At 42.2% G+C, this 60,948-nt stretch overlaps 2 protein-coding genes across 5 annotated transcripts; one reads left to right on the top strand and one right to left on the bottom strand.

Moving 5' to 3' along the window:
• The first annotated feature begins 2,482 nt into the window (after positions 1-2,482).
• CCSAP (centriole, cilia and spindle associated protein) lies at positions 2,483-16,714 on the top strand. 4 transcript variants are annotated; one of them, XR_015258249.1, is made up of 5 exons: positions 2,483-2,833; positions 10,517-10,800; positions 11,084-11,280; positions 11,698-11,794; positions 12,637-12,658. XR_015258249.1 is itself a non-coding variant. In XM_086745487.1 (3 exons), exons 1-3 carry the CDS (start codon positions 2,527-2,529, stop codon positions 12,808-12,810), a joined length of 765 nt encoding a protein of 254 aa, XP_086601613.1. In that variant the 5' UTR covers positions 2,483-2,526; the 3' UTR covers positions 12,811-16,714. The 4 variants fall into 4 exon arrangements, 1 of the variants encoding a protein (XP_086601613.1); XR_015258248.1 differs by lacking the exons at positions 11,084-11,280; positions 11,698-11,794 and adding an exon at positions 14,171-16,714 and having other exon boundaries at positions 12,637-12,890; XR_015258250.1 differs by lacking the exon at positions 11,698-11,794 and having other exon boundaries at positions 12,637-12,732.
• An 800-nt stretch (positions 16,715-17,514) lies between these two features.
• RAB4A (RAB4A, member RAS oncogene family) lies at positions 17,515-37,481 on the bottom strand. The gene is made up of 8 exons (XM_086744000.1): positions 37,267-37,481; positions 29,658-29,738; positions 28,309-28,423; positions 26,692-26,754; positions 25,355-25,509; positions 24,321-24,416; positions 22,245-22,405; positions 17,515-20,932 (listed from the first exon to the last, which is right to left on the bottom strand). Exons 1-7 carry the CDS (start codon positions 37,295-37,297, stop codon positions 22,290-22,292), a joined length of 657 nt encoding a protein of 218 aa, XP_086600126.1. The 5' UTR covers positions 37,298-37,481; the 3' UTR covers positions 17,515-20,932; positions 22,245-22,289.
• Positions 37,482-60,948: the final 23,467 nt, after the last annotated feature.

Raw genomic sequence — 60,948 nt, 5'->3', positions numbered from 1 at the left:
TGAAAAGCGCAGAGTTTGGGGGGAAAATGAAGATGGAAAGCAAATGCTGCAAATCCCAGACCTTGCCGTTTTATATAAAACCCACTCATGTCATCTGCCTGCATTAGACTGAGCAGAATATTGGGGAAAGAAACCAGAGTCCTAGTTAATTGGGAAGAAATCTGATCTCCTCTCTAGTTGGTGCTGCTACAGCAGCCTTCTCTAATGCCATCTTGAGTTACAGGTATTTCTACACAAATTGTTCCCTGTTACTGCCCAAGAAGTGCCCTCTGTTAGAGCAGGCAGTGCTGAGGGCATGGCTGGAGCGCAGTGGGAACACAGAGGTACCACTAAGGGCAATGGGAGAAGGCAGCAGGGACAACCCACCCAGCTGCCACCGGAGCCCTTGGTGGAGATAATGAACAAATGAGGCGGGCAGCAGACGGGCTGGTTGTTGCTCCCAAATGTAACCCCCATATGAGAGGGAGGAAATTGCTATTTCTGCCTGGTTTTCTTCCAGCAAAGCATGTAGGCAAGGCTCTTGCGTGTCTGCCTGGGACAAGGCACCATGCATGGCACAGCACGGTGAGCAGGCACACTCAGAAGGAGCTCCTGACTAATTTTTGAAGCTGTTGTGTGATGGTAGGCATGTCAGGGGGGCTATTTCTGTGCCTGTCTTCCTGGTAGGTATGCTGCCCAGGCCCCGGTCCCTTGTAGCTTCATTGCTGCCTACCCCTGAGAGCAGCTGGCAAGGGCCGAAGGGACCTGGAGAAGCTCTAACTGGTTTTAAAATGGAGCTTAAGAGGTTTATGAATGCAGCTTGTACCAGGAGCTTGCCTGTGGCACCAGGCCCTGGACGCCAGTGCAATTGGCCTCTCCCGATTGCGTTTTCCTGAATTGCAGGGGGAGATCCTGGATTTCCCCAATATCCTGCTGTCACAGGGCAGGTACCATAACTGCGAAGGCCCACAGGGTATGAGGGCTGTGGGGGCTGTAAGGGCTGGAGGGGGATACCCCAGGGCTTCTGCAAAGGTCAGGGAACATCTGTACCCACCTCAGACAGCACCACTGGCTTGCAAAGCCTCAACTGGTCCATGTGAAAACTGAGAACTGTATTCTGGTCGATCTGAGCATTGATTAAACTAAACCAGTTCGGTTATGGTAGCTGTACTGGGGATTGCATCAATCTGCTGTGTGTGACGCCGTCCCCTCACAGTAAAGCCACCAGCGCTTTGGTTACACTGATCGGTCTCGGCCAGCGTTTTCCTCGCTGGGTATCTGTGTCAGCTTGAATTATTTCCTGGCTCTTTCTGCAAATCCGTCAGTGCCCCCGTGTGTTGGAGCGGTGGCCAGAGAGCTGCTGTGCAGAGCCCTGTGCATCCCGGGGGACAATGGGGTTTGCAGCAACGCAAAATGGGGTAATTGCAACCCGTGGGCCAGAGGGCTGGGGCTGGATGAGGGGGGGTCACGCCAGCTGCCCTCAGAGGGTTGTTGTGAGGTGTGTGCGGTGCGCTGGCGAGATGGTAGGCCAGCAGCTCTCCCCAGGATGGTCGTTCCTTAAATACCGAGCATGAGAAAGAGGGAGAGAAGGAAAGATCCAGAGACGGCTCACGGGCCGAAGGGTGCAGCCGTTTGGCGGAGAACTGGCGCGTGGCCACGGCAGACAGGGCTGCATCGGGGCGCGGGCGAAGGTCTGCTGCAGAGGCCGCCCAGTTTTCTGCATTTACTGTTGAAGTGCTTCATTGCCCAAGCAACCGCCGCTGCCCAACACAGGCCTGGATTAGGCGAATCCTATTCCGACATTCACCGGAGATGGGTTTTTAAAGCAGATTAATGCAAAATGGAGAGAGGCCCCTGCTGTTGCGGATGACTTTGCCTCCCTTCCCCAGGCCGCCTGCTGCTACCTGTCTTTTTGGTCTCGTGGAAATGGAGCTTAAATCAGCGATTATCCCTGCACAAAAATGGAACTGTTGTTGCAAATGTGTGAATTGTGACGCATCGCGCTCTCCGGTTTTAAATATTTCCCCCGGCAGCAGCCGGCCTGTGTCAGGCTCCCTCCCAGCTAGGATGGGCTTCCCGCCTCGGCTGGGCGCCTGGCGCTGGGTGCTGCTCCCGAAATGTGCGGGGGGGGGGGCAGTTGGCAGTGCTGTGGTGCTTCGGTTTGTTATTTTATTTTATTTTATTTTATTTTATTTTATTTTATTTTATTTTATTATTTTATTTTATTTTATTTTACTTCGTTTCGCTTTATTCTGTTTTGTTTTCATATCAGCTTATTTCATTTAATTTCATTCCATCTCAGTGCCACTTCCCCGCCCCTCCGCCTCCACCGCCCCCCTACAACGACATCCCCGCATGACGGGCCCCCGCGCGCTCCCGGTGACGCCAGCACGGCGGCGGCGGCGGCGCGCAGCCATTGGCGCGGGGCGGGCAGGGGCGGGGCCAGGCGCCGCTGTTTGTGTTTAAACGTTGCAGCGGGAGGGGGCGGGCTCGGCCCGCGGCGGCGGCTCGTTCTTGTGCTCCAGGCTCCGGTTTCCCGGCCCCGCCATGGTGGTGCCGGCGCGGCGGGTGAAGACCGAGTATATGAAGCGCTTCAAGGAGCCCAAGTGGGAGTCGTGCGGCGCCTGCTACCTGGAGCTGCTGCGCTACCGCCTCAGCCGCCGCCTCCTGGAGCAGGCGCACCGGCCCTGGCTGTGGGACGGCTGGGAGCAAGACAGCGGCGGCGGCAGCGGCAGCACCGCCGGGTCACCCTCGCCGCCGGGCGCCGGCAGCCCCGCGCCCGCGCAGGAAGAGGAGGAGGCGGCGGCGGCTACGGCGGTGGCAGCGCCGAGCGAGGCGGGACGGGCGAGCCCCGGTACGGAGCGGGGGTAATGGCGGGGGAGGGGGGGTGTGAGTCTCCGGGTCCTGCCTTGTCCTCTGCGGGGGGCTCGGCGAAGATGGCTCCGTCCGGGCGGCCCCGACGAGGTGTGGGCTGCCGCTCCTTCGGCCCCCCCCGGCCTTACCCGCCCCGGGGGCGGAGGTGTCGGCAGGGCCCGGCTGGTTCCTGGGGGAGGGCGGTGGCGTCGCGGGGCAGGCAGGCGGGGGCGGGGGGGGTGCGATGCTGCCCGGTTGGTGCCCACGAACGAGCTGTGTGTGGGGAGAAGCAGACCGGGGGGGCTCGGAGGTGAGACCCCTCCTCAACTGGGGCCCAGTCACCTTCCGAGGGGCTCGCTCTTCCCGACGGAGGGCGGCGCGGTGCCGTTACCGGGGCCGTTTCTAGGCCTGCGGGGAAGCGGTGGCTGCGGCGTCGGAGGCGTCTCGTTTAAAGAGCGGCGACTCTCCATCCTGAGTCACCGCCGCTTATGTAAACTGTTGCCATGGGAGCGGAGCATCTCTGCCTTTACATAAGTGGGTTCTCTGGCAAAAGCAAGGGCGGCAGCGAGCCGGACTCGGTGCCAGCCGCTGGCACGGAATGCGATTGCTTTCCCAGGTCTGCACGGATAATCTGTGTCGGCTGAACGCTTGGTTTTTAATGCTACGTGAGCTTTGGTTCTGGGTTTGTAGCTGGGTGCAGACAACTCCATAGGCTTAAGCAGGTCTAGAGCTAATAGTATTTTGCTCTCTTTTAGCATATCTTGCCTTTTGATGTGTCAAGAACTAACTATGCAGAGCGAGTAGACAGGTAACAACACTGTCAGGCTTCCAAAGTTGGTATTTTTTTCTCCAATAGGATATTATCTTGTACTCATAATCAAAGAAAACTTTATCTGGCAACCACTGATTGATGTTTTGCAATGTATTTTGAATTGTCTGTGTGTCTGTTGCACAGTAGCAGGGAAAATCCTTGAGAACTGTTCAGTTAAGCCTCATGCTGCCTGGGGGTTGTTCTGGGGTTAGATGTACTTGTCTGGAGTGGGGAGACTCATTAATCTGCTTCAATGTCCCTCGGGGCCTGAGCTTACCAGAATGATCTGTATTCTGATATTCAAGGCTAAACTGCATTCACTGTCCTTAAGAACACTGTGTTATACAAAAGGTTTAGCTATGCTGTCATCTGTTCAAGAGGCCTGGTGTTTCAGAGCGCGCTGGTGATGTGGGGTTTTGCAGTGAGCTGTACTGGCTCTGTGGTACCCAGCCCCTGTGTGGGTGTGCACAGCTGCTGGCTGCCAGAGTAGTGCACTACACCTGCCCAAAGCTGTGCAGTGATGGAAGCACCCTAGTTAACCGGTATGTAGCACAGTATCAGTAGGTCTAATCTTGCTTTCCTCAAGCGGGCCTTGAGGAAGTTAGACTGGGGAGCGTGTGTGGAAGAAGTATGTACGTAGCATCTTGGTGAGAAAAAGCACTAAGGAATTGCAAAAGAGGAGGGAATGGTTGCATGGGAAAAGGTGATGTGTTCTGATGGGCAGTTTAAAGGCTTGGCTTCTAGTGAGAGGAAGGTGGATGCTGTTGAAGCTGCACTTCAAACTGCATCAAAAAAGATGGGATGCATGCCAGTCTTGGGCAGTTGTGGTAGGGACCAGAATTTAATTCTTCTGCTCGTTCAGCCAGTGTGGTGGAGTAAGTAGTGTGCTACATTCTAGATGGGACTAGCAGTTGTCAAGGCTAGAGGCTGCTGGCAAAGGTGCTCTGCACAGTTCTTGGCCTGCTCCCTGCCTCCTTTCTGGGAAGAGATCTGTCTGGAATTGCTTGGTAGCCTGATTCTGGTAGGGTCAACTTTGGCAGTGGATAAAAGCCTGATAGCTGTGGATGTGCTCCTCATGTAGGCACTTTCTGTGGTCAGTGATGGTGTGTGTGACTATCCAGTGTATGCATAGTTGTGTCCTTACTTACTGTATCCCAGTGGCAAAGGGACTGTGGAGCAACAGTGGCCTGCCAGTCTATGGGGTTTTGGGCAATTACGCCTCTATAGCTGCTGCAACTCTGCTGTGGCTGCTGTAAGGCAATACCCAGCATTCTATTAGGTCCTTGCTATTTTACACTTAGAATGGGAGAAAAATCTCTACCTAACATGTATTTCTTTGCCAAGTGGCTTAGGATAAATGTTTTTCTAAGTTCTGCCAGTACTTAAGAGCTTTGCAAGTCCTTAGCGAAAGGACTGAAAACAACTCTACTTAGGCAGCTGGATTAAGTGGAAATTTTTTGTATATTAGTGTGTACACTAATATGTAAGCAAGCAGCTAATTCAGTATTGGACAATTCTAAGGATGTATTTTTCTTTTGCTTAGCGACTGGCTCGTTAAAATGTGCAGAGGAGATAACATAGAAACTACCATTCTGTGAATCTTTCATTATTCAGCTGCTTTTCTGGAAGAACTTAATTACACTGAGGTGCTGTGGGGGTAGCTGAGCATGCTAGTGTTGGTGACATCTTTTGTCTTCTGAATCTGCCATCCACCCACATGCTGCAGCATCCTGGCTGTTACCTGGCTACTGCTGCTTCCCTCTGTTCTGTGGGGGACCTGATTTCTGGCTGAGCAATATTGACAGAGCTTGTGGCCGGGTACGTTTGGCCAGTGCTAATGCTGCCTTGTATCTGAGGTAAAGCCAATTTGTAACCGTGTTTGTGGCCACTGTTGCTTCCTTGCTGCATTAAGATGAGCCTGTGTGCATTTGTAAAGCAATTTGTAAATGCTTCTGGTGTGTGTAGAGAAAGCTGATGTATGCAGCCTGGCTTTAAGGTTTAGTGGTGTTGGTCTAAAGTACTACCAACATGAAAATCTGAGATACAGTGACAAAACATGTTTGTCCTACATACTGCCTTATGCTTAAGCTATAGCTGAGTGATACTAAGGTGTGCTTGGTGGTAACTTTGGGTTAATTCCTTCTGGCCACAGCTGTTTGTGGGACTATTCTGTAGGATGTGCCCAGGCACAGATGTGCTTTAAACATAATCCAACAAAATCTTGACCTAAATCATCTGATCTAGTTGACACATCCTCAAAACTGTCAACAGAACCCAGTGGGCTGGTAAGTGAAAGACAGGAGCTCTTGGCAGCAGCACTGCTGTCAGACCTGTTGCTTGTGAAATGATACTGCCGCACACACATGCAGGATGAAGGCATCTTTCAATCCTTACTGCCATTTTGCCTTCAGCATTTTTGTGCAGAAGTCTTAAATGACAGCAGTGACAAGCTGGTATCAAAGCAGTTGCCACGTAGTAGTTGGAAAGTGACTGATCTGGATTAGTGCAGCTCAGCAGAAGATCCAATTTCAAACTTGTTCCCTGATCTTTTCTGCCATTATGTTGCAGGTGTATTTGCTGGCTCAAGAACATGGGGAAGAGTAGCTTGTGGTGGGGGAAGAAGGCAACAGTGTCTGTTTAGGGGTTTATAGTACTGTCATTCAAAGTTGTTTGTGGGTTTTTTTTTGGTTGGAAACAAGCTTTGCTGTCAAGCCAAGCCAGTTATTGCTTTAACTCTGTTGCAGATGAAGCTTGTATGAATCTCACTCTGAACTGCTGTGTTGCTTGTAGCTCTCATACTGCCTCATACAAGATCTGTCTTAAAGCAATGATGTTGCAATTGGTTTCATCTGTAGTAACTCCTTTATATCCAGCTGTAATCAGTTCATACCCACAACAGAGTATAGGCCCCCTTCAAGAGGCCTTGGAGACCTGTCCTGTTCAGAGAGGTGTTTGTACTAAAGCAGGAAACTGAGTTCTGCTCATGGCAGTTTTAAGCACAAAGTGCTTTTCCTGAACCTGAGGTAGTGCTGGAAGGAGCAAACATCTCTACGTAGAGGTAACACTGTTGGCCCTTGGGACCTGTGGGTCTGATCAGAAGGTCGTTGATACTTGTAGTAAGTCAGCAGAGCCTTTGAAATGGGGTTCTGTGTGCCCTGCAGAGCACGCAGTACTGTGGGAGGGAGGGGAGCTCCACGGGAGCTGTTCCTGCCTGAGCCCTGGCTGGGAGCTGTTCTGCAGGCTGGGCGGTGCGGTGGGGTTCAGTGAGCTCTTCTGGGCAGGAGCTTTCAACGGCCATACGGGGGGGGGGGCTGGCAGCCTTGTTCTGCCTGCTAAGCACTTAATCCCCTCCTGTCCAGTGTGCTCTGCTTAGCATCCATGATGCAGTTTTAAATGTTCCTAGCTTTTTTTCCCCCTCTCCTGTCTAATCCCTGTAATGCTGCAGCCAGTCAGTTCTGAGTTTCCTGTGTCTGCTGGAGCTGGCACACTGCATGGGAAGGAGATGGGTAGGTGTTGCTGGTGGTTGGGCTCCCTGAGCAGCTGGGTCTAACTCCTTACCTGCTATTGACTGCTGCTTTTCTGCCTCTCTGTGAAAAGGGGATCCTATCAAAATGGCTTAGAAACAAACTATAGTTTTAAGCAAAAGATTTAAATAACTGTTAAAGATATCTGCCTTGTGCCTTCAGAGTTCAGCATAAATGCATTGCAGGAGTGAAGTCATTTAAATACCTGGTCTAATAGTAGGTGCTTAGAAGGTGCTGTAGTATGCTCCAGCATACAGCATTTACTGGAAGACTGTGCACAGGACTCTGCATGACACTTACCCATATGCTTTTATTGCTGTTTTGGGGCAAGCTGGCTCAGTCATTTCTGTGCAAGCTGGGACTATATCCTCATGAGCAGCATCCCCAGGCATGGCTGTTGCCTTGAAGTAGTATCTTAAAGCTAGAGCAGCAGGCAATTGCGGAGTCCCTGTTTTCCTGTATTTTTAAGTATCCAAATGCCACCTCTGCTCCTGAACTCCATGTTGCCCCATTCTCCTTTTGTAGAGAACAAAGATGCCATTTTCCCTTGAACAGAGGATGGAACAGCTTCCCAGAATTGACAGCAATATGTCCCCTTTCAGTATTTTCTTTTCTCAAAATAGTGCTTCCTTCTGATATTTGCCTCTAACACAGAAGGGGACCTAGCCAGTCCCTTCTTAGGAGTGGGCTGTGTAGAGATGTGTGGATAATATTGTGCAAAGGGATAGCTCTGTGCAGCCTGTTGTGGCTGTGATGAATGAGCTGCCTTGTTAGAGGTGAAGCTGTGTGTCCCAGAGCCTGGGACACTGTGCAAAGCAGGTCTCTTCCACATTGAGGTCACTGCTTGCTTGCTTTTTATCCAGCCTTGGCTATAATAACTGAAGATTTGTGCACACAGTATTTGGAATATGTGGAATTTGACAATTTTTTTGTTTGTTTTCACTATGTCACTCCTCTGGCCTTGACTAGTCTTCTTGGTGGTTTTGTGGGGACACTCAACTGGATTGTTAATACAGCTCCAAATACTTTAACATTGCTGGCTACTCTGAACCAAATACTCAGCTATATTGCAGTATCATCTGTAGCTAAGTGTGGCACCTGCACATCTTGGAAGATGTGCGTGTATATGCTAGCCTGAACAGGGCTGAGCACCAGAGCCTCTGTGCTGGTTGGCAGCAAGTAGAAAATGTGCTGGCAAGACTAACAGCTAGCAAGAGAGCATGAGGCTTGCCTTACGGGAATGCTTGGGCGTGTGGCAAGTCTTCAGGTCTTTACCTTACAAGTGCAAGAGTAAATGGGTGCTTAACTGGATGCTTTACCAGTGTACCAGGCAGGTAACTTGCATTTCATCAGAGCTGGGTGGATGCAGAAACAAAATTAAAACAGTGTCAGATTTGAGCATGTACTTGCTTGACTAGCTAAATCATAGCAATCAGCAAGAATGATTGCTATTGTGTCACAGGATTGGCAAGCCCTTCTGCTTTTAATGAAGACACGTAGGTAAAATTTGTTGTGGTTGTTTGTGGTCAACCTCTCAATACGTAAGCAAGCCTTAAACAAGACGAACTCCTCCCATGCCAGTGGAGGAATCCCCACTGTTCATAGATGGTACTGTATGCTGGTGGTGGCTGAATGCATTGAGACTTGGAACAGAGGCAGCTTGCAGCTGTTCCCTAGCACAACCAGAAGTAGATGGTGTGGCAGAAAGCTTGCAAGTTCAGCATGTTTATGTCAGCAGAGTTTGAATCTGTCACTGTGTGTGTCTAGCAGAAGGCAGCATCTAATGCTCAAAGGTGGGCACTTGGAAGGAAATAATTTACTAGTGGACTGCTATGCCGTTAGGTTAACAAAAGGCTTTAGTTGCCTTTTTATATAAAAGGCATAGTTGGCATAAAAGTCAGACTTGCATCACAATATCTGCTTGTGCCCACAATGCTTAGGGGCCATGCTCAATGTCTAGCATACACCTCCAACTTGTCAGCATACTGCTGAAGATTTGCAGGATGGAGAACTAAAACAGGGTTCTGTGCATTTAGTTTTTTTCCCAAACGCTTATTTAATGAGCGTACTGTAAGCAGTGTAGTTGATTAGTGTTAACAGAGTAGTTCAAGACCTCTTGTCACCAGTTTGCAACACCTTGCAGATCTCCAAGGTGGAAAGAATCTTTGGCAACTCTTTTCCAGTCAGTAATGGCTATCCATGAGCACTCACTTGACTATACTAATGAAGTTATAAAACAGACTTGTTCAAACAACTTATAACCTTATTGTAAAACTAAAACTGTAAGGCATGAATTTTCTACCAGCCTTTCTCTTACATTTATGAAGTCCTGCGGTGTTATACGAGACACTGGCTTCCTTCACCTGAAGTCTAAGACCCAAACTTTTGTATATAAGCAGTGTTCAGGAAATGTCAAGAACTGCTAGCTGGGAGGCACCACAAACGAAGGAAAACTAGTTCCTCCATAGTGCTCTCATGCAAGAAGATATTAGGGAACAATTGTTTCCCTGTGTTTTTATTATTTACTGTCTTTTATATAATGCTGATTCAGCCTTCTTTGTTGATCTACATCTGCAAATTAACAATGATACAGACTTTAAATTCTGCATCGCAAACTCTGTTCTACATACCCAATGCCTGGAGGACAGATGCCGGACCCTTGTTATGGAAGGTTTAAAAAAGTGTGTAGGCGGGAAATGAGCCTCAGAGTATTGCCTGTAGAGTGTGGTACTTTAAATGTAAAACATACTTTAGAGAACAGATAGCAAGAGTGGTGTCTATCACTTTGTAAGTCTTTGCTTCATACTCCCCCCTCTCCTCCATAAACAGAAAATTACAATCAAGATGTATGGTTTTCAATCAGGCAGCTTGAAAAATGAATCTCCTTCTTTCAGTGGAAGCTCATAATACGAGGGATTTAATATTTCACATACTCTTATCAGACTTGATCTCTGGCTGGCTGACAGCATCTATGTGGCATTCAGCAGTCCATCTGTTTGCTGTCTGAAAGATGGAAGGATGAAAGAGCGAAGACAGTTCACTGGAAACAGTCTTACAACATGTAAAATACTGCCTGGAGCTATTGGTTATCTGTAGCCTCACTAATGAAAGGCATGTTTATGTGAATGCTGATGTACAGAGGGATGGGTTTGGAAATATTGTACTCACTAAAGAAAGAATGAAGACATTTAAGCAAGGTGTGCATCTGTTGCTAAGGATGTAATGACTTCTTCCATGTCTTAAAAAAAAAAAGCACAGCTTTGATGTATTAAGAGAGGCTGTGCAGAGTAGACATTAATATGTTGTCACTGGGAGCTTAAAGTGTAACTTGTTTTTTTTTTTTCTTTAGAGAAAGAGAGAGAAGATCAAGAAAAGGAGCAGAAGGAAGAGCCACAAAAAACTGCAGAACACACTTCTGTAAAGGAAGCAGGCAAAGCCAGCCGTTCAGAACGACGTCCAAGTCAAAGTGCCTTGTCCAGTCGTAATGATCGAAAATCAGCCAAAAGTCCTCAAAAGACAGATGCACCAAAGGAGAATAAACATCCATTTGCTCTGTATGGGTGGGGAGAAAGACAAACAGATACTGGAAGCCAGAAAACTCACAATGTCTGTGCTTCTGCTTCAGCAAATGAAGTAAGTAAAAGCTTCTGTTTTGTTAAAGGGCAGTGGCTACTTAGTGCCTGGATAAGACATATGTCTATCTAGGTAAAACTTCTCAGGGATGTGTTTATTTGAGTGCATAGAGATTCTAGCAATAAATTCTTAAGAAAAAAATTCTAGCAGTAAACCTGAAGAGGTTTGACATGTGCAAATCAAATAATTCTTAACTGTTAATTGGTTTTGAAACCTCCCATATTTGACTTAATATTTGCAAGTTCTGATTAAAACTTGGCTATTTTGTTTCTGGCTGTTACAGCACTACCAGCAAGCTTGGCTGTTGTAAATGTATTTCTGCATTCTGAACTTCATGAAAACAAGAGAAAAGCAGCAGGCAGTTAGCACCAGGCACCCCGCAGCAGGCAGGTGTATAAACACTGGGGTAGCACTTGTGCTGTCAAAGAGTGACTGACTGTTCCTGGGGCACTCCCTAGGAACAGGAGCTGCACTGAGAAGGTATGAACATTTTGCTGTGAAAATGTCTTTCTAGCAGGTTGCCAGCAGGGAACTTTTTACTGACAGCAAAGTGGTTTATTGGATTGCTGATGGATTGCAGGATTGATGTAAATATTAGCAAAATAGCACAAATAAAATTCATAGATGGCATCAGAATTCTGCTGTAGGGAGGTCTGTTTCCTGGCTTAGCAAGAAACACAACAGATGCATTTCTTTTCTGTAACTCCCCTAGATTGTTAAAACATAATCATTAATGTATCTTGTCTTTATCTTATTGCTAATGTAGCGTCTGAATCTATGACCTAACCTATCTGAGGATTAAGGTGGGTGATGTTCTTGATGTATAAGATAAAGCTGACTTTTGATGGACTGTTTTGGAAAGGGTTTTTGAAGCACAATCTTTTCCTTCCTGGACAGCTCAACCTTTTGAGGGAAATGAGGAGCTTGGGCCTTGCAGCTCTTGAGAGCAGCTGCCCTTCCTGATGATGGACACTTGCTGGATTGATAAACTTTGGTCAGTGATGGAAATAGTTGACTGGTGCTTTATGTTGAAGCCTAACAGAGGCTGATGTCTGACTTGAGCAGATATATTAATACTTTAAGACTTCTGGTGTTTCTTATGCTAGAAACAGTTACAGAACCCTTAAGGTCAGGTCTTGAGTTTGGAGTGCATGGCAGGACACTTCTGAAACACTTAAAATTTGGTAGTGCTTTGTCACTAAAGATGTTTCTTGGAGTGGGAACTGACTACTTACTGCCTGGCTAGGTCACCTTTCTTGAATGTTTGAAAGGTGTTACTTTCTCCTAATTGAGATGGGAGATGGGGTTTTAGTTCTGGAGACAGAAGGAAGCAAACATAGAAGCTGTCTCTTAGGATTAAATGTGGGGAAAATAACACTTTTATACTAAAATATGTAGGTGTGCCTGCAGCATGCTGTCAAAACTGAGTTATCTGGTCTCTAGTAAGGAGTCTCTAGGGATTGGTTTTACTACTATGGCTTAGATTTTCAGGGATGTTTGGGCATATTGAGGGATGTTTAAAAATTTAAGATGGTAGAAATAGAATTGAGGTTTTTAGAATATATCAAAGTAAGATTGAGAAACATTCAAGACTTTTGGAATCATTTAATAATGTGAAGTTGCAAAGATAATGCAGAACAGAATTTGAGGCATTTTTCTTAAATATTTCTGTGCTTCTTTTCTGTTATGGGTATGAATTACAGAAGAAAACATAATTTTGCTAGCAAACCCTGTTTCTTCAGGATGGGGACTGGGACAAATATCAAGTGATCCTCAGCTTTCCTGGGGGTGCTCCTAGGCTGTTTTCCTGCTGTAATACTAACTCTGGTCTTCTAGATCCATGAATCTGCTTTACGAGCAAAGAACAGGAGACAAGTGGAGAAGAGGAAGCTGTCTCAAAGGCGAGTACGATCAGCAGAAGCAGAGAAAGCCTTGCGAATAAAGCCCTCCCCACCAGATAACCCTTGGATGACAGAGTATATGAGATGCTACTCGGCAAGAGCTCGGTGAATTTGGATTCCCTTAGGCATCTTCAAAAGAAGTTACGCATATCAGGACACTGGTGCAAGGAACCAAACTACTTATGCAAGGTTTTTATAGGGAGTTTCCAGCTGTTAAAATGTTTGTTACAATATTTTTATCTTGGCTACCTACCTCACACTGGGGTGTATTACTGGAGCCATAACATTTAAAGAGGTTTTTAGATATACCTACCCAAACTTTTAAACAATTCCCCTTTTGGGAATCTTTCTAATGTTTCAGTTGATTTGTTTTGGGGGTAGGAGGGGGGAACCTTAGCATACAGGGAGTCAAAGTAAGCACTTTTTTGATCTTGGTTACAAATAATCTGCTGTCCCTTGTTTTAAAAGCCCAAGTCATGGGAAGGTGGGGTTGCAGAAAGCCTGTAAAGGTGTCATGGAGATGCCTTTACATTTATAGTACTATTTAATTTAATACTTCTACCAAAATAAATATATTAAGCGAGGTAACAGGAAAGCCAGTGGGTCTGGTAAACAGCACTAATAAATGTAGATGTTTTAGGCAGACCAATACCAAGTGTTGTCTGCATATAGAAACTTTCAAAAAACCTTGTTTGATTAGTGAATCTGCTGATGCTAACTTTTATTGCTGTTTCTAAGGTCATTAGAATAACCTACTAATTTTCAGGGCAAGAAACAGCTACAGGATTGTTTTGCTGTTGCTGTATGTGTTGAACCAAATAACTGATGTAGACAATCATCTGATAGCTGCTGGTTAATAAGCAGTTCCTTGTTCTACCAGTATCAAGCTGTACCACTGTATAAAGCTTGTGGTTACACTTACTCTAGGCTTAATCATGTAGATGCCATTTTATTGAAGGAGAGGACTGGCTCCTGTCTAGCAAAGTATTTTTAACACTTAAGAATATTTGTTATGCTCAGTGGGAGTCAGAGTGCAATATGCATTCCATTTGGTGGTGTTGTAGAAGTGTACTCTTAAAGGTTTTAAACTTGAAGATCATGTTGATAAAAGTTGTAAATGAAGTCCTGAGAGGCTTTCTGCCTCTCAGAATTGATGCAGGACTCCTCAGTGCTAGGGGAAGGAGGAGAAAGATACTCTTCAATAAACAAGAATATATAATGGAATTTGAACACTCTCACTTTGTAGGTCCTACTACTACATGGTAAGACAGCCATTATTTGTGAGGTCCTCTGGTGATTTGTTTCCCCCCCCCTCAAGCTGCTGTAAATGTAATTTTTTCAGTTTAACTAAGCTTTAGGCTGATTATTGTTGTAGTTGTGAGCTTCAGAGTTTTGTTCAGATGTGTTATATGTTGGTTACATATGTTGGGTATCTCAGTTTAATTGTTTTTGAAGCTTGTGTCTTACAGACTGGACACCTTCTCACAGGAAGCACACTTGCACTTCTGCAGTAGAAACCTGCACTAGTCCTAGCTTCATTCCACAGTCTCAGTGAGTAAGGAGGACTCTAGAATTACTACTGCAACACAGTTACATGCTCAGTGAAAAGTTTGATTTTAAGTGTTATTAAAAGAAAGTAATCATGCAAAGAGACCAAGCACTGCTGCCTCCTAGTGTTAACTACATTACATCAGTGAAGGTTTCATTACTCTCAATTTTAATCTTACTAAGATGTCCTAGAATCCATGAAATGTGATTTCTACCTGCTTTTAAGTGTAAAGCTATAAAAATACAGACAACTCTTGTTCAGGCTACCTACTGGACATCTTACAGCTTTTAAACCTGGGAATGCAAAGTGTGATTAAGTATGTTTCATACACAGCAAAGTCACTGCATTCCAACTTTTAAGTAAACCACAGGACATGACTCTCTAAACCTTTAGAACAGTACCCAAAACTGAGGTGAACTATGCCAGAGGATGCCTTTATTCCATATGAAATTTTAAATTTCCTCTTATGCTGTTTTCTACTTTAAATAGCTCCTGTAAGTATGCTTAAGTTGCTTCTAATGCTGTTTCAATTGAGAAATCCACCCTAGCTTTGAAAAACTGTATCAAAGCAGTAACTCAGTGTTTAATAGCCTTATTCAAGAAAAACTACCTGTCCCTGTTGCCCAGACCTCTGGCTGTGTAGACTTTATGTAACTACAACAGTTAGGTTGTGCCCTCAGTGTGTTTTGTCACATTAAACTGTTTCCTTGATTGTGTAGGGCAGGACTAACCTTGCCATGCTTTGAGACAGCTTCTACTGTTCTCTCTTCCCACTGAGAACAGAGGAGCCAAGATGACTATGTGCCTGCCCTAAGTACCCATTTTTTGATAAGATGGATCTCTCATTAGATGTTGGTCTTGCCAATAACTATAGGAGGCTTAAATGTCTTCTGCCTTGGATACTGGGTACAAAACTTAAAACATCTCAAACAGGCTTGTTCAGATGTTCTACAGAGCATGAGACCCTTCAACAGCATCAATGCTGCTGTGTACTGAAGAAATGATCTAGTTCTTCTCCTTTGCTGGTCAAGACCTGTCCCCCACCAAATCAATTTGCTAGAAGACAGCAGTGATGCTAATCATGTCATGTGAGTCACTGTAATGCTTTTTTCAAATAGTCTGTAGCTAAAACTAATCCTGGGTGCTATGTTGGTACTATTTTGGTTTAAGTAATATCATGCCTGAAGTAAGGGGTAAATTATTTTGCAAATCAGGTAGCCTTCCTGCATTTGGGCATTATTTGACTACAAAAAGGCTAGTAGGTTTGCTTTAGACTATGTGAAATAGTTTAGCTGTGATCACTGCAAGTTGTTTATGCAAAATATTTGGCATGTGCCAGGCTGAAGTCTGGAAAACTTACTTTAGTGTTTGGTGTTCACAAATGAAAAGCTAATTGACTCATAAAGCAGAACTTTTCAAGTGTAAAAGCTTTAACAGTATCCCCTAGATTCTTACAGGAGGTGGCTGTTTTGCATCAAATTGGACTTACTAAAAAATGGAAAACCTAATGAATGTAACCCTATCATCAATTAAGGAAATCCTGAACTTTGTTTTGCATGGACTCTTTTTTAATTCAGCCATGAATACTTCTCACTCCTGTTTTAGAAGTAAAACTTTGTAATAAGAACACAGTAAATGCTCAGTTGTCCAAAATCTTCATTAAAATAACTGTTTATTCATTTTTGTTTCTGAAAGTACTTAGCTAAGTGAAACAAGACTTTTTCAATGTGTAATGCTGCAATTTAACTATAGTGTTGTGAAGACTAGTGTTTACAATGTAAAATGTTGCAATGAAAACTGCATTGAGAATGTCCCTGTAAAATACAGTAGCATGCCTGTTCAGTCACTGCTGTCACATCTTTGCAACTATGAATTACAGATGTTTTCACTGGAAGCTGAGAGATAATAAAGGTGATAGCTAAACTTAACTTGGAGCCAAATGTAACAAAAGTGAGATACAGACCTGAGGTTTTTGGGAAAAATTTTATCCAGGTAGCAAATGCACACTTTAATCACATTTTTAACATGTAGGGAAGTGTACCTGTTCTCTTTTTAATTGTATAATGCAGTGCCACTGAACTGTAAAGGCCTCTTTTTTTTTTTTTTTTTACTGTGATAGGGACCAAAAGCTTGCAATCTGAGGGCCTTATGTGTGGTAACCTGGAGTTCCAGTTTATTTTCCAGCTCAGTTAGTGCACTCAGCAGCAAAGCCATATATGGAGCCCAATTCAACACCTTGACAGTAGCCCCTCTAAAATTTAGGGTACAACTGAATGGCAAGCTGCCTCAGCTATTGTTAGCACTGAATTCACTTTAAAAACTATAGGGGAATACCATCTAAGCTTGAAGCAATATGTGTTTTTTAAAGTTTTTAAACTGTATTTGTTTCTAATGCTTCTGTATTGTCTATATTTAAGGTGTTGTGTCAACTTGTATATGGGAATAAAATGAGTGACACAAAGTGCTTTGACTGCTTGTACGGTGGTTTTGGGTCTCAGGTTTTCCATTGCTCTCTGCTTGTCCCAGTGTTCTCTCCTGGAAAGTGATGGGCTTCTGTAATCACTGGTGCTGGGTAAAGGGTTGGATTAGTTACAAAAGTCCAGCTGAGAGCTGAGCTTGTCTCCTGTGTTCCTCCCTTACATCTTCTTAATTACCTGTTCCCCAACTAACTGGCTTTTCCTGCTGCTAACAAGGAAAAAAATAGCTGATATATTTCAGTCTCTACCTGAAGTGCTATACATGCTGAAGCCTTGGGGAATCTTAATTCAGAACTTTGGAAAAAGGGGGCAACGTGGGGGGAAAAAAACCCATGAAACAGTCACTAAGAACAAGTACAATATTGCAAACAGGAAAAGTTAAGGCATTAAGGGATGGCTACACTGAAGTTCTATATGGTGCTGGTTCTACAGTAAATAAAGGAAATAAAGCTACCTACTATTTCTACTCTGGATTTAGAATGTATTTCTTGAAATCTTTATAGTGTTTAATTCTTTCTGCACATATAATATAATGCAAATGAGAGTTGCATTATATTCAGCATTTTTTTAGCATTCATGTTTTAAGGACTTATCAGGGCTGTACTTTTGAGCCATAATGGACCTAGCTGAATACAGAGAAAGGACAAGAGGTGGGTCAACTGTGAATTGCCTAATAGTTTGGAGAGCCTGTAAGTGTAAATATATCCTGTATTTTCCCCTTGCTTTAGGTTTTTAAAGCATTAAAGAGATCTTGCACAAGTACATAGAATTCACTGTCAGACACCTAGAAAAATCAAGGAAGATTCTTTATTTGGTGCTAGATACAAGCATTAAATGAAACGGTGTAGGCAAACAGACTCATTAAAAGGCAAGACACAGGCTTTAATAAGACATTTAAATCTTTTAAGGTCTGAACTGGTAAAGCTCCATATCCAATAATTGTAGTATATAGGTATCCAGTATTTAATTTAAGTTTCATTTAGAACTCCAAGCCCTCTCACTTTGGTAAAGTAAGGATTTTACACCAAAACCATACATAATTTATTTATCACCTACTGGTTAGGTGAGCTAGGTTTGGTTTGCTGTATGAACTATAATGCTAAAGCTTAAACTCTACTCCAGGGCTTAATGGTATGATGCTTATTTTTAGAACTAAAACTCCTCAGAGGAGAAACAGTAAACTTGCACTGGTGAAAGCTATTGCTTGCAACAGTTACTTCTCTCACAAGCTGCCATTTTAGAAACTTTCTTTTTAAAATGTCAGTGAGATATGCAGCATAAAAAGCTGTGATACTACAAAACATGCACATTAACCTGGTTAATGTGTATACAGTAAGAGAATACATTTAGAACTCATTATAGTGACACTATTCTTTCCTTCCAGATAGGAAGGGGACAGCTTAAGACAGCTGGTTACAGAAAGGATAAAACTGTGCTTACTGCTTCTTAACCACAGACACTTGACCAAAATGATCTTAAGAACCAAGTATACAAAAGAGGACAGTCTTGTATGTTAAAGAAAAAGGACAGGAAGAAGTATAAGAAAATCCCTGCCAAACACCTAAAATGTCTGTTTAAAAGCAACAGTCCTCTATTCTGTTCAACTGCTACTGTAAGAACAGAAAGAAGTTTTGAGCAACAGCCAACACCCCTTCAGCCATTCTCACAGTGACAGGAGAGAGACCTTTAGCTTTACTTGTGCAGCGTCCCAGCTGGTAAGTAAGGGCTCAGTGTTCACTTTTGTTAGTGTACCAAGAAACCTGATGATTAGATTGTGGTAATGGAGGGAACAGACTCCCTAAAGTCTTGTTTTTTCCCAGCATTCCAGAACAGATTTGGAGCTTCCAAACCAAGACCATCCCCTCCCCAACTCTGGTAGAAACACAACACCTCCCAGTTAATAATATGCCATTTGGACTGGTGGAAGACACAACTACATCCAACATCTACTTCCCAGGACTTGCTTTTAAGTAATTCTAGTTTCTGAGTACTGGAAGCCAAAATAAATTGAGTGAGGATTAAGACAGGTAAGTTGCTTTGGAGTTCGTTGATGTTCTTGTAAATGCACAATTAAGCTGCTTCAAAAATACTTTATACTCTTATCAGGAAGAGAATACTCCTTGGGAACAATTGTCATCAATCATGTAACAAATCCAGTCCTAAATATTAACAAGAAACATAGGAGAGAGATTTAACATAAGTCTTTGGACCCAACAGCCTTTTAAAAACTAAACCTAGGCTTTTTAAGTACAAAGGAAACTTACTTAATTCCTTTTAATTCAGAGATGACTTAAGGTGTGCATCTTTCAGATAAGCATCTATTTGAACCAAAAATATTCGGACAAAGAGAATAGTTTTAAACACAATTCTGATTCCATGACAGATGGTATTCCCCTGTGCAGCATTCTTGCTTTGCTCTTGTGCTTTAACTGCCCTCTGAATTACAGCTTCAGTTCAGTTTTCTGGTTTAGTTTTTAAACATGCATTTGACAAGTAACCCCTAAATAGCAAAGATTCATATCTAGGAAATAATAAAGCATGTTTGACCTTGGCATTTCAATACTGGGTTCAGATCAAATTAATTATTTGTTAATTTGCACTTCCAAGTTATGCAAATAACTAAGTAAAAATGTCACTAGTTATTTTCCATCAGGGCAAGTGAGATTGTCCCCCTGAACTGGTTGAATTCAGTGGCCTCCAGAACCACTAGCTTAGTTCTGCAGCTCCTTACTGGGCAAAACAAAAGCCACAGGTCTCTCACCTGATCAGTTGTCATAGCACTGTAAAAATGATAGCAATACTTCTAGTTTCATCCTCCCTCTTGGACCCTCTGCAAGTCTCTTCCGCTTCTGTCTCCAGTTGACTGATTCCTAATCTCTTGCCCCATGCCCCTTCCCCACAATAAAAAGAAGGCAGGAAAAAAAAGTCTAAATTATGCGATTTAACATAGGGGAAAAAAAAAAAAAAAAATCACTACCACAGCTGAAATTCCCCTTGACAAGTTTCACAGGAAGAAAGAACTACATAGTATAGTTGTTTTTTTCCTTCCATCCCATGAGTCTCCTGGGGGCAACATGGACAGCATTACATACAGTGCACTCACATGAAGTTCAAAGGTAGAGCTCCAGCAAGACAGACTGGAAGTTCCTAATTTTAAAGTCTAATTTTAAAATTCAAGTTCTTAATTGTACTTCATGAATGTTTAAGAAAAATAAAGTAGTATCTTAAATGTCATACATTCTGGATACTTTAGCACCACCAATCCGGGATCAGTTTGTACCTCACCAGGTATGCTTCAGAGATCCCATTTCCACAGCTGACTGCACTCTGTTTGTGATATGAGGTCAGGAGAACTACTGTGGCAATTCTCCATAAACCCATGTCCCTCCCTAGAACTACAACACGCACAGAAGATGCACAGTTCTGTTCACATATATATTCCTCCTTCATTATGTCAGTGCTATGCAAAACATCAGGACCAAGACAAAAAGATCCAAGTCAGTCAACAGCCATTTGAGACACTTAAAAGTATTTTTATAAACTTCAGAAGTTTGATAAAAGAGATTCAGAAGTTTTTAAAACTGTGATAAATAGGGTATGTGAATGTCAGTAAAAAATATTTTTCCAACTTGACACAGCAGTAAACGTAAGTATGGATCCTAAACATATGTTGAGAATCAGTCATGTTAACAGGTTGTTAGAACATGGCAAACTAAGTAGGAAAAAATAAAACAACCCCTGACTGACAGTGCCAGTGGTTTTATAAGTCAGATCATAAATATAAAACTATTGTGCAACAAACATACATGACAAAGCCTATCTCAGTTAATTTGTTTATATGATAAAAAAATAAAATATTAAACTGCTTGTAGTGCAACATTCTATCAGCATACATAAGTATACCATGCTTTGTAAGTTTACTGTTACATTATTTACAGTATATAGCAATGCTTTAAACTAGAGGTGAAAGAACAAAAACAGGTAAAGGAGAATGTTCACATACAGCTATGAGTCTTAATATTGTCCACTGAATTACCAAGTTTGCTTTGCAGACTTTTGTGTCCTGTGAACATTCCTGCCCCACGCCACACACTACACCTTTCTGTCAGCAGTGGTCTGCTCTGTTTGTAGATAGAGGAAAGATCTTTTTAAGAACTGCACAGCCTTCAAGCTTTTCTGTTTCTTCAAACCATTTGCAAGGACAGCTGTAAAATACACAAGAACTCCATCAATTATCTACATCTGATCAATCTGAAAACTCAGCTCTTGAAGTAAGATCAATAAATATTCACTCCTGTAGTGTCGTAGCAAAGCTGGACTAAATTACTGCCCTTTTCCAGCAGTCTCTTAGTTGAAGGATGATATTTTATAGGAGGAAAATAAGGGAGGAAAGCAGTTCAAGGATTCCTATCTTATTTAAAATTCTGAGCTTTAATGGGGAGCTAAGCTCCCAGAATACAGAACAAAATATGAGAAGGTAGAATTGTATGTTGCCTTATTTCATGTTCTGTAAAGCTTATACTGGTTTGCACTGTTCAAACTGATAAAAAAAATGATTACAGTAAAAAATGATGCAGTAACTACGCCTGCAGTACTTGTTTAATTTGATAGCACTGTCCTCAGAGAAATAAGGATTAATTATATCAGAATAATTAACTACACAGGGAGAAAAGACTGTCCTAACATCCACTTAAATACTGCAATGAGTTAAGTAAAATCCATGAATATTGAGAGGTGTCTTAAGGACAACTCTTATACAAAAGAGCAGCCTGTTCTTAGCAGTAGGTTATCTGCCTTTTATGTCTCTTCCCCTACCACTGCTAATGGCACAGATCTGTTCCTCACTTCCTCTGAAGAATGTCTTTGGAAGACTTCTAGAAGACTGCACACCCATTCCACAGGCTGCAACAGTCCTAAAAGAGCTACTTCAGATGACAACACTGCTTAAGCAGCAAATACTGCTATTCTCCTGTTTACATTTCTGCTCATAGCAGACAGGAATCAGAACGACTTCAGGATGTCATAGGTAGGGAAAAGAAAAAAGTGGAAGTTTAAAATCCAGTATTATATCTTTAATTTTCAGATCTCAGTCTTTAAACTTAGTATTTCAGAAAAGACTATATAACAGCTTTAGACAAGATACTGCACCACACATTTCGTGAATTCTCATTGCTAGTAATATTTGTCCACAGTACAAAAGAAATTATTCACCTTCTCTACATTAGGTAACTATTAGGGCTATAATGCATTTTAGGAATACAAAATTTTAAAATGTTTTCCGCAGCATTACTCAGAATAAGCAAAGATCAAGAAATACTTCAGTAAGAGCACTACTCTTGCTTTAGTGGGCAGATGGTAGAAGAAAAATCAAAGTACAAAAAAAGAATGATTTCTACTGTACATTATTGCCCTAGATTCTGTGTTACTTTACAGGCTGTGAAAAAGCAAAGCACTCAATACAGCATATTTATGAAATATGGTAATTTACCCAACACCCTGAGATTTTTGTAACCTTACCTTCTGTATCTAAAGTAAGTATTGGGGATTTTGTGTTTTGTTTCTTTAACACCCACATTCTTGAGCACTTTGTGCTTGTGCTCTACGTGGTGATCTCAGCTGTCTCAAGGCAGCATCTCCATACTGAATACCTGAGCCCATTCTTTCCGGATCCAGTTCTCCTGATGAGAAACAAAATGCTCATAAGAAGATGGATCACTTGCAAATAATACATTTCAATTTAACTGACAACATTAGATTAAAAATGCATAATGATATTCTGCTCTAGTTATGGAGAGATCTATTATTGCAATTCTGTTTACTTTTAGGCAATTCCAAACCTGTATCATTTTCCCCTGTAATTTCAACCTCATGCCCTTAATCATAATGACAAAGCAGTTTGTTTTCAAGTTAGGTTGCAATGAAAAATGTATTTGCACTAACTGCTTCTAACAAAGGAAATGTCCCAAATGTTTTCTGCAAACACTGTTAAAAATTCCTCCTTTCAGAGACTGATATGCAAAGAAAGTAGTACTGCAGATACCAAGCCAAACAAAAATGGATCAATCTGACAGTAGGATTCCATAAAGCACTGCCCCTAGAGGAAATGATCTCAGCCTCCTCTACCTCTGGTATCCATTTCTGCCTACTCCATACCATGTGCCTTCAAAAATGTTCTTACAGCTGTATGGTAAGATTAGAAACATTTAGTCTAAAAAAAAAAATCCAACCCAAAGAATCCCTTTGAATAATTCAGACCACTTATTCAGGTTCATTGCACACATGAGCCCTTTGTAAGTCATGCAGATGATACTACAGTTAGGAGACCAGCTGATAGCTCAAGGGTAGGGCTGCCATTCAGAAAAGACCTTTGCTGATCTAGAGGAACAGGCCAGCATGAACCTCATGAAATTCAGCAGCTGCACATGCAGAGCTCTGCACCTGTGATGGAACAAACCCAAACACTGCTACAGGCTGGGGACTGACTAGGTAAATGGTAGCAATTGGGTAGCACTGGGACTCTCTTCCTGGAGCATCTCAGACTGTGCCTTGACAAGTCCTGGGCTACTCGCTCTCACTTTGAACCTCAACATGCTTTAAGAGACCTCCATAGGTTCTTTCCAGTCTCCATCTTTCCATGATTCAATGCATGTATGCTGGCACAAAGAAAACAGCAGCAGCTCACAGAAAACAGGACTTACTTCTCTTGTGGTAATGCCTCTTCAAATCAGTCATGGAACTACAGTATCATGAGAAAATAGTTACACTTTGGTTTTGGGTTTTGTTTGTTTGTTTAAAACAAAAGCTGCTGTTTGGCATTGATTTGATGCAGTAATCAGGGAATTCCTATGAAAATATCATATTCTTTTCATCTAAAAACTTGTGTTTGGCAATCAAAATGTGTAACTAGAGTCTAAGACAGACTTTTCAATATGGCCAATACCTAAAACTTTGATGATATTAAAAAAACTAGAAGATGAGAGAGAAAAAATGGAATGCAAATTAGCTGTAATGACACCTAACACTTAAACCTGTCTCTGATAGAAATCAGTCCACTCGTGCTGAAAAGCCTCCAGGACATTTCTAGATCTACAAAAGTAAAAGTGGTTTTAACCAAGAGGCAGGAAGGTCAACTTCAGAGAAAAATAGCTGCTAGGAAACATCCCTGAAATTTTCTATATTATTGTTAAAATTCTTGAGTGTATTTCTTGCTACATACAAGAAAGAATTAAAAGTTATGTCTGCCCTGATACTAGGTTTTTACTCTGCATTGCTAAAAACATCTAGCATCAAGCTTGATGTTTGTAGGGCTATAGCACCCTACAGAACACAACTACACTCAGAGCTGACTATTATATTAAGTGCTGTGTAAAAACATCCATAATTCACAGCACCACTCCTTTTAGATACACAGATCTGACTTAAAGTTCATTCCTATTGAAGTATATAGGAAGCAGCTATAAACCACATGGGTTATTCCTCCACAATGGGTTAATTCTATTAGAGAACTCTGAACAGCGGTTTCCATGTGTACTCTTAGTTTTCAGGAAAAAAAAAAACCCAGACAACATTACAAGAATATAAAACTCAATTTACCTGATTCAATTTTATTGAGTATTTTTCTTGCACACTGTACAAAGGCCTCTTCAACATTTTCTCCTGTTAATGCACTTGTTTCCAAGAACATCAACTCTGCATTCGACACCAGAAAAAACAATCTCAAAACAAGTCTGGAATATCTGATATAGTAATTCAAAGCATGAAAGCTAGGAACAATAAAAGTTTTCTTAAACTTAAGGAGAACTATCATCAAATAGTATGGTCCAGAAAAATTATCTTTTGCTGGCAAAACTCCTAAAAAAACCAAAAAACTTCCTCTGAAATTTATACATTAAGCCTAGAAAGTCGCAATCTGAAGATATAACTTGGGCTGTGCATGCAAAACAGCACTTGAAACCAAAGAACTCCATATAGTTTCCCATTAATAGCAAGTTATATGCGAAAGGACAGCCAGACACAGTTGGTAAAAAAGATTATGTATAAGTGATTTATAAAAGCAAAACCAGATTTTACTGGTGGCAGGACTGCTGCACAGAAGCTCAGACTGAGACTGGCTTTATCTGCCACAGAAACGTGCCCTCAAGCACTGGAAGTTCTGAATACTAAGGTAATAGTCCTCTGGATCCACGCCGTGCACTGAACTCCATGAGTTTACTCCCATGAGTAAAACTTGTTACTTCCTACTGCAGCATATCTCATCCCTTCTATAATCTACAGAATCTATAAGATGCTGAAGACTAGGAAATCATGCTCTTCATTTTCTCCTCAGCCCTTTGGAGGCAAGGTAATATCTAAAGTTGCATTACATTCCCTATGGAATATATCTCCACATCAAAGGTATTCTTTAAGTAGCAGCTGTGACTGGAAAAAATCACTGGTAATGAGACTTAAATAGTACATGCAGTTCTCACTGCACTGTCCTCTCTCTATACCTCATGTACAGACAGAACTCTCTTTTCTGTAGAGACTTGACAAGGTACAGTGGGGAAAGTACTCCCTAACTGCAGGAAAAAAAAAATATAAAAATTTAAGCATCTTTGAATGCTACATGAAGATTTTGTACTACTTACCATTTTCTTGTGCAAACCGAGATGCTTCTAAGAAAGTAACTTCACGATCTGCATCAAGATCCTTTTTGTTTCCACACAGTATTATCACAATATTTTGACTTGCTAACATTCTTGCATCCGTCAACCAATTAGTAAGTGCATTGTAGGTTTCCCGGCTATTTAGAAAATCACATCCTTTATTAGAACACACTCATTTCTAGTGAACGGATCACTGAACTAAAACTCAAAAGGCAAATCTTTTTTGCCAGAATGCAAACCACAAAGTTGCTGCTAGTCAGGCAAGTCATCTATACATCTCAATATGCCAGCTATGAACTGGGAACAGTAACAAGTTCCTTCACGAAACTATTTAAAAGTCTAAAGTTTTCAAAAGCAAAATTAAATCAACCACAATATATAAATAAATATAAACAATTATTCCCTGTTAATGTGAAAAGCTAGAATCTTAAGCACTAATCTAGTTTCAGCCTTTTGTGCATGAAATTTTGGGATAACAGAATGAGTTATTGTTTAATATGGAATTCAACTGTTAATTTTCAGGTGGAACTGTAAAAATTTACTCCACTTGTGGAGAACTGCATGCCTGCACTTTCACATTTGTGTCAAGACCACTAATATCAGAGGCAGTTACCCTGGACACACCACTAGTCATTGCAGTGATGGTCAGAGATAAAGCCTTCAGGCAGTAAGACTGACAGGTGAGTCCAACAGACCTTAAGCACAAACCACAGATTTCAAAGACTGCTCAGAGGAGAGCAGTTCACTCACTGGAAAAAACCTAACAGATCTAGCAAATCATCATTAATCAGCACAAAACTTATCTGACAAGGTAATGGTCACGAGGAAAAAAAGGAGGAAATGTGTAACAGTACGGTATTCTACTGGCTGCCTGTAATACTAAAGTATTAGAAGATGTAGAGATGAACAGAATTTTGAGCTACAGTTAAGGAATGTGTAGGCAGAGCTAACTCCTCCAGAATGACCTGTTATACCAGCACACTGATAAGCACTTTCCATAAATAGGGGTGTCTGCTCTTAATTTCTGCTGGAAGGCTTCCCGAGCCAGTGGTTGCATGTAGTCCACCACGACTAGAACAGCTACTGGTGGGCCAATTCTTGTGTAATCATTTGAGACTGTTTATATTTATTACATTCACAATATCTCATGTAAGCAACTTCCAAACCTTAAATACACATGAAACCAGAAGTACTTTTCATACTTAATTTTCTTTTCTTCCTGCCCATTCTCTGTTAGAGGATTAGGTACTTGGGAGTGAATCATTATGCGTTAATCATATCTGGTAGTCTATAAGCAAAAGAGTTGCTAGTTTTCTTACCTGGTTATATCATAGACAAGCAAAGCCCCTGCGGCTCCTCTATAGTAACTCCTTGTTACAGACCTGAAATAGAGTTATAGATATACACTTCTGTAATATCTTCATTGTTTTAAATCTAGGTTAATATAATGCAATCTATGTTATGACACAGAATTCTTATTTACATATTTAAAATAAAATGTGTGTTTTAGCCAACGTTATCAGCTGTGCAGCAGCAGACTATTTACAGCCAGACTTCTGATGAAGCACTTTCACTAAATATAGCTGTATAGGGATTCTCAAACTCCATTATGACGTGTGTGCTGCTGAAGCTACACATACCATCATACTGTATTGCCTGCCAGAACTGGGAGCTGGTGGTGGTATCTGTGACATGAAAACAGCATAATTAACTTATGTTTGAACTCCCAGCAGTGAGGAGAGAATGAGCAAAGGTGCTGTAACTGAACAATTCAGGATTCCTTAAGTTGAAGAGAAGGAGGCAAGGAAAGCAAAATAAAATATCCTTCAAAAGGTAGAGGAAGAAGAAAAAAATCTGCTAAGTACACAGAGGTGTGATCAGCCTTAAAAAGAAAGTAATTACATCGATTATAAGAAGCAACAAGAACAAAGGGATCTGCAATTCTGTGAACACTTTGAACTTTAAAGAGCAGAATTTGCACAAGCCTCTGAAAGTACAGGGCCTCCAAGCTCCTCAGAATCCCAGTACATTTGGTCAACACACTGAAGAGATCTCATTCATGGAGAGTATGTAGCACTGCGCAGCTTTACTGAGTCACAGATGTATCCAAGGACTTGTCTAATAAGAGGACATTTACCTGGATTGCTGTCCATGACTCAGACTTCTACCACCATACTGACCTTTGTAAACCACTGCTCCCCCACCCCTCAAACCAAAGAAAACCTCCCACACACCCCTCACCCCCCAAAAACATAAAAAACTGATGTCCTATTTGATGGTAAATGTACTCAGGAATGTAGTAGATCTTAATATTGAATTTGATCTATGCCTCAGATGTATGACGCAGTCAAAATATCACATTAAAAGTACATTGGTGGTTCTAAGCTGACAAATATATTGCTTTTTCTTTAAGAAATTTAAGATATCTAAGTCTTTCTAGAGGTGCATTTAGCCAAGTGAACTTGACAACTGATTTTTTTCCTTCTAATAAAATAAAAGTATACTATGAAATTGTTCTCATGCAGACTTTGAACAGGTTACAACTTCCTGGCATTTACTTATTCGAATCAACAGAAGGTCTTCTAAATATCTTCTAAACACAGTTACGTACATGCAGTTAGTTAAAAAACTATTCTGAGCTTGGCTAGTGAACAAACTTTTAGCCACACATTCTACTCATATACCTTAACCATTATAGAAAATACCCAACGAAACAAAGGGCATAACCTCAGATTCTGCAAGGCAGCTTTGCTTTGCTGAAATCAAAGGATCTGTGTCGCTAGGTCCAAGTTAGAAGATCTGGCCTAGTAAACAATATGAAAGCAAACAATTCCACTGACAAAGAAACTATGCTTACTTATAAGCAGAGATAAATAATATTCAACATCCACAGCAACAATTTAATAACAAACACTTAAAATGATTTAAAAGGGTACCTGAATCTTTCTTGTCCTGCTGTATCCCATATCTGCAATTTTACATATTTGCCACCAACATTTATGATCTTTGAACCAAATTCCACTCCTATAGTATGATTTGAATCATCTTTGACTACAGAAAAGAAAAACAGACTTATTTTGAGAATGGAGTAAATAATTAAGTTTTTACATAATCCAATATAGATATAATCAATACTTCTCAGCGTTCAAATTACAAACTACTTGCTAAACCATCAAATTTAGTGCCACTCAAGTTCTACTGCCACCATGCAGAAACATTCTTATAATTTTTGAACAGTTTATTAAATTCAAAATTACTGCTAGAAAGCCCTGCCTTAATCAAACCATTCCCAGATCACATTAATAAACGGCAAGATAACTTTAGTACATTTTCCAACTGTGTTTTCTAATACTTTGATGCAATTTAAAAGTAATATTCACGAAAAAGCAGAACACAAAAATACAGAGTCTTGTCCATGAATAAGCAAGAACTTCTTCTTTAAAGCCCAAAGTTAACTTGCTTACGTACACTGTTGTGTACACTTGCTCTATGTACTCTGTTGATATCACAGATTCTCACCAATACACACCTGCCCTTACCAGAAGCAAGGTCACGGTTCAAGTTCAGTCACAGAATCATGCCATGTTCCTTAGAGAATACACATTATTATCCTAGAGCTACTCCTCAAGAGATAAAGTGAATTACCTTCCACTTGAGAAAGATAAGTCACCTTAGATTTACAAAGGCTTCGAAACACCTGTTATTTTTGTTTAACCACAATGTCAAATGTACTATCCAACAGGAAATTTCTTTTACGTCATCTATTCATCTCCAAATAACACCTACAATGGAGTCTCTATCAGTATTTATCATAGAATGCAGTCCTTCACAAATAATATGGAGTATGTATTTACTTAGAAAGAGACTAGATGTTGGGAGATTTGAGCTCTGTCCAACTGGCTTTCTAAATCTACTCAAGCAATTCAACTTTTCTTTCATCTGCTCAGTATTTTTTCTAAAAGATCCAAGTCTCTCTATATATCTAGGGAAGCTTATAGCTGCAAGATATAATACTTATAAAAAGTAAGTCTGTGTTTTCATCAACATTCTGTTATATCTATTTAAGAGTAATAGAGAATACTGCTCAAGATCAGGCTTTCGATTAGAGGCAAACAGTGAGCAATAAAGACTTACAGTATGGTTCTGAAGATAATTCTCAAAGTCTTCATCTATAGAAATAAGAATAACAGCAACTTCCATACAAAGAATAGATACTCATGTAGGCAGAGCCTTCATCTGTGGTACAAAGCAATGGAGAACTCTTACTGTGCTTACATATACTTACATTTCTTTTCAATAAATTGGTGCAGTAAACAGGATTTTCCAGTTCCAGCATTCCCTATGACCAAGAACTTAAAAAGGAAATCTGAAGATTGAAAGACAAAAAATTGCTAAGTTTTAATACGCACTCACATTTTCGTCACAAGACCAGGTATACCAGCCAGCTACTCCCTAGTAGCTGTTATTTCAAAGAGAAGGGAACAGATGACAAAATTAGCAAAATAACAACAGAACTGAAGAATAACCCAGTGTACTCAACAGTGATGTTACAAAGTAAGAGCTAGAAATGTTATTTGTTTATGGAGATACAAGAACAACAAGAAGAGATGGAAACGGCCGAATTTGAACTCAGTTGGAATAGGCTGAATTACAGGTATATGGTTTGCTTGTATTCTAGCAACCTGTTTTAAGGGTACGTAAGCTATTAGCTATAGTCAGTACAAATGCCATATATAATGATGTGATTTCTTGAAATCTGTATGTTCTTGTACTTTTAACTTTTATTCACATTAATTTGAACTTCTTTATGTTAACTGCTTCTCCCAAATAACTTGTGATAGGACAGGAGGAAGTTGCCTCAAGTTACAGCAGGGGAGGTTTAGGTTGGATATCAGGAAACACTTCTTTACTGAAAGAGTGATCAGGCACTGCAACAGACTGCCCAAGGAAGTGGTGGAGTCACCATCCCTGGAGCTGTTCAAAGAACATGTAGACATGGCACTTTAGGACATGGTTTAGTAGGCATGGTGATGTTAGGTTGACGATCTTGGAGGTCTTTTCCAACCTTAAAGATTCTATGACTCATTTTAATACTTGTAAAGCTGGAACAACTACAAAGTTTACAGTCAAGCAGTAATTTTTATTCTGGGATGTCTGCTTTCACATTTCCTCCACACAGTAAATTAAGATACAGGTACTTCTGGCACTTTACCTATTTATGAGTCATTTACATCAGTGTTCATTAGTAATATGTTTATTCAAGACTTATGGTTCATTTGTATTAACAGTTACACGAAGTGCTTTAACACTGCCTCCTCACATCTGCTTTCAGTTTGGCTAGAGACTGAAGAAAGCTTCCACTCTCATACAGACTGATAAACCGTGATCAGAAAGTTTACAATTGCTTCCCGTAATATACAGCCATCAAGGCAACCTTTAGTGAGTTTGTGCAAGACTCACTATTTTTCTACCAGCAGCGGCTTTTTTAATAGCCATCTTCACAACTTTATTGCAGCTTCTCTTATAAACATAGCAGGTCTCCAGAAGACATTAGGTAAGTGTGCAATGAAAAGGATTAAGTTTGCAATATCAACAAAAATTAAAACTTAACATTAATTTCATTAACAGTGTTCAGAACTGTCAAATGGGTTACATAGATATTGGTCCAGGGGATGGCAGAATGAAAAAAAAAATTAAACTATGCTAAGCAAGTCAAACCACTCATACATTACTACTAGAACTTCATTTGAGTCTTTAGTTCTACAAAATGATTTTAACAAGTATACAAATCTCATTCCATTTCACGTAGGAATTGTTATTTCTTATGGTACATCATAAACACCCCCTAGCAATGGTAAAAGCACAAAGCAAGTTTCTCACATGGTAAGGTAACTCCCACTGTTGAAAAATTAATAACAAAACAGAGGTCTATGAGTCTTGGGAACGTCCATCATCCTTTGTCTTCACTTATATTCTATATTTTATTCATATTTAAAATGAGCTAGTGTTTTACAACGATTTTTGCTTTTTCACATTTTACCTGTGCATGATTTCTGTTGTTTCAAATGCTGTAACAGGCTCGATATAGATTCTGTATTCTATCCGTCTCAGAAAGACATTGCTGCCTCTTGCTCACAAATATGACCATTTATACGCCCAAGACATTCTGTTCCAAACTCCTCTCATTCTTCACGCCCCCACCCAGCTGCTCATGCTTTCTGGATGAAAAAATAGTTACAAAAACGATTTTGCTTCAGGTTGTGAAAATGTTGTGTGTTCTCTCCTGTAAAGCAGGGCCCTTCATGCAATCTGAACTGCAAAACATGCTGAAGCTGAGAATGCTTCATTCTATCAAATCTTCACTGTTAGTATAAAACGTAGATATCAAATACCCCCAAAATGTTAGGTTAAGAAAAAAACCTCATCTCTGAAAGAAAGCCAAGTTTCTCTCTTTATGGACCAAAAATCACTAGTTAGCAGCCTCATGTACCTTTTTGTATATTTAAACTACCGTGGGTGTGTGTAATCTCACTGGTTTTACCACTTTCTGGAAGTTCCTCAAAATGTGAGATGTTCCGAGACAGTTACAACTAAAATAATCTGTTTCTGGTCTCTGCACTTTTTCAAAAAATAAATCTGGTATCCAGTTAAAATTGCTTGTCTTTTGTATCTAGTAAGTGCTGTTTGTCAGATCATCTTGTTAAAGAGAACTACAAAATTCAAGCCTACCTTCCTTTCTTCCCCCACAGAAGACTTATTATTGACAGTATTATAACAGCTACTGTCAAACTAAACCAGGAAAAGAATAAAAACAAAACTATTCCTACATTAATTTGCTCTGTGATTGTAAGCTTTGGTTGTTACACGTAGTTCACAAAGCTATACTCGTGCAACCCACAAAAACATGCTGATAAGCAAATTTAACACGCTGCTCCGTGCTGTAGGCCAGCGAGAAATTTAAACAACACTGTTGCTGTCAGGGACTGAGCTGAAATAGCTTCAGAACACAGTGTATTTTTCCTTTCCTCACTTAAAACAACTGATGTGTTTTAAGTTGAGGTGCTTCACATTTTGCTCTGAAAGTCATATTTGGGGATTTTATATCAATATCTTTAAATTGATAACATTCTAGTCACACTTTATAACAGACTCCCAATTCTTATCAAGAATCTATTGCACCAGACAACTTTAAAAGGGAATCTTTCCTACAAATACATCACTTACATACCGATTCAATACCTGCTTACTTGGTAGACAAAAAAAAAAAAAATATATATATATATATATATTTCCCTCTGACAAAGAAAGCAAACAGGTTTTCTAAGGTGCATTTTGCAACTGCAGTTACAATTCACTTGTTTACAGTATGGAAATAAGATAAGTGTGGTTTATTCTACCATAGAATGGAAATATCAAAGTTTTATAACAAAAAAATCAAAACCTTCCTACACCAAAGGTGGCAGCAATGTTTCCAAACACATGTAGACTTGTAGAGTAAATGACACTTCCAAGTTACATTCACAAATGTAACTCTGCTTCTACCAGTTCAAACTCCAATTTTATGTGAATTGTTCAAAATAACAAGTCCAAAAGTCTTTTGCTAACAGTTTATCCATAAGCACTGGATAACAGGTTTCAGGAAATACAGAATACTTTGCACGTTTAATCACTGCAAGGAAGGACAAGAAAAGGGATTTGCCAATACTCAAAGTCACAAGTATCCATATTTAATAAGTTTTTAAGTTCACGGTCTAGCATATTAATGAGTAAGGTAATATCAAGTAAGAATAGGGAGAACATTTTTCATTTTGTTATTCTGGAACTTCTGTATGATAATGGGAACCACATCAATTACATTTTTATAAATTTTAAAATTGTTTTATTTAGGACATGAAATACCTTCTCTTTGAACTGTACAGATGTATCTAAAAAATTAGCATAGTTCAGAAACACAGAAGCTGAATGAGATTGGACAGATAGCTTCTTTCAGCCCAACTGCAATATCACTGTGTACTCACAGTTGGGAAAAACTTTTATTCATTCTTTGCAATTTCACCAGTGTTTGAACTACTGCTTAATTGCTCTAGTTTTTATTTTTGGTTTGCTCTTCCCAGAGGAGTTAAGTCTTTTTTTTTTTTTTTTTTTTTTTTTGCTTTCGCAATTGACAAAGCAGCTCTGAGCTCAAACATTCCAGTTAGCTGCCAAGGCTGTCACCCTAGGGAAGTTTTTCTTTTGAATTCCGTTGCTCCTCCTTCATGGAAAAGTTGAAAAGCAATGTCATTCAGATGTTACAAATGCTTGCTACCAAGCTGGCTACTGAAAAGGTCCAGAAAAATTCAAGTACTTTGCCAGTAAATAAGATCATCATTATACAGAAAAGATTTAGTAAGGAAACTGAACTCTGTGCCAAAATGAAAGAGTCACAAGACATGCACTACAGAAAGTATAAAGATAGCACTGCACGGCTGTTTAAAGAAATAAGGCAATATAAAGAATCAACTTACTCCCCTCTGTGAGCTACATGCATCATCTGATTCCAAACTGGCTGGGGGTACAGGGAACAAAACATTTTCTACCATCGGTGAAAAGGATTAAAGGATTAAAAGGTGTGGCTCCACCCTGAAGATATATCAGCAGCTAAACTACATGTTCGGTTGAGGGAGGAGAGGGGGCAGCTGAGGGGAAAGGAGAAGGGAGACAACTGTGGGCTTTGACTCAAGTACTGGCAAGAACAGATGGTTGATCTGGAAACCACCCCCAGACATCCAGCCTTCTCCTTCACCTGAAGTTTACTCCAGCAGAAGGAATAACTGAACACCTTCTGAGCTACTGCAGCCTAGTCTTTAAAATGTAATGAGAATGAAATTGTTTCTTAGATGCTTGCTAATACAGAAGGGAAAAAAAAGAGACCAGATTACATCCTCAATTTCAGTTCAGTCTTCTTCCAACTCCTTGGCAACGAGTAAAACTTATATTCACTAATGCTGACCCTTTGAAAACTCATTCATGCCATGAAAAAAAAAAAAAAAAGTCTTCTAGCAGTCTTCTAGTAACTGGATATCTTCTATTTTGCAGAGGTCTCCATAAGGAAAGAGTGCTCTGAAGCATTCCTACTGGCATATGCTGCCTCTAAAGGAGAGAAAAGAGGAGCTATTCTCCCTGTTTACTCTTTTCTCTAGCAATAAGAGTCAACAAGATAAACAGGTAGAACAGATAAACCTGGCTGTATTCCAATCTGCATCATGAATGCCTGAAAGAGGGAAGATCCGCTTCCTTACAAGCAAAAGAGCTATGCCTTCTAAGCAATAAAATCAGATTTGAAATAAACTGAAGGCCAGGATGATAAATGCAGAGACCATCATTTGGGGGTGGGGAATGTGTGAGATGTGGAGAAAAGGATTAATCAAATTGTCTAGATCAAAACCGAATATTTTTAAATGGACAGAAAGACTATAAATTAAGATAATGACAGACATTGATAAACTCATGTGATCAGACTGGGAGTAGTAGATACTGGTGGAGAAAACATTCATATGTTTTCACATGGTAACTATCTGCAGAGAGGCCATCGCATCTCAGAAAACTAGAGTTAAGTATTTTTCCTATGAATAAGAGATTTGTTTCCAATGTTACAAATCCAACCACTTTTCTAAGCCTATCTGTACGGGATGGAAAGCTTGAGGTTACATAATTAGGATGGGTCATAATCCAGGTGATAAGAAGAAAAATCCAATTCATGAATAAGCATCTACAAGAGCAGTAGCTACAGGGGCACTGGGGCAATACAGTGACCATTGATGTCAGTCACCTGCCCTAATACTTTTCTCTTCCTTGATGATCACTGTAACAGCTGGTCAGAAACAAACCACTTTTTGTTAGGGCAGCGAGCACATCAAGCACAGAAGATTCACAATTTTATCACTTTGTAATGTTTACTTTGAACTGTCAGTCAGGCTGCTACATAGGCGCACAGGACACTGCAAAATTAGATACTGGTTACTGTTATGGTCAGAGATCATACAGTCATTGTTAAATTTTATGTTGAAACTTAGTTTTTATTCTTTACCTACTCTAAACTTTGATACACTCAAGTATTCTAGCTCAGCATTTTTGTAGCTTGTGTATGAATAGAACAAACATTGAAGCTCAAAAAGAGAATTATATCAAACAAGAACTGAACAAATAAAAGGAACAGACCACAACAACCGCAAACCTTCAATTTTAAAGGCCCATCTTCTAGGACATCAAAACAATCGTAAAGTATCAACAGCTACAGTGGGCTTACAATTGCTATTTTGCATCACTGGAACAATGCAAAAATGTTGACCTGTACTTGTTTAAGATATAATCACCCATTCAGCTTGCTTGCTATTATAGCATCAAAAGAGGAGCACTGCTGAAATTCTCTTTGTCATCTCTGGTTGTCTACCCACTCATTTGCTTAGAGATCACCTATCCCCCTACAAGCGGAGGCAAAGTGGTCCCAGTTCGTAATCACAAGTGTTCAGAGTAGGAAGAATTAGTTCAAAACCTCCTCTGAATCAACAGAGCACACCTCTCTGGTTTCTACATATAAGTTTCACATGTTTCAAGAAAGTATGGAGAAGATAAGCAGGGCCTTGATATCCTAATGTTTGCACTTCAAGGGCTGCCTCACACTCTTGCCTCATTTTGCCCCTTAATTCCATGCATTTGCTGTACACTGAAACAGTGACCAGTGAGACAAAGCATCTTAAGCGCTGATGACCAGGGTATTGAAAATACACTGATTCACATAGCAGAAACGATCATGTAAGTTAGCCTACTCATAAGAATTCCTGATGGCTGTCACAGTTAGCAGAGCCTTTGTGTCCAATTTTGCTGAAATTATCCAAACTATTCCTCATTTTCAAAACAATGCAAGTCCAGCTCTAAAGTGTGAACAGCTACTGAAGATAAGATGTTGCAACAGACAAAGCTAGAAAATGACAAGGGTTTATCACAGTATTCAATTCTAACCTTACAATCTGTCATATGGACTTTGAAAATGTTTACAGGTAGGACAGTATTTTTATACTGCAAAATATTACAGAACTATATGTTATGGAAAGGGGAGAAAAAGCAAATTGGTTCAAGCAAACAGAATTGTTTCAAGCAAAGCTATAAAGAAGATAAACGAATGCTATTCAGTCACTTCCCATCTCCTGCGCCTAACCAGCAAGACTAGCTCTGCTTACCTTTTCAGCTGCTCACTGCTCTTTGATGCTTCCCTGCAAGGCACTGACACACCCTGCCAGTGCCAGGACACTGCCTTACTCCTTCGGATGTTTTTCTACTAGTAGTAGTTAGCCATTCATGCTAATATAGGGAGGTACAAACATATTCACTGATCCTTTTTCCTCACTCACTCTCCCAGTCAGTTCTTTCTGATGCTTGGCACATCTCAGACAACAGGATTTAAATCCTACCTTGGCTCTCAAAGAACACAATCTCCCACTGAAGAAACGCACAGCTTCTCCCAGAGGACAGACACTGCAACTTTTCTCCTGAATTCGCTTAACCATAACCAGTACATAGCGTCTAATTGAGTTCCCTTGCCCAGATTTCACTTATATTACAAGTCAATATCTCTACAACGCGTAAAATAACTTTGAACGCCCACAGTTGTGCCAGCCCGCCCCACAAAGGCGGAGGCAGGGGCAGGGCGCTGGGACCAAAAGACCAGGCCAGCGCACCACCCGAGGGGAGACCCCCAACCCCAAAAAGCCCAGAAAGCCGCCACGGCCCCTCCTCACCCCACATCGGCTCCGCCACCACCTCCCCACTCCTCAGCAGATGAGCGCCCGGGCCCGCTTCCCCGGAGGGGAGGAGGAAGAGGAGGGTCCCCCCCGCCCCGCCCCGCCCCCGGCTCCTACCGTAGGTCTCGGACATGGCCGTCTGCGACATTTCGGGAGCGGCGAGCCCCCTTCCTTCTCCTCCCCTGCCCAGGGACAGCGCTGACCGGCAGAGGCTAAGCAGCCCGGCAGAACCGGGCGGGCGGATATAGGAGAAGGGAGGAAACCGGAGGAGCCACCGGCGGCTCAGCCCCGCCAGCAACGGCCGCAGCTGCGCGCGCACGCGCGCCCAAACCGCCTCGACCTCCGCCGCCGGCAGCAGCAGGCGGGCCCTGTTTCTCCGCGCAGGCGCAGCGGGCTCGCGGCCGGCGGCCCCGCCTCTCTGTGGTGGCCGTTACCAAAACAAGGCGCACGTGCGGGGCCGTTGGGCTGGTCGTGTCCGCGTTGAGTGAGCGTAGCCCCTGCCGCCGCGCTGCAAGGTGCTGGTGTTTGTGCGGCTCGGCCGTTTCCCTCCGCCCTGCCCGGGAAAGGCAGCCGCTGGGGAGGATGCGGCGGGGAGCGGGGCCTGTCGGCCCGGCCGCCCTCGGGAGGAACAGTCCCTCGGTTCTGGTGACATGGTCGGGGTCTCGAATCTGAGCCGATCGCAGCGGTCTGTCTTCCCAGTGAGTGCACAGGCGGCTTTTCCCTGGTGCAGAACCTCCCTTGTGACAGTTCGTCCTGAAAACTCCATCCCACCGTCCAGTTTGAGTCCTAAAATGCCTACTCCAGATTCTTTGAAATACCACCTGCCCCCCCAGTTTCTAGCACTTCGGGCAAAGTCTGAGCCTTTTGCTGTCCCTCTTTGAGGGACACAGTATATATGAGCTAACAGGCTCTGAGGCTCTGAGCAACCTGATCTGGTTGAAGATGTCCCTGCTCCTTGCAGGGGGGTTGGACTAGATGACCTTTGAAGTTTCCTTCCAACCCAAACCATTCTATGATTCTAACAGGGATTTGAGTTTTGGTTGCTTGGTTGGTTGGTTGGTTGGGTTTTTTTTTTGCAGAGCTCCTGACTTGACCATTGCTTTTCTTACCTCCAAGATAAACCCCAAGGAAAGTCAGATTGCTGAATAAACTTCCTGAGTGCAACAGCGCTTGGTTTATGTTATTCTTTCTTTGATGCTTTATTAACTCCCCTGTGATCCTGGTTAGTCTGGCAGCAAGGGGCACTAAGAATCCACAACAGCCTGTCCATCTTCTCCCTCCCCAAACAATACCTTCGCGTGTCCTCCATGTTTGTCTTTCTGCCATTCCTTTTAAAAAAATTCTTTTCTGTTATTTCTGGCTCTTTAATCTTGTTGCTTACAACTTCCCATTCTTTCCACTTCTGCATCATTTCCCAAGCTGTAGGAAAAACTGCCTCTGCCCGTCCCAGCCATTTCCTTACCAAGTTTTTGCTGGTCAAAGGTCAGCTTTTAAGTTGGTATCTCTAATCAGTGAAACAGTACACATTGAGCCAGCACCAAGAATGCCTCAGACAATCTGCTGATTAGTCTTGATGTTGTGGATACCTATAGACAAAGAAACTTGCTACAGTTTTCAAAGAACCAACTACTTAATGAGTTCATACTATTAACGGTAATTAGAGGTTATATACACAGTTTCCCAAAGTTATCATAGTCCTGATGCACAGAGGATATTGATGTCTCAGATGTCACATTTGAGCATTTCTGTGGGGTATCTGCTCTCCAGAGCGCGGAAGGAAGCTGAGGGGTCTTCACGTGAGCTGCATGGATCCCAGCATGTGACACAGACAAGAGCTTTGTAGCTGAAAGCTGTCCCCAAAATGGTACGTTTTGAGGCTTAAGTTGGGCATTAAAGAAGTTTGGCCTAACATCACTGAGTCCCTGATAGATGTTTGTTATTTTTGCTCAAAAAAAAAAACCAAAAAAAAAAAACCAAAACCACAAACAAACCCCAAACCCAAAAGTGTTAACAAAAAAATCCCCAAAGATTGGTTAACACAGAAGTAGACAGATTTTACTAGATTACTAAAAATATGTCATGTTATATCAATAAGAGAACATGGAGGTTTAGACGTCTTGCACTGTATAAACAGTACGTTAGGCTAAGAGACAAATTAGTCTTGTCAGGTCTTGTTTTTTATTATGTTTATCTTGCAATATGAGCTTGCCTGTATGGAGATTATATTTGCTAAATATGCTATTGCACTATTGCTTCCATCCACTCCCAATTAGTTTGTGTGCACATGCCAATAAAATACATTGAAATTGTAAAGCTTGCTATAAAAGCTTTTAGTAATACTGAAGAGGAAGATGGAGGTTGGAAGAATGGTAAAGCAAAGACAGGAGAACATGAGAGATGAATAGGATTTGGTGTTTCAGTATTTCTGCTTTGAAGAGGAAATTAGAACAAAGAGAAAAATTCCGAAATAATGAAGAAAGATTGCACTAGGTTAGAAAGTATATAGCTGATACCTCAGTAATTTGAGAATATAGGGTTCTGTATGTTAATAAAATCATTCTTTCTGAGTAATAAAAAATAAATAGTTAGAATTGATCTCACTGATGTCCATCAAAAAAAGTCAAATGTTTAATTAATCTTCTCATTTATGGTTTCTGTTGTTTACATCTGCTAGAAACTTCTGGCTGATGTAAAAAGAGATATATTATGTCAAATTGTATCTACAGATCAGGCATTTAAATACTATCGTTTGTTCCTCACATTAGTTTCACCACAATTATTGCGCCTATAATTGGTTGTGGTTGTAAAATTGCTGCTCAGAAGGTCATGTTAAGGCTTCTCTAAAAATGCTAATCTCATTTTTTACTAGTTTTTACTAACCAGTGTATCGTAATATTAGTGCCTGACACCTTAGGAATGCAAGAGGACCCATAAGATCTCCTTGGAGCCTGTAACCGTTTCGTAGGATTCCTATGCACAAAGTTCACCCAGTGTATGATATTTAAAAGCACAACAGTATTTATTGCTCTATTACAGCCTTGCACAAGCGGTTACCAGCATAAGCAGTTACAGTTCCTAGCATAAGCAGTTACCAGCGTATTGTTTTCCCTTTGTGACAGTCTTACCACCCCGACTAAGCCGGAGACACCGCCGAGCAGGAGGACGATGATCAGCTGGGTCAGAGCAGAGAAGGGAGGTAGGCGCAGCACCTTCAGGGCATCCCCTGTTGTTCGTAGAGTGAGCTCTGGGTCCTTTCTCTCTCCCTCTGCGCTGAGCCGCCTCTGTTTATCCCCTCAGCAGATTCAGTGGCAGAGTACTGACCAGGTGTTGGTGCACGTGGCCAGCGCACGCAGCAAGGCCTGCCAAGTACGTGCCCGGCTGGCCAACAGCGGTTCCCGGATAGCAGCAACATCCTGCTCAATAACACCCCTCCTAGCTCCCCTCTCTGAGATAACAACCCTCCTAGCTCCCCTCTCCAAGGTCGAGTTCCCACAGCTGTGTGCTGTAATTTCCCACAGTGGCCGTACACGGACCATCACTGAGATCCCTCACACAGACCCAGACCCAGGATGGGCTATTCTGGAAAGCTCTTTCTTCCAAAATAAAATAACTTTACTTAGGACTTTGTGGATTAGGACACGGCTTTTAATAACTTAGCATTGCATGTGGCCAGATCCTTCAGTATTCCTTTGCCGTATTGTAGGGAAACAATAAGTTCAGTGTGTAAGTTCAGTGTAAGTTCAGTTTGGATCGGAAGCCGGGCCGTGTTTTGGAGTCACCTTCGCTGAGGGCTGAGTGCTTCTGGCTGGGGCTGGAGTGGAGCTGAAGGTGGGGTGGGCTGTTACTGGAGAGAGTGACAGGGCATGCCTTGGTTTGGTCTGGAGGTGGCACTGCAAGGCCATGTGTGAAAGGCACGACAGTAGCCTGGCATGAGATGTGCGTTTGCCTATCAGTTGTGGGTGTGGGACATACAGCCCAGTCAGAGAGGCTCAGGTAAAATCGGTAAGAATTGTATTCTACTGTGCTTTCCTGTTTCTTGTGTGCTGAATATGGAAGGCAACCCAGTGCATATGGAAGCTGCAGGCTTCAGCTTGATTTGAAGCAGCAATGAGTTTGGCTCAAATAACCCAAATGAAATACGAAGATAGGTGATTGATGCTCTGAGAGACCTCTGAGATGTCCGTTACCTCCTTGTAGGCAGTGTCATTGGCCAGTTGACTTCGTCTGAACACAACTGACATCATCTCAACACTGTCATCGTCAGCTTCCACAGAAGCTGCCCTCAACCCATGAACATGATTGTCAATTAATGTAATTGCAGTTATGCATGGAAATTTATGGGTTGGATGCTTCTAAAATCATGGGCTCATCTCTCAGCTGTCAGCCCAGAGTGACAGGAGCTGGTGAAAAAGGTGACTGCAAAGGTACATCAGTGCTGTAATTTAACTACTTTATCTTGCCCCATGGTGAACTTGTCTAAGAATAAACATGAAGCCCACAAGCTACACTACTGTACTGGCAACCAGTGATAGGTAGAGTCTGGCATGCTGTATGCTAGCTATCTGCTTATTTCTTTTATTGTGCTCTCTTCACTGGTAGTAGGGAGATGGCAGCCGCACTGTGGAAACTGGTATTTGGGAAGAATCACCAGAAGCCGGGGTAAGCTCATTTTAGGATAGCTTTATGCTATAGTGCAGAAGTACAGATTTGCCCTGTTGTGGGATTGAGTACCATCTCTTTTGGTCTTGCAGAACCCTATATAATATTTTTAGGTGTTTTGTCCAGGGAGACATATTCATGCACTTTGCTAGCCTAAAGGTATACAGAAGCCCTGTATTTCAAAGAGACTTGCACAGAATAGAAAAAAAAAATGTTTTAAAGGAAATCTGACTATAGGCCATAGCTTTCAAAAGTGATTAGTAATTTAATTTTGCAAGAATCATGTAAATAGAGTGAAGGGGCCTAAGTACTTATTTCAATATGTCAAGAGAGGCACAGGAAAATGAAGACCACAGAAATTTGGAACATGTTATAAAAACACGTTGCTCATTGACAATGTCTAGAACACAGGCAGGTTTGTGTAACACTCACTTGTGTTTTATGAAGTTAGCCTCATGGTGTCACTGATTAACTGCTCTGTTGGTGAAATACAGTGATAATGGGATGTAATTGGCTGCATTTGGTCACTTCTAACAACAGGCAATGGTCGAGGGGGTTGATATTTTTAATACCACATATCTTAAATAGAAGATTTGTTAATAGATTACTCAGAGACACTTGAGGCCATGCGAGTGTTCCCTCTTTCCAGCCCAAAGTGGTTCTCCCTGCTCAGGAGAACTCATGTTTAATGAAAAGATTGCTGATTTCGGTCCTGTTTCTCAAGCAAATATCCTCAAAGATGCAATGTAGCAGTTTTGATTAAATTCTGCAGCTTCAGTTTCTTTGAAGGCAGCACCAGGAAACAATCAAGGCCGGCTTTGGACACAGATGTGAACCTGCATGGTTCACCCGGATGGCTCAGCGAGTAGTGCCTCTTCCTGGGTCAGTGTGTGAGCTTCTAGATAACTTCTAGATCCCTAAAATTAGGAACTGTCAAACCCCACTCCAGGAGGTCTGGCTTCATCTTCCTTTTCTCCAGGCCTTTCTTGCGCAGATGGAGGAGGGCCCATGCTGGTGGGGAAAAACCCTGAATCCCATAGGACTGTGCCTTTTAGCTGTCCCCTGCTGTCCCGCCTCCCCAGTGAGTCAATGCTACCAGGATGCTCACAGCAGGCTCTGCTTGCAGCTGCTTTTGGAAGCAAGCAGCCAGGAGGTGTGTGCACTCGGCTGATGGTGTCTTATTTTGCAGCTTCTAGGTCTGCTACTGGCAGTTCATGATGCCGTTGGAATTATAATGGGCAACCTTTTTTTCAAGTTTGGTGATTAAAGCCAAATTTCAATATGCTTGTTGTCCTCTCTGAGCTGTTACACACCTTTAAACACACAGTCTGCAGTGACATCCTTCCCTCTGAAAGCTCCTTCGATTAAATAATCTAAGCAGACTGTGAAGCTCCTGGAATATATTTATTTTGTTGTATGCACAGATGTGATTAGAGGGACACAGGCTGGCAGTGCTAAGCTGTGCTTAGTGGAGAGAGCTCCCTGAGCAGCAGAAGAGTCCTCTGGTCTTGAGGTGCTGTGGTTTTCAGCCGTAGCGTTGTTAAAATAAGCTATGACTGCATTCGATGCTTTCCTGATATTGCTGTCCCTCCTGAATGTGGTGATATTATGCCAAATAAGAGGCCAAAGAAGGGCACATGGCAGGGCCACAGACATGATCAGAGGGCTGGAGCACCTCTCCTATGAGGACAGGCTGAGAGAGTTGGGGCTGTTCAGCCTGGAGAAGAGGAGGCTCCAGGGAGACCTGATAGCGGTCTTCCAGTACCTCAAGGGGGCCTACAAGAAAGATGGGAAGAGGCTGTTCAGTAGGGCCTGTTGTGATAGGACGAGGGGTAACGGTTTTAAAATAGAGGGAGGTAGATTCAGACTGGACATAAGGAAGAAATTTTTTACAATGCGAGTTATAGAACACAGGAACAGGTTGCCCAGAGAGGTGGTGGATGCCCCATCCCTGGAAACGTTCAAGGCCAGGCTGGATGAGGCTCTGAGCAACCTGATCTAGTTGGGAATGTCCCTGCTCCTTGCAGGGGGGTTGGACTAGATGACCTTTGGAGGTCTCTTCCAACTCTAACCATTCTATGATTCTGTGATTCTATCTGTCATGGCTGTAAGGAGAGCTCAGCAGCTGGAAGAGGCCTGGAAGAAGAGAAGGCAGCCATGTGTGAGGGGATGCCTCTAGAGCTAAAATTGTGCTGTGGCTTTGCATGAGCCTTAAGATGTGATCTGTGCCAAGATGGTTTGAGAAGACTAGTCTGCAGTGAGTGTTAAGCCTTTCACTGCTAATTATGTGCTAAATTTCTCTGAAGCCACAGATTATTTCTATCTTAAAAGCCTCAAGTTTAGCATTTTTCAACTGGCTACAGTATACTAATGAAGCATTCCACAAAAGATAATCTCTTAGCAGCTGATTACCTATTAAGGGATCGGACTTTGGATATTTTTTTTTTCCGACACACATAAAATTCAGAACATCTAAAGTCTGAAGTCACTTTTTTATACACAGTATTTTTGGTATAAAAGACAAGGGTTCACCTTGCAGTTTGCTGGGACAGAAGTGATTGAGCTGCCTTATGTGGATGAGGTGTGCAATCTCCCTTGTGCCATAAGGAGTAACGCTAGACATGTTCAAGAGTGTCTGAAGCAAGAATCTGTGCCTAAAGATAACAATATCTGTGTAGCAAGTGAATCTCAGTTCCCAAAATGCAATTCCATCTCTGGCCATGCCCATCATTTTTCATGGCTGTATTTCTGCCTGGTTCACCTTCATTTGGAGATAACCTAGTAGCTAGTTTCACCTTATAGCTATTATTTTCCATAGCATTTTTTTTTAAACAAAAAGTTTGAAAATACTTGTGATCTATGAAGAAACTTCCTTCCTTTCTTCTTTTTTTCTTTTTTAATTACATCATCAAACTGACATGTTGATTGAAACGAATGAGCACGGATTTCTATCCAGCCTAGGGTGCTAGTGACTGAATATTGTTATTGATGACTTATGCAAAAAATGTTTGATGATTTATCTAACTTCCTAGCTGTTGCTGTCACACAAAGCTCACACAGATCTGTTATCACCCGTCAGAGTAGAGGTTGAAGACAAATGAGGCAGACACGTTTTTCAGCAGATAATACAGAACTTTTAAGTCTGTCAGAGGACTCGACCCTCACTGTTTCAAAAGCAGCTGTATGTTTTTGTTCCTTTTAGTCTTTGAGGTGCATTGTACCTAGAGCAATGCCTACAACTGGGTACGGCAGAGGCAGCAGCTCTTCACAATGCCTCCTGCTACCTGTTATAAGTGCCCCAGAAGGGCAAATTCCCTTTCTCAGCTGTAAGGACAGGTACACTCGGCAGCACCTCCTGGATAAAAGCATGTGTTTAAGCCTGATTCTCATGTATTAAGATCCCTTTGGACCACTCTGGCATTGTAAATGTCCCTGAAGCTGGTACCCAGAGTGCAGAATTCAGCTCATACCTTTTCTGCAGCTGCGTACTGACTGGGGCCAGAGCCAGTGCCTCCCTTCAGTCGTGGGCACAGAAATTCAGAACAGATGCTCATTAAGGCATCCCAAAACAGGTACCCTGCCTGTATCTACTTGGATGCTTGCACATGTGCCCATCTGTCAGGATGGCACGAGGCCCAGGCCGGTTGAGTCCCCATCATAGGCATTGGTGGTGTGCCAGGCATGGTGTTTGGTACCTGACATCCAACACCTGGCAAGTGACCTCCTAATGGCATGGTGGCCTTCTCAGATAGCTGGCACAGATGTATTCAAACAGTGTTGTTTTTCCCTCTTGACCACACTTGTTGACTTCTGTTTCAGCCGTGGAAGAACGAGGGCTCAGAGGCCGTTTGCCAGATACACGAGTTGTCTTGCAGTAGGTGTCCATATCTCTTCTCCTTTTAAGGGATGGAGAGCACAAGACAGCAAAGTTCTTGGGCTGTTCCATGGAAGGTCATGCCAATGTCAGTCTATGGCAAAAGGAAGAAAATGAGTTTTTTTTTAAAAAAAGATAAAATCATGCTAAGCTCTAAGCATAAACTGAGCACTTGCTTTGCCAAGTGGATAAAGTTTTGCCTGAGAATATAGGATGCTCTTCTGTATGAACACAAGAACCGAAGAGGTTTGCTGTGCTGGAAACAAAAGTAAAAAATAAAGGGAACTGAGCAAAATCCTAGTTAGAGCTGAAAATATCAGATGCAATTGATTCTCTACAGGAACAATTCATCTTTTAAAGCTATACAAATACATATTTGCAAGCTTTTGTCAAGTAAGCCCCGAAACCTCTGTTTATGTGTTGATTTCAACACTGTGTAGATAGACAAAATCAATTAAAGCAATTAAATATAACAGAAGCAGTGCAGACCAGCTACTTCTGGGAGACTGGAGAGATTAATTTTCTGACACCACTTAGCTAATGGGATGATGCCCATTCTCCACAGATCACTGACTGTGCTCAAAGTTTTGGCTCAGAATTAAATTTTACTACAGCTGAGACACACAATTCCTCTCTAAGTTCAAGAAATCAGCTTTAGGCCTGCATAAGGTCCTTACATAAAAAGCCAATGTAAACACTGTAAGATTTAATGGAAATCCTATAAAAGTATAAATCCAGTGGATTTACTTCCTGAAGCAGTAGAGAGAGTTAGTTGTGCAGAAGCTACGATTGATCCAGCCTGCCTAGTCCGGTATTTTGTAACACATCTTTTACAGCAGTGTTTAAGCACCTTGTAGATCAAGGAGATTTACACTGATTAAGAAAGTAAAAGACGGTTTTCACTCCCTCCTTTGGGGGTTCATGCAAGGTTGCTTTGGCTGATCTCCTAGATGGTTTCTGCTGCATGCATTTAAAAAGATATTCTGCATCATCTTCTGAGGGTACATTGTGCAAGCCCTCTCTTATTTCTCATGGGAGAAAACTCCACTGCCCCAGATGCTTTAAACTATGTTCTTCTTTCAGCTTCTGAGCCTTACATGTGTTTAGGTATGTTTCCTCTGCACAAGGGCTCTTTTGCTAGTAGTAACAAAAATGTCACCTGTTGCCTTTGCCAGCTTCATTTCTGGCCCATCATGTAAAAATTATTATAGAAACCTCAGGGATTCATTAAAACTGAAATATAGTGTAATTTTCTTTACTGCTATCAGCAAAGCAGTTGTGTACTTGGCCTACCCCAGCACAGCAAGCTCAGTATTGTGGTGGGCAGTCCAGCAGTGTCACCCTTGGGAGGGTTTAAAAGAGCCCTCCTCCTAAATATACTATTTAGGCCCAGCTTTCTCTATTTTACATTCTAACTTTCTAATTAACTTTTAGTCAAGGCAATTAATACCTTGTTGCTCTATAAATGGCCTCCACAAAATACGTATCATCACTGTATTTTCATATTATCTTGTCTTCACGAGTAACCAAAAAGAATTTTAGTAAACTTATAAAACCAGCATGTTTCCGGTTCCCTTCCCAACCAGGAAAAAGAGTAACCTTTCTGGGTAACATACTTATATGCCTGCAGTGAAATTGGCTGACATTAGGTGAACATCTCATCTCTAAATATTCCCAACCTGTATTTCTACAAAAGTTGAGTATTCCCTCAGGGCTGGGAGAGACCCTCCTGGCTGGGCCTTTGACAGTATTAGACACTGATAAGCAGCCTTTCTGTGGAAGGAAATTTTAATACCTCTTCAATGATTAATCTTGTTGGCAACAACTTTGGTCCTGTAATAGTAATCAGATTTTGCTAGTGTCATGTCACTATTAATTTATGTTACTAGAAAGATTTCTATTCAATCAATTGCTAATATTACAAGTTAAATCATAACGTATATAGCTATAATGAACTTAGTGCTTACTAAAATTTTAAATGAAAGCTTATAGTAGTTGCTGAACCTTTCTGTTGGTCTTTCTTGTATTTTAAATAAATACTCACACGCTAATTATACCTTTGCTTCGGTGTTTTTCTTTGCCAGTTTTTTGGGGTACATCACACACAGTGGACCAGAATTCTTCTAATTCATTTTTCTGATAATCTTTTTTCTCTTAGCTTGCACTGCTTACCTTTTAGTTGTCACTCTAAAACCGGCACACCTGTGGACAAAATGAAGCTGGATAGCCATATCTGTGTCTTCATGCTGTACACTTAAAGGGAGGCACTGAATTAATCCTCAGTCTTATAGATGCTGGTTTCAAAATGACCAGAAATGGCCGGTTGTGCGTAACTATCAGCATCTCATGAATCACACACGTACAGGTTCAAACTCCAGAATGACACAGACAGGGTCTTCCTGTCCCAACAGCAAGAACTATGTTTGGATAAAATGTGAGGGTTGCCAAAATGCAAATAGTTCTTAAGTTATGTGCTGCAACAGCATGGCAGGTAATAAAACTGTGTGAGTGTAATTATTTTAAGATTGTTTAGATAACTAATAAAATTAGAAAGTGATCTTATATTCTTATGTTGTAAAATTTCAGCATATTATCTTCGCTATTATCAACTAAGAAAATGATTTATTTCCCTATCCATTTGTATTTGGCTGAATAATTATTCTAATCCCCTTTTGTTAGTCAGATGATGTATTATAAACTGAATCCATTACAAGTTTGTCTTTTGCGGCTGATGCATTTCACACACAAAACTTTGCCTAATAGTTTTCATCTGCTTTTTCAGGAAAGGTTCTTCTTAACCATAAATGTACACAACAGGTTCTGCTATCTAAAAATAAGCAAATACTATGGCTCAAAACTGAGCTAAAATAAGAATTTTATTCAGAGAGCACCCACTGGATGTCTCGGTGGTTTCACCTCAAACCTTTCATGGGGTTAAAAAGAAACCTGCACCTCAGCACATCATCCTATAACGAGCATCTTTTCCTATTTCAGGCTTTTTCAAGTATTTCCCAAGTTATACACTCTTTGTATGTGACAAAACATAGGAACCCCCACCCCTGCTCCAGCTCATGCTCAAAAAATACATTCCAGATTTGTGAGCCATTTTTTTTTTTCCCTTGGTGACTTTTTTCTTCACAGTAACCATTGAACCAGGAGGTTGGACTAGATGACCTTTAAAGGTCTCTTCCAATCCAAACTATTCTGTGATTCTATGAAATTAATAAACTGAGAGAGGCTGTTCATTGCTTGCTTCAAGTAATCATCACAGAAATCCCTTGGGCTTCAACTTGCAAATCCTTACAATGTTCTAAACCAGCATCATTATTAAAAGAAAAATATTTCTTTATTGCATTCCTAACAAATTGTATAGTATTATAGCCTAATTTCACTGCTAAAGAATAAGCTTGCAGCAGCAATTCAGTCTTTCAAATTTCCACACCACCAGACTAAGAGGCTATAAATCATAGCTGGTAGGGGCTGGTTGAGGCAGCTTCTGGGGAGGCATTCTCCAACTGATACTATTTCAATTAATTAACACTGGAAACCTTATCCACAACATTCTTGCTTTTAATAGCCCTAACTGGATACATGTAAGTCTGATGTATTAACAGCTTGGTGAAATTCAATCATTTGTGGACAATTCAGACTTAAAACTACATAAACTTGTGATGCTACAATATCCTTAGCTTTCCAAGCATTCGCTCACAAAAATGTGTCAAAATAAATATTGCTTTGGCTTCCCCAGTTTAGCAGATGTGCCTCAGTTGGTTTATAGCAACAGCAATTCATTATCTAATTCTCCCTGGACCAATGCCCTCTGCTTGCAGTCATTGGTTTCCTCACCGTTGTTTTAATAATATGATTAATTTGCTCTATCCTTCCAAAAAATAAGGCTCATAAAACTGGGCTTCCAGTAGTTCCAGACATCTGGCCACTATGGTTGGAATTGGGATTCGTCAATGTCACTCCTAAAGGAAGGTTCCTCAGATGCTCCTAAAAATGCTCCCAAACGTTGGTTCCAGCAATGCCTTGGCTGGGGCCAGAAGCTGCTTTTAAAGGCAAGGCTTGCCTCACCTATTTATAAAACACACGGATATCCCTGTGTGGATGCACATCATTATAGACCTCTTTTAACCACAACACTTCATTTTCAAAGCTGGTTGTCAAATACAGAAATCATAAATAGTTCATAATTCAAATTTACCCTCATTAGTGTCCTAGTAAACTGGAAAACCTCTAACAGCATTACATTTATTAAGAACAAAAAAATGTTGCTACATTGATCTCTTATTAAGCTTAAATGCCTTAGACAGGATGTCCTTCACAAATCTACTAGCTCTTGCTTTCTGAAAGGTTTATAGAAATTTAGCAATTGTAAAGATATTTTTTGGTTGTACCTAATAAATCATTTCTTCAGAGAAAAAGCTTGAAATAAAATCTAACTTATTTCGTTTACCAATTAAGAGAAAATTATAAAATTCCTGGAAGCCTATTTTTTTCTAGTCTTTGTGAAATCATATACAGCATCTATGTCTGTCAAATTCACGAAGTGTTTGTATTGAGTCAATCTTAGTAATTCCCCAGAAGTGAGGATGTGGGAAAGCACGTGTAACCTGCTCCAGCATTCCCCTGCTCCCAGGCTGGCCAGAAAGCAGACTCGGAAAGAGCAAAGAAGTAGCAGCTGCCAGAGTGGAGGAGCTAAAAAAATCACCACAAACAACTCAGCAATTGTCTTGTAGTAGATAAATTGGGAAGTGTTAATTGGTAACACAAAAGGCTGTGATTTTCTAGTGGGTTATTTTCTACTCTGCTGTATGAGGGACCCGTTTCTGACAGAGCCCAGGAGGGACGGCCCTCCACTTCAGGGACTGAGAGATGCTTTGCTCTCACCTGTGCCTGCAAGAGGTATCACAGGGGACAACGAGGCCAGCTTTGGGATGCTGGTCACTTTTGGGCACTATAAGTGATTTGAATAATTCAGGCAGATAACTGGGGCAGAGGGCAGATCGTTTACACCAGAGCTGAAGAAGCAGCGCTGTGGCTTTTGATAGAGCACTGTTTCAGACTCTGGGTTTTGGCCAGACAGGCAGCAAGGGCAAGCTTCCCATTTTGGAAAGCTATTTTCTGGTGAAAGTAGTGTTTTCTTAACTGTGGCACATGCTAAGCAACCCACCCGCTGGAAGAACCCAGCACCTTTGTGCGTTCGCTACTCAGACATCACCTGATGTCTGCAGATCTTGCTGGCATCAGGCCACCAGCACCCTGCTGAAATGCTAATGCTTCTGTAGCAGGGCCTTTCCAAAAAAAAAAGTAGCAAGTGGTGTCTCATTTTCTGTCTTAGATGTTTCTTTAACAGTTCTGGCACGTCTTGCAAATTTAGTTTCTTTGAACATCTACAGCTGGCACTGTGTAGCTGCTCTACTATTTTTCACCCTAGCTGAAGTTATTGGTCTGTGATAATTTGCTGCTGTGGATACACAATCATTGTTAATGAAGTTTTTTTCCAGCCCCTACTCCCTGCCATCTGACTTTTCTGTTTCTGTGTGTATTCTTATTTCTCATGCAAAGAAATGGGAATAATCATAGCAGCTTGCAGGAAAAGTCGTTTGTCTGAGTAAAATCCACTGCTAACATAAATGGCAGCTACATGCTGGGGGAGGAGATGGATACGTTAGGAATGCCATAAATTCTCAATTTCTTCTATCTTGACCCAGCATCTCCTGGGAGGTTTCGGTTATATCAGAGCATAAATTCTTGAGGGGCTAGAGCCACAGGTTTCAGCTTTCTCTCATTCATGGTAATGAGAGTCAAGATCCTTTCCTCATTTGTTTTTGATTCACTGCACCAGCCTTGCACCTGAATTATATGCCTGAGTATTTGGCCATATAATCTGGCCTTTTCCAAGGCTTGCAGTTCCTGCCTCCTGAAGATGAGTGCAGGAGGCTTGGAAAACATTACTGTCCCAAATGTCTTGACAACATATGAAGATAGGCCTGGTCTTGTATTATCCCACCTTCTGGTGATGTAATATAGGGCACAGAGCCAGCTGCAGGAGGAAATTCACTCTGTGAAGTCACAGAGTCATGAAGCGGCTATTTTTCTTTTTTTTTTTTACTGAGGGCCTGGGAAGTCAGAGATGCTGAACAGAGACAAGGGAAAGCTAGAAGATGGACTCATGGACACGTCTCCTGGAGCAGAGCTTGTGCTGGAGTCCTGAGCCCACCTGAAGGCTCTCACCTTGAGCAGGAGGTGTGGGGGGTTGCAGAGCATCCCCTGGAAGCCACTCTTCCTCAGGGGCAGAGAGTGATGCCAAAAGTCAGGAAGGGTGCTTGTTCCATGTGATGTGATGCCTTGCACAGCAGAGCTCCAGGTGTAGCTGGGGCCTCGGGACACCATGGCAGTTGCAAATAAAAAGTAAGTAAGAATAATTTTTTCCATATCCTGTTCAATGTAGTGGTTCCTCAGGAAGTCTTTGCTGTGATGTGAGGAAGAAAAAGCAATGTATCATAAGAGCCCAGGAGGACCTTCTCAGAGAGGTGTGAGTGATGCACTGGCATTTGTGTCCAGCCACGTTCATCCTGGCCGGTACAGAGCCAATGGACCACATCCGCACACAGGTTCAGTAGTGCGCACCCTGCATGTAAATTCATAGAATCATAGAATAGTTAGAGTTGGAAGGGACCTTCAACGGTCATCTAGTCCAACCCCCCTGCAAGAAGCAGGGACATCCCTGACTAGATCAGGTGGCTCAGAGCCTCATCCAGCCTGGCCTTGAACGATTCCAGGGATGGGGCATCCACCACCTCTCTGGGCAACCTGTTCCAGTGCTCTACAACTCTCATTGTAAAAAATTTTTTCCTCATATCTAATCTAAACCTACCTCCTTCTAATTTAAACCCATTACCCCTTGTTCTATCACAACAGGCCCTACTGAACAGCTTCTCCCCATCTTTCCTGTAGGCCCCCTTGAGGTATTGGAAGACCGCTATCAGGTCTCCCTGGAGCCTCCTCTTCTCCAGGCTGAACAGCCCCAACTCTCTCAGGCTGTCCTCATAGGAGAGGTGCTCCAGCCCTCTGATCATCTTTGTGGCCCTCCTCTGGACCCTTTCCAACTGGTCCATGTCTTTCTTGTGTTGGGGACTCCAGAACTGGACGCAGCACTCCAGGTGGGGTCTCACCAGGGCAGAGTAGAGGGGCAGAATCACCTCCCTCGACCTGCTGGCCACGCTCCTCTTGATGCAGCCCAGGATGCGGTTGGCCTTCTGGGCCGCAAGGGCGCATTGCCCACTCATGTTGAACCTCTCGTCTACCAACACTCCCAGGTCTTTCTCCTCAGGGCTGCTCTCGATCCAATCCCCGCCCAGCCTGTATTTGTGCTTGGGATTGCCACGACGCAGATGCAGGACCTTGCACTTGGCCTGGTTGAACTTCATGAGGTTGGCACGGGCCCACCTCTCCAGCCTGTCCAGGTCCCTCTGGATGGCATCCCTCCCTCCCAGCGAGTCGACGGCACCACACAGCTTGGTGTCATCGGCGAACTTGCTGAGGGTGCACTCTATCCCACTGTCCATATCGCCGACAAAGATGTTGAACAGGGCCGGGCCCAACACGGACCCCTGAGGGACGCCACTGGTGACCGGTCTCCACTTGGACATTGAGCCGTTGACCACCACTCTCTGAGTGCGGCCATCCAGCCAACTCCTTATCCACCGAGTGGTCCATCCGTCGAACTCTGCGAATTCGTGTCCAGGGAAACCAAATTTGACCTCTAACTGCTCCAAAGGGATTTCCTCACATTCTCCTGTGGCTCTTACTCATGCTTCTTGTATTTAGCATGGCCACACACTGAAAAAAACTTTTTCAGTCATATAAAACTCCTCCCTTCCCTCTCCCTCTCTCTTCCTGGACTAAGCTGGGCCACATATTTGGGTAAACTATGTGGAGGGGTTTTCTATGTTTGCTTTCTGACATTCGCTGACTACAAAACCACGGGTTCATGAAATGTACTTTCTGAATATGTACACGTGCTGCTGACACAGTTGTTGTTTTGGCCAGCAGCCCTTTCCCCATGGCAACGATAGGGAGCTCTTTCTGTGCAGTGCCTCCTGAACTTTGTTCACTACCTTTTACGTCTCAAAAGCAGGATCGTTCACTTCTGGGATGACAGGGATGAGCACTCCTAAAACACAAGCCAGGGTAGCTATGCTGAGCTACAATCTGCATGATCACACACTCTCCTGTAATTTAGGGGTAGGACAAATACTTCATTGACCTTTACTCTGATATCTGCTTATTTATCTGCGTTAAACAGCCAATGGCTGTATCTTACCCTCAGCAAACACCAAGTTCTGTCAGTACTGCAAATACCATTTGTTGCTTTATTTTATGGGAAGGAAGGAAGATGAGTTTTTTATTACTGCTTTCAGGGATGCCTCACTACAAGGCCTGCTTTTCTCTGCCCTGGATGTTTGGAGCTTTTATCCCGTTGGCCAAATTTTGCCCTCTGGTAAAACTCTGCCCTCTACAAGTTCTCAAGCATGTTGCACATTGGATGAGACTGACAGCAGTCAGCTCTAGGCTTAAAGACAGAAATACCGGATCCTTATCTGAACTTCTATGAACTGGGTGGGGGGAAGGCACTTTGGTCCGGGCCATAGATGGAGCTTCCAACAAGTTTCAGCTCAGATTCTGTAAGTCTGTCATAGTCCTGGTATAAGAAGAGACACCCTTCAACTAGACCTTTACAAATTATACCTCCATTATAATCTAAAATGTTAGTGTAGCTAGGCCTTTATTTTATTAGTTGCAGGGAGTATAAAGCAAGCTTGTCTTCTGCAAGCAGCTTCTCATCCCATCAGCACCAGCCTGCCATGAGAAGGGTGTCTCCTTTTGATTTTTCTTGGCTCGGTTAATGGGCTTTATTTCACACTCGGGAGAGCTAGATGCTAGAACTTAGCGGGGGAGAAATTTAATTTCAAGCTTGAACACAAAGTTTGGGATCTGGTTCAGATTTCCAGTTTGCTTTAGCTTGTGCTCAGCACCAGTGACTAGATTACAGAAAGGACCCCTTCTCTCAGTACTCCTCTTATTTAACTTAGGATATATGTGAGACAGAATCCCAAACCCAAATATCTCCAAAATTTTGAGGTAGTTTGGACGTGGCCCCAAAATTTTCAGAGCCTTTTCCTCTAGGAACAAAAAACTTCCCTCCAGCCTACATTTTGGAGAAGTCCACACCCAGTTTATCTTGATCTTAAACCTATCAGCCTGCCCTAACAGGGTTTCATTTCTCTACTGAGTTCTGCACAGTCCTTTTTCTGATCAGCACTTTCTGTGCATTTTGTGTCTGAGCCAAAGACCACAAAATCTTACAAGGATGTCTTCGTGGACTTCAGGGACAGCTACATTAAGCTACGACATGTGTTTCCATGTCCCTTCAATCATGGGTTTTGGCAAAGTTGTGAAGAGATTTGGTTCTGTCTTACTGAAAACAAGAAATCCTGGATTCAATTTGAGTCACCCTTTACGTCCTCCTTCCTGTGCTGAAATGTTCAGTAACTTATGGACATCTTCCCAAGCAGTGTTAACATTTGATCCAGAAACCTTTGGTGACCTGCTGATTGATATACAGCCACAGGCTAAAAAACCCTCCACTTTTCCTGGACTCACTCCAATAGCTTTGATCTAGAAACTGAAGAAATTTGCAAATGTTTTGTAACAGGAAAGAGAAAGATGTTTTCCAGAACGTTGAGAGGATATTATCCAAAATGAACTGTTACACACTAAGGTGGAGATGACATATGAAATAGTAAATACACAGCAAGGCTGAATTATACATGGAGAAAGGAAATTGGCTGCTTACCTTTGGGAATGGAAATCGGAATAAACCTAAGGTTTTAAAATTAAATAAGTTGGATGGTTTCAGCCCTCTCCCTGGGGTGTGATAATGTCAGCATCACGTCTTGGTCTCTTTTGGAAATGCCCTTTCTTTCTCTACTTTTCCTTCTCCCACAGCATATTGTTGCAGTATTGTTGCTGTCAGCTTGTTGTTCTGATGGTGTTTTGCTGCTCCCAAAATTCAGGTGAGCAGAATTGCAATTGGGCAAGCATATATGGGGTGCTCCTGCTTGCTATTCAGCAGCAAGGACAGGTGGCTACCAAGCGGCTGGTGGGCATAGATTTTCAGTACCAGTGTAGGCTGCACAGATTTATTTGCGCAGTCCAGTCTGCAATCCCCAGTTTTCTTGAGATCCTAAATTCAATTCTGAACATTTTCCTGTCATGCTGGCTGCATGCCTGTGCCCATTGTTTGCTGGTGTGTGCACATGTGCATGCATGCATGCACATGTATGTGTATATGCTTCTGTTAAGAAGCTTCTGAAGTGCCAGGATTTATCTTGCCTTGCAGAGGGGATCATCACTCTTGCCCTGTCTTCAGAAAATAGCATGGCACTATGGTGCGTTGATAGAGAAGTCCTGGTCTGATGTGAGCTTTTTCATTCTCAAAACTGGTATGCAGATTCAAAGAGTACTTGAACTCATATGTATTTATTGTTCTTCCCTCTTTGTCCTGGCTTCTATTTTCTCTTCTTCCTGACAACCCAAACAAACAACGTTTCACTCCTTCTCCTCCCACTTCAGCTTGCACTGTAACAGCTCTCTGGACACAACTGCTAGCTTTGCTTCCTTCCTATCCTTGTCTCCTTCCTCTCCTCCCAGCTCAATTTCTGGCTTACTTAATCTACCTACTACTGGATGTTTCCCCTGTGCAAAAAAAAAAGAACTTCCAGGTACCTGCATAGGAGGCTTGTCTGAATGCAGCAGGGAAACCTGTCTGTTCAGGCAGCAGCATTAACTACACCTACGTATGCAGCCGTATGATGTAAAGCATGAGTATCTGCATACCACCATTCTGGAAGTTAGGTCTTCATTTTGGTTCTGCTTTCTCTAACAATCTGCTGTTGAAAAGACATCAGAGAACAACTGTGTCAGGCAAGTTTATTTCTTGCAGAAATCCCTGAAAGCTGTACAGAGGGCACAAGCAACTCTAGCATGGAGGGATGGGAAGGGCAGTTGCATCTATTCCTCTTGGAAATTCCACATCTGGCCAGATAATCCAGATTTCTGGGTACTGGAGATGAACGGAACGGCCCAGGATCTGGAGTTTTGTCCATGGGAACCCTCTGAAGGGTGAGTGGTGACTGGAAAACACAGCCTCCCAGGAGCCGAGGCTGGCCCTGGCACCAGTTCTGGGAAGCATGTAAACATCCCCGTAATTTAAGGCAGATTTTAAACACCTCTCTATTCAGCACTGAGGTGCTGCTTTGCCCTTAATCCACATGTCCAGCCTGTTGACAAAACTTCCAAGCCTGTTTACCTATACTTTGAGCCTGGGCTTGTTGCCTGGCTGGGGCTGCTAGGTCTGGGCCAGAGTGTGGGTTTTGTTTTAATTAGATCCCTCATCTGCCCACTCTGCCGTGTGCTGGGCAGTTCCCCAGTGCCATCTCATAGCTCCTCCAGGTTTTATTTACCGATGCTTGTCCAGCGTCAGGAGTTGTCCCCGCTGAGTGCTCACAGGAGACAGAGGAGAACTTCAAGGCTGGGTGCGCGCCTTGCTGAAGGTGTTTGCAGGCTCTGTAGGTGCCGGACTGTCTCAGAGGGGTGGAAGAGGGGATCAAGAAGGTGACTGCTCAAGGTGAAGGGAGAATTATGCCTCCTAAAGTGTGCATAAACTGGCATTACGCCTAGTATTAAGGGCATGAAGTTAAACACACACTTAGGTGTTTTGCTGAACTGAGCACCTTACCATATCCAAACAGGAGCTGGTTCTGCAACCCCTGTGTGTGTGAATAACACACATTCATATATCTGTAAGATGAGCAGATATAGACCGACTAGGGGGGTGGCAGGAGAGGACACTGGGGGATCTCTAGCCCTTTCCATGGGCCCACTTAACTCAGCCCATGCATGCACACTCAAGCACTGCAGCAGGTAGCATATGACTGTGTAGCCTTCTCCATCCTCAGCGCAGGTCCAGCCAGCATCAGCAGACTTTCCCTATGCAAAAGAACCACTTAGGTGTCTCACTCTCACTTTTTTTGGGTGCCATTGTGTACCAAATCTAAGTACTGGGGCTTCTACTTCATCTGCATTAAAACAGGACAAAACTGGTACAAACAAGCGCAAAAAATCAGAGAGTTTATTGTACCAGTCAAAGAAGATAAAGGAGAAAACGTTCCTTTTTGACTCTGTTTTATACCTTTTCTTCCTTCTCTGATCACCTTGAACCTTGTTGTGAGCTGACTCTGTGAGATAAACAGGGTGAAAACCAACTGTCCAAAAATCAAGTGGTTTGTTTTCAGATGGGATCATGTATAAAGAGGGCACCTCAGGCCAGTCCCCAGGTTTTCCTGGGAGGAGAACCCCAGCACCTTTGCTGCCAGGGCTGATGCTCCCATTGCTGCAGTTTGGATGGACCCAGCTCCCACTGGATGCAGATCCCCTAGATCTGCTCTTCCTAAGGAGTTTGGCTGCTTTGTGCTGAAGTTTTAGCCAGCAACAGAGACACAGAGAGTCTCAATCCTGCTCTTCTGCCTGTAATGTAAACACTGCTAAACATGGGTCAGGTACAAAAAAAAGTCCTTTTGCAGAAGAGTTGGATAACCAAAGTATTACATACAGAAGCATTCCTATTGACTACAAAAACACAGCATCCATTTTAGCTGTCTGCTGTATATTAAAACCAATAATCATGCCAGAAGCTCACTGGTTGTCTCCCTGATATGGAAAGGAGAAACTTCAGTTCTTGCTCAGAAGTAGTGGAAAATAAAAGAATAAAGCAAGCCCTGCTGCGGGATGTGAAAATGGAGCCTGGAGCCTCTTATGTGCCAGGAGCATCGCTTTCCTGGCAGAGCAGCTCTGTCTGTGGAGTCAGAAAGAAGGAGGAATGATCCTCTGGTGCCTCACACCTTCTCGAGAGATACCAGTGTATCCAACGCAACGCGGATACCAATGTGAAATAGCAAATACCAGTATCTGGTGTTATTGCTCATTTTTCTGGATGCCTAGCCTGCAAAGGGAGAGCGCGCGTTGGCTTTCTGTTTGTAAAGCGGTATGGATATCACTAATGATTTTCAATTAAAAAATAGCAACAGTAATGTGGACAACAATGCCTCCGGGAGCGAGGCTGCTGTGCCATATGCTGCCAGGCAAACACCAGAGGAATCTCTACCAGGGGCACTGGGAGGCCCGGACCGTGCCTCCTTGCTAAGCTGACGTGAGGTGGCAGTGTTTCAAAATTCAACTGCAGTGCTAGCACTGCTTAAGCTTTCTGCTGTCATCCTCCTACAGGGTAAAGATCATCAGTAATACTCTTCTGTAAAGGGTCATTTGCCTCCCTTTTGTTCTGAGGGTTTATTTAATAAACCCCTTCATGGGAACACCCTCTAAAATTTACAGGAGCTGATTTTGAATCTCTGTTTGAAATGCTACTGTCTTGTTTCGTAGTAAGATACTGGCACATGAAAATTTTTGGTGTAATTTAAGGTCTAGGTTTATACCAGTCTAGTAATATAAGATATTTTAATATGAGGAGGGCAGTGCTGTTTTATCTTCTGTCAAATTTGGATGTGCTTAAGCTAAGCCAAATAAAGCCACTCTTACGCTGTTATGATTGCTCTGTTGGAAGACTCCAGTACTATAAAGCACTGACATAATGGGCAACTTGTCTTATAATGGCAGTTTTCTCATATCTGCACACACCTACATTCGCAGAGAGATGCTGTGACACATTTGTCTCCAGCATTATCTTTTGTGTCCTGTGAGATAGCACTGTACCGGGTGTCGCAGTGGCGGGTACATCAGACAACTCCAGTGCAACGGGCCGTGGCTCTTAGTGGCCCCTAAGAAGCGTGCTGACTTGTAGGGTGATTTGCTGGACGGCCCTTGCCATTGCAAGGCAGTACCTCTATCTCTCTCCCGCTTCGTGACTATAGAAGAGGGAGATCTCGGTTGGCAGATCGCATCAGCACAGCCTGACAAACAAAGCCCTGCAGCAGAAGACAGGCTGTGTCATGGAGGCTGCGAATGCACGAGTGGCATCCCCAGCTCCAGGGAGCTGTAAGGCTGGAGTCCACAACTGCTGGAATTCAAGTCTGTGCTCAAGGTCCAAAATCAGCCACAATATGTTACAAGGGCCTGCTGGAGCAATACACATGAGACAGTATAAAAAGAGCAGGAGCCTTAGGTGCTGCAGAACTAGCCCCCACCTGCATGGGATCCTTCATTTTAAAGACACCAACATCAGGGAGATTTTCTGTATTAAGTGTTGTTAAAATAGAAATTGCATGGTGAGAAGGTCAGATTTGCTGAGTCTTGAGAAATTCTTTGCTGGGTAGCTTTAAAAGAAGGAGTTACATAAAGTAAGAGTACTGTAAGAGCTCTTCTGCAAAGGTCTAGGATTGAAAATTTGAATCAAGTCTTGCTGTCTGAGAAGGCTGCTTGGCTTGTAAATCAGTCTCTGTTTACAACTGCCGGTGACAGATCCCACGCTATTAAAGATGATGTCATTTCATAGCGGAGTATCTGTTTTTCCCATGGCAAAGATGGATCTGCCACCCCAGATCAGATTCTTGGCTCATCACATCTTGTTTTCTGCCTCCAGGGATGGGCAGTGGATGGTGCTGTTTAAAAAAACAGCAGTTCTCTTCACTCACTCACACGTCTTTAAAATTAATGTATCCAGCGAAACAATGCTACCTGTTTGTCTCACCACCTACACATACACATGCTCAACTAATGCCCTAATGCATTAGGCTTGACTACACTTTTAGTGTCTTGCATCATGTCAGATCTTGCTGACAGTACAAAATGTACTGATTTTTGTATTTATTCCCCTAGACCTATATCACCAAAGATTTAAATGCCTGATCCCCTATTGCTCTCCAGTGCATCTGTGGGGCTCCACAGAAAACTGGAGTTTTTATTAGCAGCCTTTATCAAAATCACTTCTGGCCTGATCAGCAATGGTTTTCTAACAAGCATATTCAAGAATGAGTAAGAAATAATAGTTGTGCTTGATTTAGTCAGTCGTTAATAAAAGCATATTTCATTCACTCAGAGGAAGTATGCTATTAATGCACTCACACAGACACACTGTTTATCTGTCTACCTATTTATCTGTCTATCAGAAAATAGAACCAGGCACACATGAATAAAGTCAACATACATATTCTGTCTGTCATGCCGCAGCCCTGCCTGTGTGC

The sequence above is a fragment of the Chlamydotis macqueenii genome, chromosome 3 (assembly GCF_036417535.1).
Source record: "Chlamydotis macqueenii isolate bChlMac1 chromosome 3, bChlMac1.mat, whole genome shotgun sequence".
Classification (NCBI taxonomy): domain Eukaryota; kingdom Metazoa; phylum Chordata; class Aves; order Otidiformes; family Otididae; genus Chlamydotis; species Chlamydotis macqueenii.
The sequence above is the reverse complement of the archived record's forward strand: the minus strand, read 5'-3'. Positions and strand labels throughout refer to the sequence as shown.

Bases quoted from the DNA above. Each gene is read 5' to 3' on its own strand.
- CCSAP (XM_086745487.1), top strand. From the start codon at position 2,527: ATGGTGGTGCCGGCGCGGCGGGTGAAGACCGAGTATATGAAGCGCTTC. The intron at 2,834-10,516 runs GTACGGAGCGGG...TTTTTTCTTTAG, and splicing joins GGCGGGACGGGCGAGCCCCG to AGAAAGAGAGAGAAGATCAA. The intron at 10,801-12,636 runs GTAAGTAAAAGC...CTGGTCTTCTAG, and splicing joins CTTCTGCTTCAGCAAATGAA to ATCCATGAATCTGCTTTACG.
- RAB4A (XM_086744000.1), bottom strand. From the start codon at position 37,297: ATGTCGCAGACGGCCATGTCCGAGACCTACG. The intron at 25,510-26,691 runs GTAAGAAAACTA...TTTTCTAAATAG, and splicing joins CTTGTCTATGATATAACCAG to CCGGGAAACCTACAATGCAC. The intron at 24,417-25,354 runs GTAAGTAGTACA...TGTCGAATGCAG, and splicing joins TCGGTTTGCACAAGAAAATG to AGTTGATGTTCTTGGAAACA.